The following is a 72,089-nucleotide window of genomic DNA, read 5'->3' as shown; positions in this document are numbered from 1 at the left end:
GACCCTTAAAAGAAAAAATTTTATATCCACAAATGCTACCCTAGATAAAGGAAAACTCTTTTTTCCCTAACTTTCAGAATTACTGCCTGAATGCTGAAATCCCAGAGTTCTGCAAATGGCACGTTTGCTTTGTTTTCTGGGTTAAATTACAATTAGCTCTGTGCTCACCCTGCAGTGAGCTCACCGGCCTCAGCAGGCCTTAGATCCCCTTGCCAGTGAGCTTGCTTTCCTCTGTAGGGAATGCCTGCCATCTCCTTTAAAAACCAGTCATTTAAACCCTTAATATTTGGATTACTGAGAGCAATTTGTTAAAATGTATTTGATCAATGTTCATTGCATGCCTACCTTGCGATAAGCACTATTCTGGCTCTGAGAGTAAAGGAGGCAATGAAATAGACAAAGATCTTACCCCATGGAGCTTCCATTCTAGTGACAGGACACAGAGATGGGACGGGACAGGATAGGACAAACAGGACACAGGATGGGTAGGACATACACGTGGTAGGTAGGGAGAAATGGGACGCAGAGAGTACAGCAGGGAAAAGGCGTAGGAAGTACCAGGACAGGCAGGTTTCACTTCTGTGTAGGGTGCCCAGAAAGGCCTCACTGAGCTTTGTGTAAAAGCGTACCTGAAGCTAGCAAGAAAATGAGACGAGTGTGTACTTATTCAAAGAGTGTTCTGGGCAGAGAGAACAAGTTCAAATGCCCTGGTGTGACTGTGTATTCATTTGCTAGGGCTGCCATAACAAAATACCACAGCAGAAACTAATGTTCTCACAGTTCTGGAGCCTGGATGGCTGAGATCAAGGTATCCACAGGGTTGGTTTCTTCTGAGGCTACCCTTCTTGGCTTGTATATTGTCACCTTCCTACTCCCTCTTCACATGGCTGTCCCTCGGTGCATGCATGCCCCTGGTGTCCCTCTGTATCTTAATATTCTCTTCCTATAAAGACAATAGTCCAATTGGATTGGGACTCATTCTAGTGGCCTCAGTTTAACTCAGTCAGCTCTTCAAAGGTTCTGTTTCCAAATACAGTCACATTCTAGGGTGCTGGAGGTTAGGACTTCCACACAATAATTTAGGAGAATGGGGGAGATACGGTTCAGTCCATAACAGTGTGTAACTGGTGTTTTCAAGGAACAGTAGAGGCCAGTGTGATTGGAGTTATGTTAGCTAGGAGCAGAGTATTAGAGTGGATCATAAAGATAAGTGGGAGGAAAGTCAGATTGTGCAGGCCCTGAAGGTCAATGTAAAGATATTTCCTTTTACTCCAAATGATATAGGAAGTCACTGGACTGTTTTGAGCAGAGGAGTAAAATAATCTTACATTTTAATTTTCAGTTATAGGAAATGGGCATGTCTCTTAAGAGAAGTAGAAAGCTCATCCAAATTAGAATGCCTAGTGGTCCCTAAGGAGATCGGGGCAAAACCTGTATTGATTTGTACCTGATTTATTTTTGCTTCAGAACCTGAAAATTTTGTTTTCACTAGGTGAACCCCTTCTCAGAAGCTCTGCTGATGGATTCCTCCTCCTCCTCCTCCTCCTCCTCCTCCTCCTCCTCCGCCTCCTTTTTCTCTTCCTTCTACCTCCCTTCCTTTTCCTCTTTCTTCTCCTCTTTCTCCTTCTCCTTCTTCTAGCTTTGTCAAATTTTGCTTTATTTATCTTGAGGCTATGTTGTGGGTGAATACAAATTTAGAATTGTTATGGCTTTGAGTGAATTGAGTTATTTTATCGTTGTGAAGGGATTCCTTATCTCTAGTAATGCTTTGGCCTCAACGTTGTTTTATTTGATGCCAATATGGCTACAGTAGCCTTCTTTGGGTAATATTTGCCTGATGTGGTGGTCGTTTCCCTGGTTTGCCAAATGTTTCTGTTCTCCTCCCTTTTGGGCACAGATTAGGACTGCACTTTCTAGACCCCTTGCGATTGGGTTATGGGACAAATTCTAACAAATGATTTATAGATGGAAACAAAACACCTTACCTTCAAGAAGGAGCAAAAATTGATGGTGCTAGACCCTCCTGCTACTACTATGATTACCCCAGTTCAGGGGAATGGCTGTTCGTCATCCTGGGCTTTGAAGGGAGGAGACATGGAGCAGAGCCCCAAGTGAACTGGCAATGGACATGAGTGAAAACTACCTGTTTTTGTTTTAAGCCACTGGGATTCTGGGGTTTGATGCCACAACAAACCTATCATGACTGATTTATCTGAACATCTTCAATTCTTTTACTTTTAATCTTTCTCTATTTCAGAATTTCTAAACCCTGGCACTATTGATATTTTGGCCTGGATGATTCTTTGTTATAAGGGTCTGTCCTATAGCAATCCTGACTTCTGCTCACTAGATACCAGTAGCATCCCCCCACCCCCACATGTGACGTGCAAATAATCTCCAGATGTTGCCCAGACTACCCCTCATTGAAAACCATTGCTCTAGCCTTATAATTGAGGGACTAACTATAAATTATTTTATAAATTTACTTTCTAATACTTTATAAATTCATAAAAATTATAAATTACTTTTAAAGTAATTGTTGTTTTCATTTTCTCACTCTCCTCTGTCCTCTATATTAGTTTGCAAATTACACACTCCATATCCTAGGCATTGTAACATGCATTCTTGCTGCATTTAAGGTCAAGCTTTTCTCATTTCCTAAAGAATACAAGGCTCTTTAACAATGTAACTCTAGTCATCCCCTTCTAATTTATATTTTAGTTTTGTCTAATATTTTACTTTCATCTTGTTTTTTAACACCACAAATTAGAGGTCATTATTATTTTATGAAGTTAGAGTGTGTTAGATTCACCCCACATTTACCAGTTTTTCCTCTTACCATTCATGTATGGATTTCAGGCCTTTAATCTGGGATTATTTTCTTTCTACATAAAGTACATCCTTTAGAATTTCCCTTTGTGAGTGTCTAGTGTGATAAACGCTTTCAATTTTTAATTTGACTGAAAATGTCTGTATCATGCTTTCGTTATTGAAAAGTACTTTCTTCCAGTGTAGAGTTCCAATTCTAAGAATTCTGAATTCAGGGTTTGGGTTTTTTTTCCCCCTCAGCATATTGAAGATAATATTCCAGTAATTTTTCACTTTTTTATTGTCATTGAGCCATTAACCCTCTGTCCAACTGCGTTTCCATGAAGGTGACCAACTTTTTCTCTCCACATGTATTTCAGATCTAATCTTTGTCACCACACTCTGCATTATCACGTGGCTGTTTATTTGCCTTTCTGGTAAATACGAATTTGAGATTTGATGTTTTTAAACAATTTTTAAAATTCTCAGCTATCATCTCTCCAAATATTTCTTTTTCCCCTATCTTTCTATATTATCTCCTTCTGGGATGAGATACATATGGGAAGTTATCATTCTATGTTCCAAGCTGATTAACTGCTTTTTCTTTCTGGATTGAACTACAGAAAATTTCTTCAAAGCCATATTCAATTTTCTTGATTCTTTCTTCAGATGTCCCTACACTTCTGCTTAGATTTAACAGTTCTTTCATATTAATTATAATGTTTTTTACTCCTAGAAATTCCCATTGTTTCTTTGACAGAATGTGTTTGCCATTTTCATGGTCTCTTGATCTTTATACATATTTGGATGAATATCTTTTGAATCGCAAATCATGCTAAATACAGTTATTTTATATTCTCAGTCGGATAATTTCAATATCTGAAGTTTTGCCGATCTGATTCTGGTTGTCCTTATTCTCACTCATGGTGCCTTACTTCCTTGTATATTTTGTGATTGATTGATTGATTGATTGATGATTGATTTTTATTTAGCCTGAGGGTCAAATCTGAGACCGCTTTAAATAAAATTTTCAGTTTGAGGTTTTCAAACCCACCTGTGGACAGGTTTGTGATTATCAATTCTCAGGAGAGGTTTATATGTTTCCTTCACCCACAACCTTAGCTAAGCTAAGTCATTTTCTTTAGCTGCTTCACTCCTGACTGTGCTCAAACATCTAATTATTTTTATGCGATATATGCAGAGTATCGTAGGAAGAGTATAAAATTTGGAGTCAAAGAGACATGTTCCCTACTGATCACCTAAACTATGGCAATAACCTTAACTTCTATGAAATGTGGATAATAACATTTACTTCACAAGTCTACCATAAACGCTAAATGAAGTACAGGTATATATAGTATCAGGCACATAGTAGGCCCACAGTGTTAGTTTCCTTATTTACGGAATGCTCATGTTTTACACAGGTTACCATTTCTGCACATGTCACCTATAAACAAATCTTCCTTCGCCAGTTAGGAAACAGGGAAAACCATCTTGGCCTACCTTCTCTTTTTCAATCTTTATTCACGCAATTGCCTTCTGCTTGCAATGCCCTAGTTACCAGCTACAACAGGACAGTTCTATCTTTCTAGAAGTACAATTTTTACACTGGCATAGACAGTCAACTGAAGTAAGGCATGAATACATAAAAGTTATTCCTCTGTAGGGAGATGTTTGGATGAAGGAATCACACATGCAGAGACACACACAAATCTAGTTATAACTTGCCTCCCAAACTCTGTAAAAACTCTTCATTCCTAGACATCAAAAAATTAGGTTAATATGGTTTGAGGGTTTTTCTCCCCTAAGTTTAGACCAAACAAATCTCATCTCTGTGTGATACTACAGGAGCCATAGTTAAAGATCTATTAATTATTACATCTCTTAAATTTATGAAATGATTTTCTTCAAATTCTATGACTTACTCCATTGGAATTTTCTTGGCATTTAAATTCAGAGGGAAGAAACAAATTAAAACAAAATAAACTCATATTAGTCATTAAGTTTATAGAAATAAAAATTTCAGATTATGTGTTTGGGTCAATAAACATGTATCCCAGTCTTTCATAGTTTTTATATTTGCAGTCATAATTCTAGAAAAAAATATTCATAGCATAGTCACATGGGAAATACCCCAATGTTCAAGGAAAAGTGGATCATTTTCATAGCATAGAATTTACTACATAAGGAGAACACACATGTTCATATTAGAAAGATCTCTACCTAGTGTTAATACATTAATAAACATTAATATATATTTATAAGTACATATAATACCATAATCTGTATCATGTCTCTTCATTCACACTCAAGTCTTAGAAGAGCTCATCACAAATATTGTCAAGATCCTGAATTCTAAGATGAAAAGAAAGTTCTCTCCCTCTTCACAAAGAGGAGTCTTGAATCTCTGAGATCTTCTTCAGGTGTTGGAAGAGTACTGCCTTTATTGAATTTAAGAACAGAAGCTCTCCTCCTCAGAACTCTAAAAGGCTTAGCAACCATAGCACTAGGAATGAGCCTAACTAAATTAACCTTGCCACAAGCATTCTTCAGCTTTCAGGAGGAGTAGCCCAAACCTACTGTGAGAAAGCGGTACCCTTTGGACATTCACCTTTCACACCAAGTTGTGGACACAAACAACTCTGTTTTTGGGGTATTCTGATGTTCAGCCTTTGTATTGTCTGAGAAACATAGCAGGCCACATCCAAGATCATTCAGAGGAAGAAAAGTGAATTCATAAAGAACTCTGCCAACTGTAATATTTTGATGGATGAGGCAAGAGGAAAACATCTTTCAACTTACCCTGAAATGGTGATTGGTTTACTCTCTGAAGCATGAGGACTGAATTTTTCTTGCAATTATATTTTTGCTAGAGTTCTGCTGTTGCCTTTTTACATTAAAAACAAATCCCCTTTGTTAAGCTAATATTTGCCTTAAAAGAATCTTCCAGCAATGCAGTTTCATCATACAACAATCTCAGCATGAGACTAAAATGGCTAAGCTCACAGTTACAGATCATTCAGTCATCAGAAACTATTTCTTGTCCACCTCATTTGTGCCAGACCCTAAGCAAGGAACTGCAGTTAGACCAGTGTCTGGGAGAGAGACAACTCCTAACCTCACAGAGTCTGCAGTTCAATAAGGAAGAAAACAGCTGAATAATTTCATAAAAATGTACAAGGTACAATAATAAAATAGCAGGCACCCTACCTTTGGAGATGTCAGGCAAGGAGTTTCCTCTCAAAGTGATGTTTAACCTGAGACCTGAAAAAAGGAGAAGAAATTGTTCATGTAAGTATAGGAGGAGGGGTGTGCCAGGGAAAGAATCTCCAGAAAGAAAGATGAGCAGCTTGTGCAATTCAAGGAACATTGAGAAGGTCACTGTGCCTGGAGCACTGTGAGCAAAGTGTGGTGGCAGAAAACAAAGCTGGTGGATACAAGTGAGACTCTGTATGACCTTAGAGATTCTTTTAAAATGTTGACCATTATTTTAAGAGCACTGGGAAGCTTTGAAGGTTTTAAGCAGGAGCCTTAAATGGCCAGATTTTAATATTTTAGAAGACTGTACTGTGCTCTGAAGTTTGTCCTCAATGCTTGGAAAGAACAAACAAGTCTCCTCTCTCGGCATAAAATTCAGGCTAAACGCCAGCCTGCAAGGATAGGTTGGGCAAATATGGGTTCTTATCACAGGGCAACCCAGCCTCACTCTTAAGAAAACAACTTCTAGGGGCGCCTGGGTGGCTCAGTCGGTTAAGCGTCCGACTTCAGCCAGGTCACGATCTCGCGGTCTGTGAGTTCGAGCCCCGCGTCGGGCTCTGGGCTGATGGCTCGGAGCCTGGAGCCTGCTTCCGATTCTGTGTCTCCCTCTCTCTCTGCCCCTCCCCCGTTCATGCTCTGTCTCTCTCTGTCTCAAAAATAAATAAACGTTAAAAAAAAAAAAATTTAAAAAGAAAACAACTTCTAAACGTATGACGCCCTAATACCACACAGAGTCATAGCCTGGCACAGCTGTTTCTCACAAGAAAAGAAATCTTAGTTGCCCTTCACTGACATTGACCAGCATTGTGGATATAATAAAATCCTCCTTGTAAGTTTTAATGGTCTGTTCTATAACTCAGGTCATAGCCCATCTTGCAAATAACTTTCTGTCAAAAATCAGGCACTAACACATCATCAAAGAGACCATATTCCTCCGCTTTAATATTTGGGCCAAGAAATGCCACTGATCCTTGGTTCATATCCCAATCTGGGAGTGCTGATTTCTTCCAACTTCAGAGGCTGGTGTTTGGTTCTAGCATTAATTAGAATGTATGCTTTAGAAGGTCAGACTGGGCTCTTTAATATACTGTTTGAGGAAGGAGGTGATGTTCTCTTCCTTTCACTGACCTCCAGTGCCCTCTCTCATCCTTACCTCTGAATCCAGTAGGTTACAAAAGTTTTTTTTAATAGACTTTATTTTTTAGAGTAATTAAAGGTTTACAGAAAAACTGAGCAAAATATACAGAGTTCCCATAGGTCCCCTGTTCCCCCACCCAAGTTTCCCCTATTATTAACATCTTGCATTAGTTACTGTTGATGAACCAAATTCCTATATTACTATTAAGTCCATCAATAATATCAAGATCCACTCTCTGTGTTGTACGGTTCTATGGGTTTTGGCAAATACATGTCATGTATACACCATTACAGTATCATATAGAATAGATTTACTGTTGTGAAAATCCCTTGTTCTCCACTTATTCATCACCCCACCTTCATTCTGGTAACCACTGATCTTTTTCAATGTCTCTGTAGTTTTGTCTTTTCCAGAATGTCATATAGATGGAGTCTTATGTGTGTAGCTTCTTCGGACAGGCTTCTTTCACTTAGCAATATGCCTCTATGTTTCCTCCATGTCTTTTCATGGCCTGATAGCTCTACTTTATTGCTGCATAATATCCCATTGTGTGGATGTATCAAAATTCGTTTATCCATTCACCTATTGAAGAATATCTTAGTTGCTTCCAAGTTTGGCTATTATGAATAAATCCTCTATAAATATTCATGTGCAGGTTTGTGTGGATGTAAATTTCAACTCATTTGGGTAGATACTTAAGATCATAAACACTGGATCATATGGGAAGACTATGTTTAGCTTTGTACAAAACTGCCAAATTGTCTTCCAAAGAGGCCGTGCCATTTGTAACTGCCACAATGCAGGTACCATCAATTTTACCCTAGAGATCCTCTGTGTGGGGGCTGGCAACCTGGGAAAAAATACAGTATTTGGAAAACACAGTACCTTATTCTACTCCCTAGAAAAGTGCATTCTCTGGCTCCCTAGGCAAGTCAGGCACACTGTTTTTCATTTCTTTCTTTTTAATATGCAAAGACCTTTGCTCTCTCTGCAATTTCCTTTATGTCTCATTCCCCTAGAAAATGCATCCCTCCAATCATGCATACTTTAAAAAAAGTCTCTTCTAAAAGTAAAAAGGCTGGGTTTTTTTTCCAGCTAGACATAGAGACATAGAGTTTATACTCAGTGAAGCTCTGACAAGATAGGAGGACTTTCTCCCATGTGCTGGGTCACAGAACACTCTCCCTGGTGAATTTAATCTAGTCCAGTCCACCGAGGCCCCTAAACTGGCCAGTCAGTTGTCATCACTAATTAAAGAGAACATTTTAATGTCACTTCATGAATGATTCACAGACATATCACAGTGTCCTTTGTATTTGCAATGGCATTGTATCACACAACTGAATGTACTTGAAGAATGTCCCAAAGCTCACCAGGAACTACTTCAATCAATATTTCCTTTTTTTTTTTTCCTTTTTGTTTGTCCTTGGCCCTCTTAGGTCACCTTATCCTTGAATTATGGAAGATTTTTATCCCATTTTACACTAATTTACTTCCAAATAAATCATCCTTTTACCATTTTTCCCTAAACCTCATGATTTCTACCTACTTCTATATTCTTGGATTCTATGATACATCATTCCAAACCATTTACCTAAGATTATCATATTATAATTGACCATCACTAAAGCCTTTTGCAATAATCTCCAAAAATACTTTAAACCCCCCATATCCAACTCTAAGGTCAACAAATCAAGCCCATGAGGTGTTTTTAGGCAACTGAAGAGACATTCCCCAAAATCATCACCAACTAGGGTCTCACAAATTTTTCATAGCCAAAATCCAGGAGGCAAAACAATTACTGTTCTTGGCACCAAGACTGACAGTTTTATTACTCTGCTTTTTCCCAAGGATTATCTCAAGATTTTATTCTGTTTATTTCTAATGCTAGAAGTTAGTAGCAGTTAAAAAGAATGTTTCTTTGCTTACTTAGAAATCCATGCCTCCCAACAGGCAGCTTTACAGTCTAAGGAAGAGTGTCATCAACTCTTTTTATGATATTTTTTCTTAACTCATCTCTGCCTGGATGGACAGATGAGATCAGTGCTTGGGCTACCCCTTCCACTCGCCTGGTTTTCCCTTCTACTAGGAAGAAATGACACAGGACTTTGGTATATCCTGACTGTACTTTAAATAAAGGGAAACATTTGCTTCACAAATGGAGTTTTATTTGCCCCTTGATATGTGCAGGCGATGGCAGGGTCACGTACAGAAGAAAGCATGCAAGGGAAACTCAGATGTTTTGCAAAGCAGCCTTTCTTCATCCACATTATTTGTGTCATGGCTGTAGAAGGTATGTCTCTTGACAGTTTTCAAAGGTATGGTGGGACAAACACAAAAGGAATAAATCAATGGAAGGGACTTTACCTTCAAAAGGTTATTTTATTAGTATGTGTACAATACATAAACTATCTTGAATTATCAATACGTAAGCCAAGTAGCCAACATTCATTCATTAGATTATATTTATGTCAAATCTACAACATCAGTAAAACAAAATACAATGATAACAAATGGCTTCTTTCCTTGAGTGGCCATGGATTTTTCTGTCCCAGAATTAGATCTCCAGAATTCTGGAACTTTGGGCCATGACTTTATCAACCAGACCAAATGAACTTTCCAAGTTCTAAAGGAGGAGCAGGTAGAAAATAAGCCTGCATGACAGGCTAACGGTTTGTGAAAAATAAGCACCATATAAAATACCCGGGTTAAAGGAGGACAGCCACCACAGAGAGAAGAAATAGAGGAAAACAAGTGAGGATTGTAAGAAATTTAAAGAGGACGATTTCTTCTACATCACTTAACCCAGAAGACACTTCAAGTGTATAAAAAGAAATCAATGGCTCCCATCCACAAATTTCACATCTTTTGGTTTTCAGCTGACCTTTCCATGAGGCCTTGCCCACCACTGTGATCAGCTTCTTTCTCTTGCACCCTAACTACTTCACATGGAACTGCAGCCCAGCAGCAATTTCTTTATGCTGTGGCATTATTATTCTATGGATTACTATGCCCATGCATCCAGTTAAAAAACAAATCTTTAGGGTCAGAGTCAATCATATTTATTATGCTTCCTCTAAACCCTAAAGGGTATTTAAAGGAATTTATCAATTGGTTCAAGATCCCACAGATTCTAGGTGGCAGGGTGAGATTTAAGAACAGCTCTAGGTGGTGGCAAGTGTCAACTGTAGCACCATGTCTAATGTAAAGGGTGGTCAGCCAATATCATTTGGTAGATTGAGTGATAAGAGAGTGAATGAAGTACAAAAAAATTACATCTAAAACACTAGCAATTTGAGAAGAACATTTCTATAACACCTTAATTTCATTTTCTGGTTTACTTAAAAAAGACATGGGAAGGGATCCAGGGCTGGATATAAGGGAAGCAAGCATTCTTTTTCTTATACTCCCAAAATGTAGAAACCTCCTCTGGCAAGTCATTGAAACTCACATGGCTTTGCCTTTGTTTTTCTGAAAAAAAAAAAAAAAATGAAGATACAACACTGAACACCAGGTTGTGTTTTCCAGTTAGAAGAAGCTTAGATGGCCTGCTCTGTGCCAATCCTTAAAGTGTTGACTGGGATTGTAGAACATTCCAAAATTCCAAAATTCTCAATTATTTATTTTTTAAATAGATACATAAGGAGCATCTGGGTGGCTCTGTCGGGTTAAGCATCCAACTTCGGCTCAGGTCATGATCTCACAGTTTGTGGGCTCAAGCCCCACGTCGGGTTTGTGCTGACAGCTCAGAGTCTGGAGTCTACTTCAGATTCCGTGTCTCCCTCCCTCCCCTGCTCACAATCTATCTCTCTCTCAAAAATGAATAAACATTTAAAAAATAAATAAAATAAATAAATAGGAGAAACGATGATGGGGTATGACCTTTTCCACTTGAACTGACTGAGTGTCACTGAGTGTCACTGCCTCGGTACAGTGATCCAAAGAAAGATCTGGAAATCCATCTGCAACCTGGCTGCAAGTGATGAAATTGGTCCTATTTAAGTATGGGCTGTCAGTCGTGACCCCCACACAGAGCCTGGAAGAATGTGACTGATAAGAGGAAGAAGTGTGCTATCTAGACACAGAGCAATTTATTGCTATTAGTCAGTTATATAGAAGAAATATTGATAAGTTCCTATTATGTGCCAGGCATTATGCTCTATGTTGTGTATACAATGCATACAAGACCAGGCTCTGCCCCTAAGAACCTTACAGAAAATCCGACTGAATCCCAGGTGACATAATAGTTTCTTGATAGAAGCGAGTGAACGTATAAGTAAGGGAGGAAACAGTCCTACTAAAGAAGAGAAAGTTGTGGGACTTGAAGGATGAGAAGCAAGTAGGGAAAGGTATAGAAACAGTGGGGATAGTGTGCACAAATAGAAACATGAAACACAAAGTAGATTTAAATAAGAACAAATAGTTGAGTGAAGATAAAAAGAGTTCAGCTGTATTGGGAAGGTAAAGAGCAAGGATTATGTCCAGGGAGGTAGGGAATAGTGTCTAAGAGAGAGGCAGAGACTATATCATGAAAGACCTTATAAACCTGATAAGAAATTTAGGCTTTAACTTGAAAGCTGTGAAGATTAAAGACATTTAAGCAAGACAGTGCTTTTACAAATATTTAGCCAGGCAGAGTTGTAGAAACAGAGTGTAGTAATTGCCCATTCAGGCTTTGAGGGTCTAAACTGAGACTTTAACAGAAGTTAAGCAGTATAGGCTAGGGACACCTGGGTGGCTCAGTCGGCTGAGAGTCCAACTTCCTCTCAAGTCATGAGCTCATGGTTTGTGGGTTCAAGCCCTAAATTGGGCTCTGTGCTGACAGCTCAGACCCTAGAGCCTGCTTTGGATTCTATGTCTCCTCTCTCTGCTCCTCCCCCACTCACACTCTCTCTGTCTGTCTCTCTCTTTCTCTCTCTCAAAAATAAATAAACATTAAAATGAAGAAATATAGGCTAAATATCAAGGTGACAAAAATCTATATGATTTGAAAATTGATTGAATATGAGTAGATAGAAAAGAATTAAATTACATTGCTAAGAATTCATCTCAGGTGAATGGTTTGGATAGTAAAATGATAGATAGCCATTCATGGATATAGACCAGGCACATGCACCAGGATGAGACAATAAGATGAGTGTTAGATACACTGTAGTGCCTGGGGAATGGAAATCCAAGCAAAGAAGTCCAAGCCCTTGAATACACAGAGATCCAGTCCAGAGATCCAGGTTATAAGTCCAGTTAAAACTTTGAGATCAGATGCTGATGCCATCATTTGGAGAGAAAATACAGAGTAAGAGTAAAACTTTGGGGACAGAACTCTTAAATAAAGGGATGGACAGAAGAAATGAGGCATCAGGGAGGAAGAAAGATAACCAGGGGAGAGTGGGGTTCTATAAGATCCTCAAGGGAGAAGAGGCTCTATAGGAGGGGAATCGTCAACAGTATGAAGTTTCACGGGGCTGATGAGAAAAATGTATATTATTTGTCAAATACAAACTGTAAACATCTATTTATAGGAGCAGAGTTAAGGACTTTGAAAAAGTACTGACAGAAAATAGAGACCTCTTTTGAATATGCTTGGTTGTAAAAGGGTACCCTGATGTAGGGCTTTATGTGAAAGAATATAAGGGTTTGACAGAGGGATTAATTTCAAAGTGAGAACACCTTTAGCATGTTCAGAAGATGCTGAGAAGCCAGTGAAGAGGATAAATTTAAAAATACAGAATAGGGGTAAATATAGAAGATATGGGAGAGGATGAATGAGCTCAAGAACAGCTGTAAATAGAAGCTTCTATCATTAAGGCTAGAGGTGAAGAAGCAAAGATGTGAGTGAGCATGAAGTCTTTCCTCTTTTTATCCCACTTCAACTTCAATTACCTTTGGAAGGTAGATAGCAGCTTCACTAGCTGAAAGAGGAAAAGGCCAGTGTAAAATAAGAAACTTGAACAGTGTGGTTAAAATATGTGATAATCATGGGCTAAATGGGAAAGGAAACCGACCAGAGGTAGACAAAGTTTTGATGAGGAGTGTAAATGGCCCATGTGAGACTGGAGACCACTAAATAACCCTGGCACCAAGAACTCCAGTGTGTGATTTTCTCTAAAGGTTAGAGTGATTCAAGATTTGTGTATGGAAAAACAGAGGTAATCATTAAACACATAGGAAGAGTTTGGTTGAAGTAACAAATTCTGAGGACTTCTCTGAATAGATAAGAATGTTAAATCTTAAGAAGAATGAACAGGGAGAAAAAAAATGAAAGAATTGATGGTCTATAAATCTCAATGATGGCAAAGAACAAGCAAGTGTACCATATATGTAATACACAGGAAGGACAGGAAGAATTTATAAAAGGAACATTACTTTTGGCTCCCATTTACCCTTTAAACCTGTGAGGTAGGAGCAAGGGGTAGAATGTCCTCTACTCCTGGATAAGCAGGATCACAACTCTTCCAGCCCCTCTCAGGTAGGGAATAGATCTTTAAATCACAAACAAGCCAGTAATCAAAACTGTCCAGTTCTATATCAATCCACAATTTGATCCCAAATAAAAGATGAGGCTTGGAGCAGCTGGGTGGTTCAGTCAGCTGAACATCTGACTCTTGATTTCAGCTCAGGTCATGATCTCACCATCATGGGATCAAGCCCCCCATTGGGCTCTGCGCTGAGTGTAGAGGCTGCTTGGGATTCTCTCTCTCCCTTGCTCTCTGTCCCTCCCCCACTCATGCTCTCTCTGTATCTCAAAATAAACAAATAAACATTAAAAAAAAGATGAGGCTTATCTCCCTCCTCATCTTGAGTCAGAGTTATAGGTGGGCTGCCTACCACTTGGGAAGGGCTATGGTTGGCTTCTTCTCTCTTTCTCCCCACCGACTAACTGCTTTTGCAACCCTTGCCAGAATGAAAGCAGAGATAGGTGGAAGGAGGAGTTAAGGGGGATTGGAAATTTCTGATTTGACTATTCCTGTTTAAAGTTGGCTTTATGCTCTCTGAATCTGGCAAGTAATTTAAAGTTTATTCTTTTCTGAAGGAATCTTTTGTGCCTTCTTCACAGATCCCCCTTCTGGACCCCTCTGACTGCAGTTGTCATCATGCACCCAGTCTTGTGCTCTAACTACTCTTGACCCCCCCTGATTTTCTTTCCTGGCTTTTCACCACTTGGCCTCTCAACTGGCAGGTCAACATCTTCACAGAACGAACACACACACACACACACACACACACACACACACAAATACACCGACACACAGCCTTATATATACTCATATATTCATTTCATTTCCTTTTGTGAATTTGAGTCACTGTCTGATGTCATTTTCTTTCAGCTGAAGGAGTTCCTTTAGTATTTCTAGCACAACATGTCTGTCAACAACAAATTCCCCAGATTTTATCTGAGAGTAGCTTTCTTTGACTTTTGAAAGAAAGTTTCATTTGATATAAACTTCTTAATAGACACATTTTTTCTTTAAACATTTTGAGTATATCATTTCCTGCCTTCTGGACTCCATTGTTTTGGATAAGAAGTCAACCATTCATTGTTTGATATCCCCTTATATGCAATGAGTCATTTTTTCCTTGCTGCTTTCCTTGCTGCTTTCAGTATTTTTTGGCTTCCATCAGTTGCGCCATGACAGTCTAGAAGTGGGTCTTTTGTGTTTATCTTACTTGATGTCTGTTAAGCAACTTAGATGTGTAAATTACTGTTTTCACCAAATTTGGGATGTTTTCAGCCATTATTTGTTCAAATATTGTTTTCTCTTTCCTTTCCTTCTGGGAGGCCCATCACAAGTATATTGGTACACTGACATTATCCCACCAAACTCTGAGAATCCGTTCATTTTTCTTTCATCATTTTTTCTATTCCTAAGATTTATCCAACTCAAGTTTAGTAATAATTTCTTTTGCCATATTAAATCTGCTTTTAAATCCCTCTAGTGAATTCCTCATTTCAGTTTTTGGAATTTTTAATTCTAGAATTTTATTTGATTCTTTCCCCAGAGTCTCTATTCTCAAGTTTTCTGTTTGCTGAGTCATTGTCATAGTATTTTTCTCTAGTTCTCTGAGAATATTTATAACAGCTTCTTTGAAATCTTTGTCTACAAAAGCCCATTTCTATGCCTACTAAGGGTCAGTTTCTATTGCTTTTCCCTTGAGCATTTTCCTGTTTCTCTACATGTCTCATAATTCATGAGTTGCTTTTATTTGCCTGGGTATAAATTGCAATGCTTGTCTCCCCATAATGTGCACCTACTGATGACTCTGTTCAGTTTCTCATTCTTATTGTTATAGTTTAGCCTGGATTCTTATGGGTCATCCTTGTGGCTGCATAGCTTGGGTTGTCCAGTAGTTTGGGTTGGGGCCTTCTGCCTATTGATCTGCATATGGACAGATAAGCACACTCCAAGTTTCAGCAAGTTCTAAGGTCTCCCTTGATTTATACTTTCTACTGCAATAAAGCTGGGAAAAATAGTTTTCTAGTAAACCAAGGATGTATGGAGAGTTTATTTCATTCCTTCAATAGAGCTCTCTTTTCCAGAACTTCCTCAGCTGGTCCACTGCTCGCCCTAACCAGGACCACAAAGTTGGGCAAATAAAGCTACAGGTTTTCTCTATTTATTTTCTACCACATTTTTCACTTTTATCTGACATGGCTATTGATTTTTGCCACCTTCCCCAAATTGATTCTGCTCCCTCTGACAATAAAGCCGCTAGGTTTTGTGACCAACTCCTAGCTGGTAAAACAATATTTCTTGCCAACTGTGCTAAGGTGGGAGAGAGAGAATGAAAGTAACCCAAGCAACAATGCCATAGACTTCTGTTCTTACCCAAAGCACTCCAGTTTTTTAAGAATACATGCTTTGCAAATTGTGGTCTACATAATTTGGGCCCTGTGGTCCAGAGCCCTAAAAAAATTTTTTTTTTATAATTTTGTCTAGCTTGTCTGAGAGGATTCACCAGCTTTTTCATACTACCATAATTGGAAGTCTTTTTAAAGCCTCCTTTTAAATGACCTCAAGCTGACATCACCTGTGTGATTCACACATTTGGTCCCTAGGATTCACGCCCTCTGATCTGCAGTTGGAAGGCAGGCAGTGCTTTTCCAGACATAGCCCACTCCCATGCCACCAGTTGTGTTAACTTTCTCAAGCATGAATCAAGCCTCATGTATGTGTGTCCTATGCCTACAGAGATGCCATACCAAGCCGTCAATGTGTTCTCATTGGAGTTATTCTTACTAGACTTGGGATTTGGAAGCATTGCCTCCAATACACACATATTTCCCTCTTTTGGTAGGGCAGACCAAAATATCTCCAAAGAGACTTCTCTTTAGAGAAATCCACCAAAGAAATCCTCTTTGATTCTCTTTATACTCAATAACTGAACAATTATTAGAACTTCAGTGTGGCTTAAGAATGAATGCAACCATGGTGGTTTGACTTACAATTCATGTTTGAAGGAGGCACATATTGTCTTTGGCCTCACTTGACACTGAGATAGGAAGAGTCTCCTTTTGACATCGTGTTGCAAGAGAGTCTGATGAAAGGTTTACAAATTCATAGGTATAGTGAGGTGGCAAAATATACTATAATATGGGGGCTGGTATATTTGGGGCTTACTTAGCCCGAAAGGAAAGCGAGTCTTTTTCTAATTTAGGCATGCCCAGTTTCATCTGTCCTTAGAAATGAATTGACATTCTCCTTTCTTTGTGGAAGGAGGCAACTATTTTCATGTGCTGCTCATGTAGACAGATAATTAAATGAAAAAAAATGACCACAAACATGGAAAGTTTCATTAAGAGGCCCCTGTGGATGCTCCAGTAATTATGCTTGTCAAGGGAAGATACTGTAGGAAGGATATTATGTTTAAAGAGATCACAGTGTTATTAGTATCTTGTTTTGGCAGTCTGAGAAATGATAGCATCCATTAATGTACCACCATCCTTAAGAAGATCAAAGAAGAAACCTCTCTGCCTCCCTTTTTCAGAAGTTAAAAGAGATTTAATAATGGAAGAACTTGGTTGTAATACAGTAAATTAAACAACAGATTACGAGAACCTAACAATTCCTGTCTTTACTTTTATTTTACTCGCTTACTAATTAATTAATTAAGCAAAAGACTAGAATCGTATCTCTAGAAAGCAGTGTTTCAATACTGCCAATGTTGGTCAAGAAAGATTTGTTGAACAAATGCCATCTCTAGCTTCTCTAGGGATATCTTCTATCAAAAAGAAATACTTCAAGTGAGCAATCATCTGTATGACCTGTATGTAGGTTATGGGGAGATACTGGGGGAGACCACATGCATATTCATAACAAGCACATTTATTTTACATGGGAATAGTACTAGAATCAACTATGCGCTAGGATAGTTTCAGCACCCACTGAAAACATTGAGCACCATTAGACTAATTTTGGGGGCCTCAGTTTTTCCATCTGAACAATGAGGAGCTATAACTAAAATCACAGATGGGAAGTAAAGTTTGCCCACTAAAACCGAATGGCAATGGCTATGTTAGTATCACAAAGAAAAGGATTTCGAGCTATACAAGGCCTTAGTGGGAAAGTGTACTCCAATAGATAAGCAATGTTCTCCATGGTCAAAGGGTAAGGGCATAGTGATTTATGTTGCAATTTTGCCATTCTTGGACATATATCTAAGGATTATTTTACTTTAACATTCCATGATTCTATAACTATGTTATAGTCTGTATTATATCTTCTAGAACAGGGCAGTCTAGTATGTAACACAAAATATATCCATTCCATAGAGAATTGAGGGTGAAACTGGTTTAAGATGTAAATAGCTCAGTCACTCATTTATATGAAGAGATTTAGTGAAGGAGAGTGGACAGAGTTCTCTTGCACCATTAATTCTAGACAGATTTTTCATGGGTCAAATATTTGTAATCTCCGGTTTATGTGCAATCATCCCAAGGAAGCTAACTCACCACACCAAAATGTAATTGAATATTAATGAACCCATGCATTTTTATTGAAATTTCACTTTATAAAATGCTTTCACATTCATTTTTCTCCTGTCTTGTTATTTCACAGTAACCCTGTAAGGCAAATATCCTTATTCTTATTCTGGGAAGGAGTCTGATGCTTAGTGAGGTAAGTGAATTGGTTGCTCAAGGCTCCCTGGCTATAGATTGTAAGGATTAAAGATAGCACCTGAACACAGCATATTTAACATCCAGTCCAGAGATTTTTACACCCCACCATGGCTAATCCTTTTCACAAATTAGTTTTCAGTAAGAAGATAAGAAATGACATAAGAGCATTAAATACTGGACAAGGCAGGACAAGAGGCTGGTGGTGATGGTCAGATGTCCAGGGAAGAAAAGTCAAAGCTTGAGTCACACAACTGATTCCCATTACAATATCTCAACATTGTTTACCTTGATTTTAAGACTCATATAATCAACAACATCTCCATGAAAACACTTGATTTTTCAGCCCACTCTTCCATCTACTCTTCCCATAGTAGTTTATCAGCCCACTGGGGCTACCATAACAGAATACCACATTGGGTGGTTTAGCCAACAGAAATTTATAATCTCACAGTTCTTCTGGAGGCCAGAAGTTAAGAACAAGGTGCCATCAGGGTTGGTTCTGGTGAGAGCTCTCTTTTTGGCTTGCAGATGGCTACCTTTTCTGTGTCCTTATCTGGCCTGTCCTCTGTGTGGGCACAGAGAAAGGGATCTCTAGTGAACACCAGCCCTATTTGATTAGGGACCTACACTTACAACCTCTTTTAACCTCAATTACCACCAAAAAGGCACTATCTCTAAATACAGTCACACTGGGAGTTAGTAGTTAAACATACAAATTTTAGGGAAACACAATTCAGTTTATAACACATAGCATAACTTTTAACCTAGTTGTTCAGGCCAAAATACTAGTAGTTACCTTTGATTCTTCTTTTTCCTTCATATTATGCATCTAACCCATATACCTTAAAACGTATCTCTACATCACTTCCAGAGGTCCGGCTAAATACCAAGGCAACCGATCTTCCTCCTGGACCACTATAATGCCTCCCTGCCAAAACTGGTCTCCTTGCCCAAGGAGTTCTTGAAACTTGTAAATCAGATCACTCCTCTTTTGAAAACCATTAATGGCTTTCCATATCACTTAGAATTCAATACAAACCCCTTCCTGGAGTTGAGAAGGTCCTGAACAATCTGAATCTAGACTACAACTCCAAAGCAATTTCTCCCTCACTCACTAGACTCCTGAGCCATCCTGGTTATCTTGCTGGTCACTCACTGCACACTCAAAATCATCCCCATTCCATTGGCCCATCCCCATTGGTCCTTTCTCTTCCTCTTGCCTGGAATGTTCTTTTCCAGAACTTCCCATGGCTAACTCTTCATATAATTCAAGTCTCCACTCAGATGTCATCAACTAGAGAGGCCTTCTCTGGCCACCCAAACTGAAATACTTCCTAGCCCTCAAATGATCTCAACCGCACAGCTCACTATTTTCAGGAACGGGACTTCACCATCTTGGGAAACTCTTGCCCAGAATATTAATTTGTAGATAATTTTATTGCTTATTTTGAGAACTTCCCATTATCCATTTATCCAAGCAATACTAGAATTCATTCAAGTAACTTCCTTCTCAGGGAAACAGATTGCTCAGCTGAACTCATCAAACACAGTTCCCTTTTCAAAGCTCTCTTCCAAACCCAAGCTTCTCTGTGTTTACCATTTTCAATCAGCCCTGACAGTGAAAAACCTGCCTTAAACCAGACTACTAAAACCCACCCTCAATATCCCACCTTTCCCCTGCACATTGGAGACGCTTCTAACATTGACAAGGTAGTGTTCTCCCTTTCAGCACTGAAATCACAGAGGTAATTACTCAGCTTTGCTTTATCAGCAGGTTATTTTGATGACTGGGGGAAGAAATTGGCTCAGGACCTTGCCCACCTTCTTTCTACCTACTGTTTAATTTTTATTCACATAATTCATTACCAACAGTACATATATAGTCATTTATTTGTGGCTCATTTATCTTTCTCCCAGAGTAGAAAATAAAGTCAAAACTGGCAGGCATCTTTTCTGTATTATTCTCAGCAAAATCCATAGCAACTACAACAATGTCTGGCATGCAGTAAATTTTCATTAAAATTGTTAATAATGGAGGCACCTGGGTGGCTCAGCTGGTTGGGCATCCGACTTTAGCTCAGGTTGTGATCTCATGGTTCATGGGTTCCAGCCCTGTGTCAGGCTCTGTGCTGACAGCTCAGAGCCTGGAGCCTGCTTTGGATTCTGTGTCTCCCTCTCCCTCTTCCCCCACTCACATCCTGTCTCTCTCAAAAATAACTAAACATTTAAAAACAAAAAATAAAATAAAATTGTTAAGAATGGGTGAGCTTTGTAGGTTTGTTAAGCCAGGATCAGGAAACAAGGCAGGTACAGAATCCTAACTAAGTTCAGTGAGATGAGCAGTATTTCTGAGTCCCTGGAAGGATTACAGAGGCTATAAAATCTCCCTTGGAATCATGTACAACACTGAAACACTAAGCACAGATGCCACGGGTACCACAGGGCTGCTGTCCCAGAGATTCCCTCCACTCTGGTATCCCTGCCCCACCTGGACAAATGCAAATCTCCCCAGCCATCTGCTTAGACAGGGAAGCCTCTCTTGCCTTCATCTGACTCATTCCTCCCACCCAAGGAAAGAAGGACATGACAGAGGATATCTAGAAACATTTCTGGTTCTGCTAACCCTTCTTCCTGTAGTTTCTGCCCTATATCAAACCTGGCAAGCATGAGGCTGTGTAAGAGACACTCCCACATAGAGAAGAGCATGTATGCTACATCTGTGGGATAAAATACAGGATATCAGCTTAATTTTTTATTTTACGCAATCTCTTTTTAGAATAGGACAAATACTGCATATAATATACGTATATGAAAAGTTAATTTGTTGTTTATCTGAAATTCACATTTAACTGGGAGTCTTATATTTTTGTTTGCTAACTCTGGTCAACTTAAGCTATACATGTATGAACAGGTACCTATAAAAATACATGCAGATAATTGAATGCATGTCCCCATATATTAAGGATGATTGGGGCTCTTGTCAGTTTTTAAGAATATATAAATACCTATGAAACAGTGGTTTCCCATTAGGATAACCTGAAAGTACCAGCCCTGCAAGAAATTTTAAGGGGAATTCTCTGAGGGGAAAAAAGACAAAACAAACGAAAAAGACCAAAAGCAACAAAGACTAGAAAGAACCAGAGGAGACCATCAGAAACTCCAACTCTATAAGCAACACAATGGCAATAAGTTCATATCTTTTAGTACTCATTCTAAATCTCAGTGAACTAAATGCTCCAACCCAAAGACATGGAGTAACAGAATAGATGAGAAAACAAGATCCATCTATATGCTGTTTACAAGAGACCCATTTTAGACCTAACGGCACCTTCAGATTGAAAGTAAGGGGATGGAAAACCATCTAGTATGCTAATCGTTGCCAAAAGAAAACATGAGTAGCCATACTTTTATCAGACAATCTAAATTTTAAATAAAGACTGTAACAAGAGATGCAGAAGGGCATTATATCATAATTAAGGGGTATATCCACCAAGAAAATCTAACAACTGTAAACATGTATACCCCCAATGTGTAAGAAACCCAAATATATAAATCGATTAAACACAAACATAAAGAAACTCATTGACATTAATACCAAAATAGTAGGGGGCTTCAACACTTCACTTACAGCAATGGACAGGTCATCTAAGCATAAAAGCAACAAGGAAACAATGGCTTCAAATGACACACAGGACCAGATGGACTAAACAGATATATTCAGAACATTTCATCCTAAAGCAGCGGAATATACATTATTCTTGAGTGCACATGGAACATTCTCCAGAATAGATCACATACTGGGACACAAATCAGTCCTCAACAAGTACAAAAAGAATCGAGATCATATCATGTATATTTTCAGACCACAATGTTATGAAACTCGAAATCAACCACAAGGAAAAATTTGGAAAGACAACAAATACTTGGAGACTAAAGAACATCCTACTAAAGAATGAGTGGGTTAACCAAGAAGTTAAAGAGGGAATTAAAAAGTACATGGAAACCAATGAAAACACCACAGCCCCAAATCTCTGGGATGCAACAAAGGCAGTCATAAGAGGGAAGTATATAGTAATCCAGGCCTTCCTAAAGAAGGAAGAAAGGTCTGAAATACACAACCTAACCTTACACTTTAAAGAGCTGGAAAAAGAACAGCAAATAAAACCCCAAACCAGAAGATGAGAAATAATAAAGATTAGAGCAGAAATCAATGCTATTGAAAACAAAACAAAACAAAAAACAAGTAGAATGAATCAATGGAGATGAAACCTGGAGATGGTTCTTTGAAAGAATTAACAAAATTGACAACCTCTAGCCAATTTGACCAAAAAGAAAAAGGAAAGGACTCAAATAAATCAAGAATAAACGAGGAGAGATCACAACCAACACTGCAGAAATATGTACAATAAGAAAATATTATGAGCAACCATATGCCAATCAATTGTGCAATATGGAAGAAATGGAAAAATTCTTTAAAACATAAAAACTACCGAAACAAACAGGAAGGAATAGAAAATTTGAACAAGTAAAGAAATTGAATCAGTAATAAAAAAATCTCCCCCAAAACAAGAGTTCAGGGCTGGACTCTTTCCAGGGGAATTCTACCAAACATTTAAAGAAGAGTTAACACCTATTCTTTAGAAGCTGTTCCAAAAAATAGAAATAGAAGGGAAACTTCCAAACTCATTCCAGGAAGATTTACCTTGATTCCCAAACCAAAGACCCCACTAAAAAGGAGAACTACAGACCAATTTCCCTGATGAACATGGATACAAAAATTCTCAACAAGATACTAGCCAACCAGATCCAACAATACATTAAAAGAATTATTCACCACTATTAAGTGGAATTTATACCTGGGATGCAATATGAAATAATAAAGAAATATAAAATAATAAAAGAAAGGACAAGAACCATATGATCCTCTCAATAGATGCAGAGAAAGCATTCAACAAAATAGAGCATCTTTCTTGATAAAAACCCTCAAAAAAGTAGGGATGGAAGGATCATACCTCGAGATCACAAAAGCCATATACGAATGACCCAACGCTAATATCATCCTCAATGGGGAAAAACTGAGAGCTTTCCCCCTAAAGTCAGGAACAGGGATGTCCATCCTCACCACTGTTATTCAACATAGTATTGGAAGTCCTAGCCTCAGCAATCAGACAACACAAAGGATTAAAAGGCATCCAAATTGGCCAGGAGAAAGTCAAACTTCCACTCTTTGCAGACGACATGATATTCTATATGGAAAACCGAAAAGATTCCATGAAAAAACTGCTAGACCTGATCCAGGAATTCACTAAGGTTGAGGGATATAAAATCAATGCACAGAAATCGGTTACATTTCTATACACCAATAATGAAGCAACAGAAAGAGAAATCAAAGAATCAATCCCATTTACAACTGCACCAACCCCCATGAAATACCTAGGAATACTCCTAACCAAGGAGGTGAAAAATCTACACACTGGAAACTATAGAAAGCTTATGAAAGAAATCAAAGAAGTCACAAAAAAAAGGAAAAACATTCCATGCTCATGGTTTGGAAGAAGAAATATTGATATTACCCAAAGCAATCTACATACTTAATGAAATCCTTATCAAAATAACACCATCAATCTTCACAAAGCTAGAAAAAACAATCCTAAAATTTGTACAGAACCAGAAAAGACCCTGAATAGCCAAAGCAACCCAAAGAAAACCAAAGTTGTAAGCATCACATTCCCAGACTTCAAGATGTATTTCAAAGCTGTGATCATCAAGACAGTATGATACTGCACAAAATCAGACACTGAGATCAATGAAACAGAATAGAGAACCCAGAAATGGACCCACAAATGTATGGCCAACTAATCTTTGACAAAGCAGGGAAGAATATCCAATGGAAAAAAGACAGTCTTTTCAGCAAGTGGTGCTGGGAAAACTGGACAGCGACATGCAGAAGAATTAACCTGGACCACTTTCTTACACCATACACAAAAATAAACTCAAAATGAATAAAGGAGCTAAACATAAGACAGGAAGCCATCAAAATCCTAGAAGAGAAAGCAGGCAGAAACCTCTTTGACCTCCGCTGGAGCAACTTCTTCCTTAACATGTCTTCAGAGGCAAGGGAAACAAAAGCAAAAATAAACTATTGGGACCTCATCAAAATAAAAAGCTTCTTCACAGCAAAGGAAACAATCAGCAAAACTAAAAGGCAACTAATGGAATGGGAGAAGATATTTGCAAATGACATATCAGATAAAGGGTTAGTATCCAAAATCTATAAGGAACTTATCAAACTCAACACCTGAAAAACAAATAATTCAGTGAAGAAATGGGCAAAAGACATGAATAGACACTTTTCCAAAGAAGACATCCAAATGGCTAACAGACACATGAAAAAATGCTCAACATCACTCATCATCAGGGAAATACAAATCAAAACTACAATGAGATATTACCTCGCACCAGCCAGAATGGCTAAAATTAACAACTCAGGCAACAACAGATGTTGGTGAGTAATGCGGAGAAAGGGGAACTCTTTTGCACTGCTGGCATGAATGCAAACTGGGACAGCCACTCCAGAAAACAGTATGGAGGTTCCTAAAAAATTTTTTAAAAATAGAACTACCCTATGACCCAGCAATTTCACTACTAGGTATTTATCCAAAGGATACAGGTGTGCTGTTTTGAAGGGATGAAAGGACACATGCACTTCAATGTTTACAGCACCACTATCAACAATAGCCAAAGTATGGGAAGAGCCCAAATGTCCATCTACAGATGAATGAATAAAGAAGATGTGGTATACACATACAATGGAATATTACTTAGCAATCAAAAAGAATGGAGTCTTGCCATTTGCAAAAATGTGGATGGAACTACATGGTATTATGCTAAGTGAAATTAGTCAGAGAACGACAAATATCATATTACTTCACTCATATGTGGAATTTAAGATACAAAACAGATGAACAGAGGGAAAGGGGAACAAAAATAATATAAAACAGGGAGGGGGACAAACCATGAGACTCTTAAATATAGGGAACAAACTGAGACTTGCTAGAGGGGTTGGGGTGGGGAGATGGCTAAATGGACAAGGGGCACTGAAAAAGACACTTGTTGGGATGAGCACCGGGTGTTATATGCAGGGGATGAATCACTGGATCCTGCTCCTGAAATCATTATTGCACTCTATGCTAACTAACTTGGATGCAAGTTAAAAAATGAAAATAAATTATTAAAAAAACTGTCTTCATAACAATAAAAAAAAAAAGAAAGTACAGCAGTAAGGGCTACATGCCAAACCAATTAAGGGCATGGTCGTCTCTAACTCTCCACATTTCCTTTGGTACATAATGAATGAAAACACATCAAATCAATGCTATGTGAAAATAAACAAAGACCACACAGATGAGAACAAGGAAAGGCTGTTTACTCAGAGTTGCTTTAGCAAGGAAGTCAACCACCATCACTGGAATTTTGGCAGAAACCCAAAGGCAGGCAGAAGAATGGGAAAGCTTTATAGTGGAGGAAAGAGATGGCTTCAGGTGTGCCTGGATTGGAGGCTGTCAGCATGAGGAAGCCATAGGTAGGTAACCAGAAGTGAAGCATCCTACATCGGTTAGGGGTACATATTTGTCTCTTTCTGGCCGGTCCTAAGTTGGAAACAGGGGAAGAAAGTAGTGAAGCTTTCAGTTATTAATCAAGACTTGAACATTTGGGGCTGAATGCTATTCTGGTGATTCATTGGTTGCCTGGCTGTTATTACACGCAGTGGGCTGGCTTCCCCCGAGTCTGACTTCTAGCAGGTTGGCCTTGTGGGCTGATTATCATAGATAATGGGGTTGGTTTCCTTGGTGGCTTGCTGCAGGTTGTGGGTAAAGGTTCTACTTTTATTTGTGGTAAGATCATTATCTGTAGACTCAGTTCCTCTGTATGAGGCTGCACTATCCAATATGGTAGCCACATATGGCTATTTAAGTTTAAATTAATTAAAATTAAATAAAATTTAAAATTCAGCTACTCAGTCACATTAGCTCCATTCCAGGCATTCAGTAGCCACACATGATTAACGGACTGCTGAATTGGGTAGCTGGGGTAAAGAACATTTCCATCCCTGCAGAAAATTCAATTGAACAGTATGTGAGAGATGACAAACCCTTTCACAATTTTGTTCGCTAGACTTCCAAACACCTCTAAGAAAATGCAAGCACCATTATCACCTTCTTGGAAAATTTCCACCTTCTCCATTCTCCCTCTGAGTCTCATTTATTCTGTTTTCCCACGACTTTACATTCTCTGTTCTTTTTCTTAATTACTAGACTGTGCCTTTGCCCTCTCTTCTGCTTTCCCAGTTTGCTGGGTTGATGTTCTCCTTTTTCACAAATTGTTTTGAAAAGTCACTCTAGTGAGCACTTACTGAGTTATCTGACTCACTCGACTTTTCTAGAAATTACCTCCTTCCCTGCTCTCCACAAGGTCATCCCAGACACTAACACATTTGTACAACGTGTCACCCCATCCCCACACCCTGTTGTCTCATTGATTGGGTACCTGACACAGCTGAGCAATCAGCCTCTTCCCTGGGAATTGGAAAGCAATTCCTTAGCCTGAGCGAGCAAGAGATCTGTCTCCTAGTGGGTCACCCGTCTGCAATAAGTAACTGTTACTTAGGAGAAGGAGGCACCAGCCATTTTCTACCAGGCCATGCAGCTAATAAGAAAGTGGTATAAGACAGTAATGAAACAGATGTCCAGAGAGAGACAGAAATGAGAGATGGAAAAAGGGCTCTCGGGGTTCCCTGCAGCACTGCAATCTTTAGTTTTGTTCCTAAGATTCAGCTGCTTCATTGCCCTCAAATTCAATGACATAGTCCATTATCCCTCCAGTAAATTTTCCTTTTTGCTTAGAGTAGTTTGAATTGATTTTCTGTTATTTGCAAGCAAAAGAGTCGTAATCAATATAAACTGTAATCAAGGGAATTTGGAACTTGTCTGTTTAGACCCTTTCTCCTTCTCAAGCATCACACATGATCATCAAGCCCTTCTCACTGCTAGCTGATACAAGATACGTTATGACTAATGGCTAATCTCATGAAAAGAAATGAAGAAATGCAAGACATAATGTACAAAGTGAGATTAACTTGTTTTGAGAATAAAGTTAGCTCAATTAATAATGCTTACTCTACAAGTCCTATCAGTAAAAAGATGGAAAAGGGAAGGGAGGATACACATTTTCAATAATATTGTTTAAATCATTAAAGTGCTATGATCACTTTTGGAAAATATACCAAATTAAATTCTTACATTTGTATTTATTTATTATTTACTTATTCAGCCCCTTTTATGTTTTGGGTCCCAGGAAGACACTGTGATTTCTCAAGAATAATTTCCAGACCAAAAATTCTGACTTTTATATAAGTACAAAGTGAATACATGTCAAAGATTTTTTTAATTTTTAATGAGGGAACTGTTGACAAGAAATCTGTCCTATATTACTCCATATTCCTACATGGTGCAGGCCTCCTGAGCACTGAAATTGCTATGCTACAATAATAAGGAAAATCTCCTTTTTTTCTGCCAGCAGCATTTGCTTTTCACGTTTTAAGGATATTCCTCATGAATTTGTTTGTGTCCTTTACAGTAGAGATATCTGCACCCATTCAGATTAATAAAATCATTCTTATCTTTCCCACCACCAAATGTACTCTGCAGGGTGGAGATCTTCCCTTCCTCCACCAGAGGATACGTTTACCTTCTGAGTAAAAAATAATATCTCTCTCTTACTCTAGGAGGAAGAGAGGTAGGTGTTCCAGGTCCTATATAAGCTCTGATAATAATCATTTTGGAGTTTCTGTCCTGTGGTATAACCTCCCGTGTGTACCAGTGAGCACTCAGTGGCTCTCATCATATCACCCAGCAAGGTGTTGAGCATGAGGCCCCAGTACCTCTCTGCCATTACTATAAATAACAAAGGCGTGACATCCTATTCAGAGTCTGGTGTTTCTGCAAGTAAGAGAACATCTCAGATCCTTCACAGTTTTCTGACTTAATAAGAAGTGGTAAAATGTTAAAAACGGTTTCAAAGAATATGTATGTATATGTATACACACACGTGTGAGTCAGATAGCTTTAGCTTTCTGTTATATATATTGTTATATATATATATAATGTTATATATATAATATTGTTTTATATATATATAAAATTGAGAATTCTGTAATTAATTGACTAATAGATGTATAACTAGTCAATATCCTATAAGGCAATAAAATGTAATATTTGGGGTATTATCTTTTCAATAGGGCATAAGCTACCACAAATTTTTTGCATTCCTATGGAGAAGAATAATTTGCATAGTTATCAGTTTTCTGTAACTTCTATACATACAGAGCTCTAAAATGGCTTATTTGGTAGAAAGATAATCAAGATGATTTAGAGAGTCAGATCATGTTTGCAGAGTCCACTAGAAAAAGAAAGGACATCCAGTAACCTCTTTTACCCATTTTCAAGTCTTAGACAATTTTTTCTGAGAAGAGAAAAAATTGGGTCCTGACCTTCTGGAGCTAACAGTCTTGTGAAAGAGATTGATATTCATCAATTAATCATAAAATAGTTAAATAATGGCCGATTGATGAATAATTTAAAGATACAGTACAGAGTGACATGAGAACATATCATGCGAAGCCTGATACAATTAAGAGTCAGAAAATAGCCCTTAATAAAAACTTACTGTCATAGACCAAGTTTTTACATAAAAAATTGTTTTGTTTTATTTTGTTTTTTTAAAGAGAGAGTGAGCGTGCAAGCAGGGGAGAGGGGCAGAGATAGAAGGGGAGAGAGAATCCTAAGCAGGCTCCATGCTCAGCACAGACACCAAAGCAGGGCTCAATCCCATGACCCTGGGATCATGACCTGAGCTAAAATCAAAAGTCTGATGCTCAACTGACTGAGCTACCCAGGCACCGCACATAAAATACTTTCTAATTGTGATTAAATAAAGAAGAGACAAATTCAAAATATACCATGATGTAAGACCAAAAGTCATTCTTCCTTCCACTCCTAATCCCCAGTCACCCTGGCCCTCTCCTGGAAGGACTAATGTCAACAATTTCTGGTATATTCTTTCTGGTTTGTTATACTCTGGACACATGCATATACATATATGCATACAAGTATACATGTATACAATTTACACAAATAGCACACTAAAAACTATATGCAAAACACTGTTCTGCCTTGTTCCCATTTAACAATGAAATTATGTCAGTACATATAGAATGCCTTATTCTTTTTAAGACTGTAAAGCTGTCCATGAAAAGGATGTATCATAATTGATTTAAGCAGTTGGATTAATTTTCAAATGAAGAAAGATATTTATGAGTATGATAACTTTAACTAAAATCTATGTAAGGTTACTCATTTCACATGTAAGACTCATTTTTGCGCAGGTTGTAAATACCCATCATGTCTGTGAAAAGAGTACCAGACTCCTTTGAAAAGATACTGGCCCTAATCTTGGCTCTGTTACTTACTAGGTGCAAGATTTTGCATGAGTTGTGTGAATTCAGTTAGCTGGAAAATTTGAATGAAAAATACCTGCCCAACCTGGTCTGAAGGACTGAGGTAAAAATACATGTCAGTGTGGGGCGCCTGGGTGGTGCAGTCGGTTAAGCGTCCGACTTCAGCCAGGTCATGATCTCGTGGTCCGTGAGTTCGAGCCCCGCGTCAGGCTCTGGGCTGATGGCTCGGAGCCTGGAGCCTGTTTCCGATTCTGTGTCTCCCTCTCTCTCTGCCCCTCCCCCGTTCATGCTCTGTCTCTCTCTGTCTCAAAAAAAAAAAAAAAAAAAAAAAAAAAAACACATGTCAGTGACTTTGAAGTTGGATTCGCCGATCTCTAGGAGGCAAGCCCTTAGGACCTTAGGACTCTAAGACATACCTTTGTTCCCACCTTCCCACACACACATGTTCGCCAGAGCATGTAACCCTTTAATCTGCTTATTTATTTTAAGCTTCTCAGGAAGATTTTATTTGAAGGCAGAAGGGAAAAAATATTTTTTCAACTTGAAAAAAAACCTGGAACATTATAAACTACAAAACAACGCAAAAATATAAGGCATTGCTGTTATTCTATTAGGACAGAAATGGAACCATAAAGAAAAAAAGCAATGCAATTAGGATACCAGCAAAACCACGGATGCTGGAGGTAAAGAGCATGTAGCACAGCAAAACTACATCCCTTGTGTATCTCTCCCCGAGATTGAGTCAGTTTGTAAAAGGCAATCTTCTATCAGAAACCACTAGAAGAGATCATTTAGTGGAGAAAGCAGGAATAGAAAACTCAATCCTGGTTTGATTACTTCAAAACAAAAGCCTGAGAGGTAAAGTCTCCAAATGAATGACCCAATATGCAATTCACAATCAAGTGTTAAGAATCTACACAGAATCCTTGAAAGGGTGTATTTTCAGCAGCCTATGGGTTTGACCTTATTTTGAAGTACCACCCTACTCAGCCTTTTCTTGGAAAAGTACATTTCATCACGACGCAAACTCAGTGTCCTTGGCTTAAAGCTTCTGCAGACCAGTCTCTTTTGACAAAGTGCTATAAGATATTTTAAGGTACGGCATCACTATGCCATATGCAGGTTATATCAGCCCTCTACATGTGTGCAGCATGACACAAAACACATTTAAGCCATTGCATCAGGTGACCAAGCACATAAAAAAAATGTATAAAAAAAAAAATCTTGTGCCAGCCATTAAAGAAAGCTATGCTGTGCTCACCCCTATGTGCCAAACACTGTCAGGCACTAAAGACACAGAGGTGAATTAAGACACAGTCAGACCTTCCAGGAGCTCAGTCTTTGACACAGTAACAAGCAAATGCCTAAGAAGGGAAACCAGCCATTGGTGAGAATTACTGGAATTAACAGGACAAAAAACAGGAGTCTAGAGCCCAGACTAACAGTAGAACATGTCATTGAAAACGTACAGTGTTTGACTCAGCTTTCTTCTGTTTCCACTGCTTTCCTGAAGTTCATCTTTCTAAACCTTTAGCCAAGCCATACTTTTGACTAGCTCTTGAAAAGGATTTCCACATTTTTTATAGTTTTAAAACTGGTGTTACATTTCCTACTGTGTTCTTTCATTTGTTATGGATGGTGTCATGAAACATTACTGAATCTCGTATTGTTGAGCTCTTTTTTAGCCCAGAGTTTGCCCACTTATTCTCTTAATTTGTTTCTTAAGAGATCCTAATATTTTCAAGCAATGAGCTTCAGTTTTACCTTTGGCTTTCTGATCATCATACCTTTCCTCTTATTTCTTTTTCTTATTAAAAGGACCAGGACTTACACCCTCAGGGTAAACAAGGGTAGGTATGGCAGGCATTGTGTCTTATTCCTCAATTTAATGGGAATACATTCTAATAGTTGACCATTAAACATCATGTTTACTTTTGATATTTTATATCCTTTACCAGGTTAAGACAATTTCGTCTTGCTCTTGGCTTGCTAAGACTTTTTATTGCTACCAGATTTATCATTAGTTGATGTTGAATTTCATAAAATGCTTTATTTTCTGCAAATGGTTCTTCATTAATCTCCAGGTAATGTGGAGCATTATATTGACAGATATTCTAATGTTGAACTACCATTTCATTCTGCAATAGACCAACTTGGTTATGATGATTATTTGTAATACACTGTTAGATTCAATTTCCTGGCCTACAATTTTATGTTCTTATACTGTTTTTTTCCCAGTTTTTATGTCAAGGTAATAAAAATGAGTCAGATAGCTTTAGCTTTTTTTATATTTTTAGGTACATTTTTTATAAGATACGGTTTAACTACTCATTGAAAATTTACAAAAATTTGCCAATAAACTTGGCTTGGTATATTTTTTTGGGTGGGTGAGTAGGTAGGGGAATAATTTGTATTAAAGTTTGATTTCTCTAATGGTAATTAGTCTATGTAGTTTTTGTTTCAGGTCAGTTATGCTAATTTTTTACTCTTTAAAAAATGTTTATTTCATCCGTTTTCCATTTTTTCCATAAACAATCTTCTTTCTCTTGATCAGAATAAATATGACCCAAGGGGTGCTTGGGTGTCTCAGTCAGTTGGGCATCCGACTTCGGCTCAGGTCATGATCTCATGGCTCTTGAGTTCCAGCCTGCACTGGGCTCTGTGCTGACAGCTCAGAACCTGGAGCCTGCTTTGGATTCTGGGTCTCTCTCTCTCCCCCTCCCCCACTCGCACTGTCTCTGTCTTTCAAAACTAACATTTAAAAAAATTTTTTTTATAGAATTTATTGTCAAATTGGTTTCCATACAATACCCAGTGCTCATCCCAACAGGTGCCCTCCTCAATGCCCATCACCCACTTTTCCCTATCCCCAGCCCCCCATGAATCCTCAGTTTGTTCTCAGTATTTAAGAGTCTCAATAAAAAAAAAAAAAATGACCTTTGTGCTAATGTTTTGCTCTCAGGCTCTTATCAGATAATAAACTCTTGGCAACTGACCAGTTTAGTTATCTCCCTTGTATAGGCCCAGTATTAGCTAGCCTGTGTTTAGTGCCCCCTACAGGTGCTAGCAAACACTAGCTCCTTCCAAAGCTACCAGTGAATGTTGTATAACCCAACTGTTTTCCTGTGATTTGTGACTGTTAGATACAGAGCTTCTTTAAGGAGATTTTTAGTCTCCATCTAGAAGAAGAAGCAATGTGGCCTCAGCCCAGAGAGAAAATTGTTTCTTCCCACCTGTGAGTTTTGCATTTGCAATGGCTTATTGATTCTTGTGAGGCAGGTCAAAAGTAAATTCACACATTTTACCAGTAGTATGCAGATATGCAGCTAAACTATGCTTTATGTGCTACATTTTGAATTTTAGTTTGAATATTACAAAGAACAGGGAGCTCCTCAGTACTGATGGGGAGTTATGTGGGAGCCTGAAAAAGGCTCTCCTGTGTATGACATGGTTAAACAGAATAGTGATCCTAAAGGAAATGTAATCAACAAGAAGACAGTATGAAAGTTCTAAACGGGACCCAGGGAGATGCATTTCATTAGGATATTTAATCCATGGAAGCATTCACCGAGAACAAACAATAAATACATGCCTGATGTTGTTGGGCCACAGTTCCTTTCTTCTTCTGGGAAACAAAGAAAACAAAACAAAATATGCCACCTGCTGTCTTGAACTGCTTATTCCTCAACTTCAAACCCCCTGATCACTGCTATTTGCTTCAAATGTGCTCCCTTAATCTTTCCTCCTTACTCACCAGTGACTGCAGGGGCTCGTGTAGCGGCCTCGTTCTCCACCACCTCCTGGCTTAGCTTGTGATCTCAACAGACGCTGTGGACACTTAGGTTCTTGATGTAGTTAGCTCCAATTCTTCTCTCAACCCCACCTCAGCCATGCAACTCATGACCACAGCTTATCAACAAAAGACTGTACCATTTCTAATGTATCAGGTCCTTACTTCTCTCTTTCTCTCAACTTCTTATTCCAGGGTACTCTGGTAACTACTCCCGTAATGTGCTGACCTCCAATAATGCCACATTCTCACTGAATTATACGACACTCATGTCCTCACTTCTCCCTGCAGCTTTTTGGTGTTCAGCGTGGAGCAAACCCTGCTAATGTCTTTGCATCGCTCTCCCTCTGAACTCCCCCAGCAACACCGGTTCTCGCGGCGTCTGCATGCCCGCTTACTGCTCACCTGCAACCAGTCAGCTGGATGAGCCTGGAGAAATTCACACAGCTGGTTTCAATGAACTCACTTTTCTTTCTTTTCTTTCTTTTTTTTTTTTTTTCTTTAACCACAAATCTCAACCGGACAATTAATTTGTCAAAATAGTGCTACTATAGACCCATCATAAAGTTTATCTCGCTCACTGCAAAATGATTACGTTCCATCTCTCCTTCTCCCCAACAAAGCCTCTCTTCTGACCAAATTTTAGTCAGGCTCTTCCAAACCTTTTTCTCAAAAAGTCCTGCTTGGCCCAGCGTTAGCAAGCACCCAGCTAAGTCACTGTAGTGAGAATTTCTCATCTTTGATATTAGATCTCCCTGAATATCTGATCAAATTCCTCATCCTCCGTCACTTCCCCCCGCCCCCACCCCAGTGATCTTCGATCACACTAACCTGCCTTCAGCAGAAATCCTATTTGACCAAATCAGTGAGAACTCTCCCCACCCTTGATGTCTCCTCGGTAGTTCCTATCCGCCGACCTCCACCACCGCCCCCAAGCCTGCTTCTTGGCTTATAAATCTCACTTATTCTTGTCGATTTGAAATTGAGTCCAGCTCTATAAAGACATCTCTTTCCCCCTATTGCAATATTTCCTGATTAAAATCCGTTTTTACCACTTTAACCACTGTGTGGCTCTGGATTTCATTCCTATCAAAATTTAACACCCCAGGGGCGCCTGGGTGGCTCAGTCGGTTAAGCGTCCGACTTCAGCTCAGGTCATCTCGGGGTCTGTGAGTTTGAGCCCCACATCAGGCTCTGTGCTGACAGCTCAGAGCCTGGAGCCTGCTTCGGATTCTGTCTCCCTCTCTCTCTGCTCCTTCCCTGCTTGTGCTCTGTCTCTCTCTGTCTCACATTAAAACAAAAACAAAAACAAACAAACAAACAAAAAAATTAACATCCCAGCCCCACGTTCTCCATGCTCTCAAATGATGGAGGCCCTGGTTTACACCTAATAGAAAAATAGTCGCAGTCAGTGTAGAACAGACATCTGCAAATTATGGCCCACAGCTCAAGTCTGGTCCCCAGCTTCCTTTCCCTACAACCTATGAGCGAAAAATGTGTTTCACATTTTATAATGACTGGGAAAAAAGAAAAAGAAAAATTATTTCATGACACATGAATATTCAACTTTAAGTGTCCATAAAAGTACTTTTCTTGGGGGGCGCCTGGGGGGCGCAGTCGGTTAAGCGTCCGACTTCAGCCAGGTCACGATCTCGCGGTCCGTGAGTTCGAGCCCCGCGTCAGGCTCTGGGCTGATGGCTCGGAGCCTGGAGCCTGTTTCCGATTCTGTGTCTCCCTCTCTCTCTGCCCCTCCCCCGGTCATGCTCTGTCTCTCTCTGTCCCAAAAATAAATAAAAAACGTTGAAAAAAAATTTAAAAAAAAAAAAGTACTTTTCTTGGAACACAATCCCACTCATTTGCTTATGTTGTGTCTGTGATTGATTTCCTGAGGCGGTGGCAGAGCTGAGTAGCGGCAGCAGAGACCGCGCAGCCGGGAAAGTCTCCAGTATTTACCATCTTGCCCTTACAGAGAAACTTTGCCAACTCTTAGCCTAGCACAAATCCATTCCCTCCCAAACCTCCCTGTGCTGGACTCATTCTTTGATTGCTTTACTATTACAGTGAGAGAAATACCCCTCCTCCAGCTAACACTCCCCCTCTGCTTACTGTTGACAGTCTCTTCCTCAAGGATTTCACTTGTACAATGAACTGCCTTTTCCCTCTATTGTTCATCTTCTCTAATGGATTATTCCAACAGACATAAAAGCACATGTTACTATCACCTAATGAAAAAAAGAAATCCTCCATGGCCTCATGTCCCCCTTCAGCCACAATTTATCTCTCTGCTTCTCTTCATGGCAAAATTTCTCCCAAGGATTTCTGGCGTCACTGTTTCCAACTCCTCCCATCCTTTACTGTCTTCCATCCACTCCATTAAAGGCTTTTATATTTGCCACTCTCCTAGAGCAACGCTTCTTAAAGTCCGCAGTGACCTACATCTTTCCAAAGCCAAGGCAATGTCTGCACTTTGCTCTCACTGATGTGTCATGTCAATCCATTAACACATACATTTTTTTTTGTTTTTTGCAGTTGATTATGTTCTGTAGCCAGTTGTGGGCTTGCCATAGCAACATTGCTTCATCCATATTTATATTTGATATATTTATATGTGAAATAGTTATATTTATTTTATATTTATTATATTTATTTTTATGTATTTTAAATATTATATTTATATTTCAAATATAAATATGTCCATATTTCCATATTTATATTTGAAATATAAATTAGGGAATGCCTTTAATGTTCTTTATTAACACTGGCATATGGAGTATCACAATATTCCTTGAGTATGATGATAATTTTGTATTATGTCACAGAATGTTCTTTTTCCTAGGAGATACATGCAAAAGTATTTAGAAACTACTTTAAAATAGTTCACTGAAATACACTATGTGTTTTTTCAGAAGAAAAAGATCTTCTTCCTCTACCCATCTACCCTCTACAGGGTTCTCTGGCCCCATAAATTAGGCCAACAAAAGACAGATTAACAAGAGAAAAGCAAATAGAAGTTTATTAACATGTGCACTGTATGTAGTACGCGAGCACTCAGCAATGAAAAACTCAAAAGGGTGTGATTTAAACTTGGGCTTAGATAGTATCTTAACAAAAGAATAATAAGTTTTTAGAGAAGTGGCAAGACAAAGGGAAAGCACTTTCAACTTCTGGCAAAGCAGACTGTGGGAAGGCAAATAATATGGGAAAACTAGCAGTAGTTTTAACAAGGTTTATGTAGGTTCCTCTGGTGCTGTCTCTGATAAGGGTTTAGAGTGGTCTCCAGTGATTAACCTCTGGCCTTCCTGACAGGGGAGAAGAGACACCTTTAAAAATTTATGTCCTGCTTTTGGGCAAAAGGAGGGAGAGCAAAGAGCCTTTCTTCTGTCTGCTTCTTCTCAATTACCTTCAGTTCAATTCAAAATAATCCTTATGCCAAAGTAGCATATTTTGAGATGACATGTTTTGCTTCTTGTCGTGTGTGTGTGTGTGTGTGTGTGCGCGCGTGCATGTGCGTGCAAGAAGAGACAGACATATCAAATATGGCAAAAAGTTAACAAATATGGATGAAAGATATATAGTTGCTCACTAAACTGTCTTTTAAAAGTTTTCAAAATAAAAAGTTAAGAGGCAAATCATGTCATAATCATTTGGATTCATCAAATGATATAAAAATACAAAATATTAAAATAAAAATATAGTTCAACCTTCATAAAACTATAAATATAGTTCAACCTTCATAAAACTATCAATGTTGTGAGAAACAAGCCCACCCAGCAAATCAAAGGAGAGACATGGAGACCCAGAGCACAGTGAAAGGAGGCTTCAATCAACCTTCTTGAAAGAGCAGATGTCTGATGGACTGGCATACTTGGGGCAATTAGAGCAGACAATTTCTCTCCTAGCGTGAAGTCCCTCCCCTGGTTCCTCACTGGCTGAGTACTACAGAGGTTACAGCCTTTCCCACCATTGCCTGTGCCCATGTAAGGCAAAAGGTAGTCTGATTGGAACAAACGTACATTTCTTGCAGTGACGCAGAGAATTTCGGCCCCCCTCCCTTTATTCTGTGGCACATGTTCATTGCAAAGCTCATGAAACTGAGTCCAGGAAGATAAGCCTGTGAAAATAAGCCCTCAAAAATAAGCCTGCAAAACAGAGAGGGGAAGGAGAAGAAGACCAGGAAGTGACGTGTCTAAAGGTTTAGGACTCCATTGTGAGCGCAGGGGAGGTTGTACATATTTCTAGTAGGTTGCAAACCTACTATTAACTGGACAGCACAGTTTCTATTTAATATTTCTGAAAATGAATCAACTCCCAAGAAAAAATAATGATTTAACATACCCATTTATGATTAAAAAAAAAAAACTTTTAAGATATTGGGATTAAAATTTTCTTCACATGATTAAATAAATCTACCAAAAATCTATAGCCCTCATCATTCTGAATGGTGAAATTACCATTAAGTTCAAGACTGAAAGTCCTGGGGGAAACCTGGGTGGCTCAATTAAATGCCTGACTTGATTTTGGCTCAGGCTATGATCTCACAGTTCATGAGTTTGAGCCCCGTGTCAGGCTCTGCGCTGATGGCATGGAGCCTGATTGGGATTCTCTCTCTCTCTCTCTCTCTCTCTCTCTCTCTCTCTGTCTCTCTGTCTCTCTTTCTCAAAATAAAGTCTTGCAACATTGAACCACGAGAAAAACAAATTACATATTCTTGAAAGGAAAAAATAAAATCACTATCTGATACAGAAAATATGATTATCTACATAGAAAACCCAATAGACTCATCAGTTTCTGACAATGCAGAGTGCTACCAGTAACTGGAAATACTGTCTTCTTTTAAAAAAACACTAGAAATTCTAGAAAATATAACAAATATCTCTCAAACCATAAATTACCAAGGGCCAAAACAGAGAGGAGACTTATAACCAAGCATCAAGCAGAAGCCAATGTTGTAGCTGTACAAAGTGGAAGTACCTTTCCCAGTTATCAAGGGACTTGAGCTCTGAGTCATGCAGGGAAAAGATTTGAGGCCTGGAGCTCATATGAGGCAAGGGGTTAGAACTAATGACCTACTTGTGAAGCCAAAAGTCTTAATTGGTTATACCCTTCAGAAAGGGTGGATTAGAAATACATCATCCATCAGCCCAGGTTGATGACAGTATCTCTTATTTGCCTGGCTAGCATCTAGGTGAAAAAAGAGGGCTCAGGCCTCTGTTCACACAAATTTCAAATTTTAATTTACATTATCTGTGTTATCTAAGAACCCCTTGAGTGAGAAATCAACATAAGGATTTTCCCAAGATGGTGATAGTCCTTACATAAGGAAAGGTCCATATTCTGTGGGAAAAAATTACCTTCTTCAAGACACACAGGGTCCCACACATTGTGCCCCACCAAACATGAGCTTACACACAAGGAGGGAATTCTTCACAAGCAGAGGACAGAAGGCACACCCGAAAAGAAACTTAATACCCTAAAAACTTGAGATAATAGAATTATCAAGCATAGTTTTAAAAATTAAAAGGATTAAATACTTATAGAGGAATTTAAATTGACATAATTTAAAATCTCAGTTGATAAGCTAAATAGAAATGAGGCACTGCTAAAGAGATCATTAATAAGGTGGACAAATGAGCTCTAGAAATTAACCCAAATTCACCAAAAGAATTGAATAGTTAGAAAATATGAAAAAGAAGTGAAATATGAAAAATATGAGAGAGACAAGATAGAATGAAAATAAATATACATCTCTTCATTTTAAACATTGTTTCAGAAGGGGAGATTGGGAAGAGCTGAGAATTTTCCAGAATTGATAAAAGATATGAATTACCAGAATAAAGAAGTTTTGGATTTGTTGATCCAAGACAAGATAAATAAAAAGAAATTCACAACTAGCAGAATGAGGATATAGAATACCAAAAACCTTTTTTAAAAAGAAAATACTGTTTGTTAACATAGAATGAATTAGACTAAATATAGATATATCAATGTCTGTAACTGAAAGAAGAAAAGAATTGAATAATATCTCCAGATCATTGAAAGAAAATAAATGTGTATTCAAGATCGTATACAGACCAACAAAGAAAGAAGGTGAGCAAAAAGCCATTCAGATGCTCTAAGTGAATTTACTTTGATACTCCAGGAAAAAAAGAAAGTGGACCCAGGAACAAACCTAATACAACCTATTCTAAGCTACCCACACTTGCAGCTCTCTTTGTGAACATTTGTAAGAATTTGTTCAGGTTATATGGGGCGCCTGGGTGGCGCAGTCGGTTAAGCGTCCGACTTCAGCCAGGTCACGATCTTGCGGTCCGTGAGTTCGAGCCCCGCGTCAGGCTCTGGGCTGATGGCTCGGAGCCTGGAGCCTGTTTCCGATTCTGTGTCTCCCTCTCTCTCTGCCCCTCCCCCGTTCATGCTCTGTCTCTCTCTGTCCCAAAAATAAATAAAAAACGTTGAAAAAAAAAAAAAAAAAAAAAAGAATTTGTTCAGGTTATATACCAAAAGTAGGATTGCTGGTCACGGATTGTGTTCATTTTCTATTTTATTACATACTAATAAAGAAATTATGAGCAAAATCTCAGACAACTGTGGATAAATCTACATAAGGATTAACTACATAAACTAATAGTATTAATCATTTTTGTAATGATAAACACCAACATGAGAATGGATAAATAAATAAATAAATGGATAAATGGCACTCTATACAATGAAGTACTATAGAGACATTAAAACAGAATGAAATGGATACATAACACATCAACACGAACAGAAACACTATGTTGCATAAAAAATCAGAATAAAGATCAACAGATATCAGATTATGCCACTTATGCAAATTAAAACAAGTATGCACAAATATATATTATATTTGGAAATATATAAAGTAGCAGTTGGTTGTGTGGGATATAAGGGGAGGGATGACAATGGAGAAGGGCCATTAAAAAGACTTAACTAGGGGCGCCTGGGTGGCGCAGTCGGTTAAGCGTCCGACTTCAGCCAGGTCACGATCTCGCAGTCCGTGAGTTCAAGCCCCGCGTCAGGCTCTGGGCTGATGGCTGGGAGCCTGGAGCCTGTTTCCGATTCTGTGTCTCCCTCTCTCTCTGCCCCTCCCCCGTTCATGCTCTGTCTCTCTCTGTCCCAAAAATAAATAAAAAACGTTGAAAAAAAATTAAAAAAAAAAAAAAGACTTAACTATATCTGCAATGCTCTTTTACTGTTTTGTCTTTTTTTAAGGAAAGAAATATAAGCATATGCTAACCATTATTAATTCAACACAGCAGGAATATGGGTTCTTATATTGTTTTCACCATTCTAATTTTTTAATTTCTTAAATTTCTTAAATATATATATATATTTAAGAAATTTGTATATATATATATACATGTGTGTATATATATATTGAAATACACACACACATATATATATATATATATATATATAGCAGCAATGAAGAATCCTCAATAAACTCTCATGAGAATCTCCTACAGTTGGGCTGACAATGTGTCATAAAATTTTAGGAAGTGAAATAGTTTGAATTTTCATTTACTTAAGTACACATTCCAAATTATATAAGAAATTATAAAAGAAATTGCAAAGGAAACATTACTTGTGTGTTCCTAGTTCAGCTTTAAAATTGTTATAAGTATTAGTGTTTGAAATTTTCAAATTTACTTCATTGTTTCTGGCAAAATACAACTTGTTAGTCCCAGAAAATCACTGGTAAATTATGAAAGTGAAGCAACCTTGTTATTCAGATGCTGCTAGAAATAAGTGTGCCTTTTTTTCTAGGAAGGAAAATAGTATCTCTCTGTTTTCAGGCATACTTGTAAGATAACTGGAAATGAACCATTGACAACAGCCAGAAGCTAATATTACTGTCAATTGGAAAAATAGGAAGAAAAGTGCATTTTTTTTTAATAGGGGCTCCAAATCTCACACTACAAGTGATTTTCAGATGGACACAATTTGTTTTCTGTACCTGGAATGCCTGCTTTCAATCCAAGACTATTGAAAATATTTTCAAGCTATACCTTACTGTTCCCACATCATATTTCAAGTAAATAGGCAAAGGGTAATAACAAGACCTTATTAGCCCTTAGAATAGCTACATGAGTGTAGGTTCATATAGAGGTTTATCTAACTTTTGTATCAACAAAAGGCACATTTTGGATGTTAAATACAATTTTAGTGAGTGTGATTACTGACCTCAGCATTTTACAATTTGAATATAGCCACGTGACTAATTAATACATAGACTATCCATGATGAAGCTGAAATCTGTGTTTTACTATAATGAATTTCTGTGTTTTTCTACTAAGTCATATTGTCATTGCTAAAGGGAATGGAGCCTTAGAGGAGCATTTGGGATCCAACAGGATGCAGTCTCTGGAGGCTTAAAGGAAGCTGTGCTAAGTGTGAGAATCCCTGTATGTGAAGATCCCAACAGTGCTTCGGCCATAGAAGCAAGTAGCGGTATCTGTCCAGTGGGGAACCGCTGCTGAGAGAAGCATGATGAACATCTCTCCACAGAATGCAAAATAGGAGAGAAACAAGAGTCTGTGGTTTTGCTGCTTTTCCAAAATTTGCTAGTTTTAATATGATGTCGTGGATAGAACGAGACTTCTGAGTACATCTGATAGGAATTTAAATTCTAGTTCTGTTTATGGGGCGCCTGGGTGGCTCAGTTGGTTAAGCGGCCGACTTTGGCTAAGGTCATGATCTCGCGGTCCGTGAGTTCGAGCCCCACGTCTGGCCCTGTGCTGACAGCTCAGAGCCTGGAGCCTGTTTCAGATTCTGTGTCTCCCTCTCTCTGACCCTCCCCCATTCATGCTCTGTCTCTGTCTCAAAAATAAATAAATGTTAAAAAAAAAAATTTTAATTCTAGTTCTATTTGTCACATAGTACGGGACTTTAGAAGGACTTTGTCTCACTGTGTATTAGTTCCTGACTCAGTAACATGGCAGTTAGACTCTCTTCCTTTTAGCATGATTATGAAGACTAGCAGTATTACATATAAGGTAACTAGCACATATAAAGCATATGATATATGGTGGATGTGATAATAAATCTTTGTTGAAAATGTCCTTCCAATCCCTCTGAAATTGTAGTTCTTCTTTTATTCTGACCTTAATGTGCTAAATCAGGTTATATATGGTGCTCCATAAACAGATACATAAACTATTAGTAGGAGAAATATGATGATGGCCATTGACGGTTTCCTGTTGGTGAGGGTGGTACTTCTTAGAAAACTTGGAGCCAACACCTACTCCTTGCAGACAGGTGGGATGGAAGTCAAATATATTGTCAAGAAAACAAATGTAAGAGTAAGAGATATTTGGAGTGCTTGGGTGGCTCAGTCAGTTAAGCTTCTGACTTCAGCTCAGGTCATGATCCCATGGTTTGTGGGTTCAAGCCCCAAGTCAGGCTCTTGTGCTGATAGCTCGGAGCCTGGAGCCTGCTTTGGATTCTGTCTCCCTCTTTCTCTGCCCCTCCCCCACTTGTGATCTCTCTCTCTCTCTCTCTCTCTCTCAAAAATAAATAAACATTAACAGTAAGAGATGTTCATTCTATCCTACATTTTCAAGACTTAGACCCTCAGACAGGTCATTGGATTTTTGGATTTGTTCCATGAAATTGTTTAGTCTAAACAATGTCTACTTCCTGCTTTAAATCTCTGGTGTCATGGTGATAGATGTTTTGATTTATCAATCAATTTCAGAGTCAAGTTACCATTTGGAGACATGTATATTAAGGTAATCAGTTAAAAAGGTGAAGCCAAACTATCATTTGGGCCCTAAATGAGGAAAAGTAACAGGTGAAATCTGACTATGGACATAATGGAGAAATGAATCCCAAAAGTCTTCCCCCCAACAACTTAAAAACTGGATAAAGTATATCAAATAATTACCTTCAGGCACTAGACAACAAGCAGCATAGGACTGTAATCCCTCAGAAAGGGAATCCAACACAATAAGCATTATAATTGCTCTGGATTTCTGCTTAGAAGCACTTTCTTGACTAAAGCTCAGAAAGGGGAAAACAAGGTAGTCTTGCTGCTTTGAGAAGAATCAGTACTTTAGAAAAAAAAATCTCAGTGACTTGAAAACAGCAATAGATACTATGCAAATTGAAGTACAGAGAGAAAAAAAGACAAATATCTGAAAAAGAAATCCTCTTTAGTGAGCTCTGAGACAATATTCTAGTCTGATAGATTGTAATTGAAGTTCCAGAGGAAGGGAATAGGCACGGAAAAACATTTGATTGAATAACAGACAAAAAGTTCCCAAATGTAATAGAAAGTATCAATATGCAAGTCCAAGAAAATTAACAAACTAGAAGCAGAAGAGACAAAGACAAACCATATCAAGGCACATCATAATAAAACCACTGAAAACCATTGTTTCTGGAAGAAAATACTGCCAATATAGAATTCTATATCCAGCAAAAATATCTGTCAAAAGTGAAGGCAAATCATGTGTGATTTATCCCAGGAACGCAAGAGTAACTCAAAATACAAACATCAAGCAATCTAATACACTACATTAATAGAATGATGTGGGAAATCAAATAGCTATGTCCTGGGCTATGAGATTATAGGGAATGCATTGCATAACAGAAAACTGCTTTCTGGCCTTGCTGAAAGCAGCAGCCATGCTTCTTTGCTTATCTAGTTAATGTATATCTAGGGATTAGCTTCTGCCTATGCTCATAAATTCCTCAGACCATGTTATCACATGGAACATCTCATCCTGTCTTAACTTGTTTCTCTGCACACTTTCTATACGTTCTTACCGGCATGAAGCCCACTGACATATTGTGCAATGTTTCCCTAAATATATGCTAAATAAATATGGGAGCTTAAGAGCAGGTCAGGGAGACTTCCCTTATTTTTCCTCTCATGTCTCTTGACTTGCATGGAATCTTGAGTAATCCTTGGCTTTGCTGGACAAAGTCGAAAACCAAACCCACAGAATAAAGGGGAAAACACAGGATACTTCAGTTGATACACAAAAACATTTGACAAAAAGTATTTGATTGAAACACTAAACAAACTGAGAATAGAAGAGAATTTCCTCAGGGTGCCTGGCTGGCTCAGTTGGTTAAACTTCTGGCTTTGGCTCAGGTGATGATCTCATGGTTCGTGGGTTTGAGCCCCTCATCAGGCTCTGTGCTGATAGCTCACAGCTCAGAGCCTAGAACCTGCTTCAGATTCTGTGTCTCCCTCTCTCCGTTCCCCTCCCCCACTCACGCTCTGTCTCTCTCTGTCTCTCAAAAATGAATAAACGTTTAAAAAAAAGTTAAAAAAGAGAATTTCCCCAAATTATAAAGAACACCTGTGAAAACTGATTGCTAACATCACACTAAATGGTAAAAGACAGAAAGCTTGCCTCCTAAGATCAGAAATAAGACAAAGACACTCCCTCTCACCACTTCTTTTCAACACTGTACTAGAAATTCTACAAAACTATACAACACTGTTGAAAGAAATTAAGGAATATGTAAATATAAATGGAAAGACATCTTGTCTGCCTGGATTGAAATACTTAAACATTAGGATGGCAATACTCCCCAAAGTGATCTACATATTCTATGTAATCCCTATCAAAATGTCAAGGGCCTTTTTTTAGCCATTAGGAAAATGCAAATCAAAAACACAGTAAGATACCACTTCACATATACTAGGATGGTTGTAATAATAATTTTTTTAAAAAGAAAAGTAACAAGTATTGGCAAGGATATGGAAAAAGTGGAACCCTTGTAATATAGCAAGTGGAAATGTAAAATGGCACAGCCACCGTGGAAAACAGTTTGGTGGCTCATCGAAAAGTCAAACATAGTAGTGTTGTATGACCCAATAACTCAATCCTTGGTATATACTCTAAAGAACTGAAAACAGGGACTCAAACCAGTGTACATGAATGTTTATGTTTATTACACACATAGATTATTTATTACAGCCAAAAGATAGAAACAACCCAAGTGTCCATCAATAGATGAATGAATAAACAAACTGTAGGTTGTCCATATAATGGAGTATCGTTCAACTATAAAAAAAGAATATAGTACTGTTATATGCCACAACATGGATCAGCTTAAAAAACATTATACAAAGTGAGAGAAGTGCAACCTTAAAGGTCATGCATTGTGTGATTCCATTTGTATGAAATATCCAGAACAGGTAAGTCCATACTGTTAGTGTTGCCAGAGGCTGGGGGCAGGAGGGAATGAGGAGATACTGCTTAATGAGCACAGGGTCTCCTTTAGGGGTGGTGAAAATATTTTGAAACTAAATACAAGTGATGGTTGGATAATATTGTGAATATACTAAATGCTACTGAATTATACAGTTTAAAATGCTTAATTTTATGTTATATGAGTTTACCTCAATAAGAACAGACAAAGCAATTTTCCCCAATTGGGAGAAGAAAGAATTTTATCAAATAAAACCTGACATAATTCATATTACAAAAACTCTTAGTAAACTTGTTCCACCTGGTTGTGTGTGTATGTGTGTGTGCGTGTGTGTGTGCATGAAACCCTGCAGCTGGCTTTATACCTAGAAAAAGCCTAAACTCTTTTCACCTCAAATCAAGAATGATTTTACTTTCATGATTTCTAATTCAACATAGTTCTGAAGGGCCTAGTCAGTGCAATAAGGTAAGAAAAACAAATAAAAACATAGATTGGAAAGCAAGAAATAAAACATCTCTTTTTACAGATACATAATCACGTGAGTAAAAAATCCTAAAGAAACCACAAGTACAAAGAATTAATAAGTGAATTTGGAAAGGCCCTAGCATACAGAATAAAAATTATATTTCTAAATACTATCAAAAAACAAGTGGGAAATGAAATTTTTTAAAACTACCAAAGTTCATTTCATAAAAGCATCAGTAACATGAAATAGTTGGGGATAAATTTAACGAAATATGTGCAATCTCCCAAGAATGAATGAGTATTTAATAAAAATGGAGGGGCAGAATATTTTTTCCTTGATGTGCTTGTCATTTCAGGGAACCCAGAGCACATTTTTTTTTTCCTGGCAGACAAACAGGAGCAAGAGGGAAGGAGGCTTTCCTTGTCATAAAGCCTTATGTCACCTGATTGCCAGCTACCTCATCAGTGAGGAGGAACTTTCAAGAAATCCCCAAGAACAGAGATCAAAGTCAAATCCAAGAGAAGTTTTTAATTCATTGTGAAAAAAATCCTCAGAAAATCAGTCTGGGCTGTGAACAAGAGTGCATAGGGCCTTAAATCATGCTTTTACTCAGACATACTCAGAGTATCTTTCTTGAACATTAATAAAAAAGTGTGGCAATTCAGGAAGAAAAACCTCTGAGTCACCTGTGGAAATAAGAGATAGTGACCACAATGGGCTTTGACCTTCACCTAGTCTGGGAAACCTCAATGACTAAGCCCCAAGCTGCTTAGAGCACCCCAATGGGAAATAGAATTATAATTATATAAGGATGAAAATAGATTCCTCTCCTTCTTCTTAAAGGAGGTGAGGGATTTTTGTCACCAGAAAAAGAAGCGATTATCCTACTTCCAACTGAGAAATTAGCTGATGTAATAGATTTAGGGCTGATGGGGCTACTTATTTAGAATATGTGTTTTAAAGATATGAAGAGAGACTCAAGGATTCTAAGCGTGTTATTGATTCCAACTGATTCACATCATTGATTGAGAGCTACATGGGTAAAGAAGGCAGGGCTGGACCTGACCCAAAGGTCAGAATCATGGCTCTGTCATGTGTTGGACCATGGGGGAAGTTGCTGGATCTCCTTTGTTTCATTTTCTCATCTGCAAAGCAACCCTTACTGGAGTGGGCTCAGTGGAGAGGGAACCAGAAGCTGCAGCCCCAGATAGTACGTAGGAGGGTTGGGTCTGTGGAGCCTGAGATCGCGGGTGAAAGATGGGGCTACAGATCTAGAGGGATGAAGTACGAGATATGGCTCACAAATGAGGTTGATTGCCAGGTAATTTCCATAGACAGCCCTGTGGGTAATCTGTTGGTGGGTTGGCCTGGCTTACAGGATCTGACCAGGTAGACGATTAATGCTACCACTCAGGATCATGCTGAGGCTCAAACAAAAGTATAAGGGCCTATCTCAGCGGCTGTCACCAAAGAACATTCAGGAAAAAACCTTAGGTGATTTTTAAGGACTGAATTTTGACTCACACAGACACACAAACACAAGCCCATATGTTGATAACCTAACCACTAGTACCTCAAAATATGAATGTTTTTGAACATCAGGACCTTAAAGAGGTAATTAAATGAAAACGAGGCTATTAGGGTGGGTCCTTATCCAATCTGACTGGTGTTGTTATAAGAGGAAATTTGGGCACACAGAGAAGCTAGGATTCACAAGGGTGAAGGAGAGACCATGCGAGGTCACCAGGAGAAGGCAGCTGTCTGCAAGCCGAGCAGAAAGGCCTCAGAAGAACCAAACCTGCTGACATCTTGTCTTGGATATCCCAGCCTCCAGACTGTGAGAAATAACCTCTGTTGTTGAAGCCATCCAGGGCATGGTATTTCCTTATGAGAGCCCTAGCAAGCTGATAGTGTTCAAGCTCATGTTCAAAAGCACAAGCTACATGTTTAAGCAAAGGAGAATACGTATGTGTAAGAAATGTAAGGCACCAGAAGAGGCTTTCTCATTGGCATTATAACAAACATTATTAAAAAGAACATTCGCTAATGTTCTATCAATAATGTACTACAAGCACATAAAATACCATTTTCTTTAGAGTGTTGAAAGTAACTGAAGTTTGCCTTCTGGGGAATTGTCTAAGGCACAAATGATAAGAATGGAGAATGAAATCCAGATATTTTTTTCATGATATGTTCATGATGTCCTAGGACTCCAGAGGTGTTGGGATGTAAGCATGTCCCCTGAGCCAATCTCTCCTGTCCCAGTGTGCCCTGATGCTATATCCAAGTTTGTCCAGTGATTCAAAGGCAGATGCTGGATGACATTAGGAATGTGAGTATCCTCCCCATCTTAATTGTTGGAACGGTGTACACACAGAGAGTTCTGTCTGATAAATCAAGAAGAAAGAGGGAGGCATCAGAAGAATGCATAGCAACAAATGTCCAGCTTTTATTTAAACAAAGGAATACAGTAGATTTTGGCACTCAAACGCGGGTACATTTCTTGTTGCTCCCTTGCAACATCCTAGAACAGAATTCTTTCTGCTTTGAATGCCAGGCTTTTAAAAGAGGACAGGAAGAGTAAATGGAACAATTACACCGAGAAAGATCCCGCTGAGAACCGTGGAGAGAAGAGGCTGGCAGCCTCCTTGTTCCAAGGTTGCAACTCTGTCAAGGTTCTCTCAGAGGAGGGTGGGGAGTAGAAAGGACGTCACAGATGGTCCCAGTGCGAGGGCAGTCCTGGGTCACTTGAGACAGCTCCCTTAGGGGAGAAACGTCTGCTTCTGGTGCTCCTGCTCTGAGTGAGCCCTGGGCTCTCTAATCATGAGCACCACCAGCATAGGCGGAACACTGAAGGCATCTGGCACTTTCCAAACAGAGTGCGGCTCGTGAAAAAGCCACCTATCCATCATCTGTCCAGCCTGAGGGATAACTAATTTCTGTGAACCTAAGGGATGTTTCTTTAGAGGAATGCAGGTGACACAAGAATACAAATGACCTGTTTACAGATGTCAGTGTTGAGCAGAGCAGCCAGCTAGGTGGACAGCGTGAAAACGTTGACAGATTTTAATATCTTGCTGTCTAGCCATGGGAATGTGAACACAGACTCACAGACTCGCCCACGACCTTGGAGGGGTATCGTCTCCGTTCCTTCGTCTTCAAAAATAAACTGTAGTCCAACTCTATAGAATAGCATTTATCTGTCATTTCTTCTTTCATTCTTCCCTTCAAAAGATGTTTTTAGAGAGCCAACTATGTGCCAAGCTCTGGGTTAGGTGCAAAGTATTCAGTCATGTATAATTCCAGGTACTCCCCCCAGGAAGACAAAGAAACAGCCAGGGTATCTCATTAACACAGGGACTTCGAGACAAAGTAGGATCATCTCTCCTTGTCTGGGAGGAAGGGGGGAAGGTTTAATAGATCTGAGACATCCAACTTTATTTATTTATACTTGAGAGAGACAGAGATAGTGCAAGTCAGGAGGGGCAGAGAGAGAGGGAGAGAGAGAATCCCAAGCAGGCTCTGCATTGCCAGCACAGACCATCGAAACTGCAAGATCATGAACAAGCTGAAACCAAGAGTTGGTCACTTAAGTGACTGAGCCATGCAGGTGCCCCCGAGACATCCAATTTTAAAACTTCCAGAAAGGGAGAAATCTCACAATCTTCAACAATGCTGCAAAAGCCAGATCATCTGAGAAGCATAAGCCATTTCCTTTTATTCTGTCTCCAGTGGGCCAATCCTCAGATTGGAGAACATCCTATCTTGGGTTGTACTTTGCAACAGGCTTTATATTCCCCTTATTGGTAAGTTAGCTCATCTTTCTTCTCGTGTCACCCACCAGCATAGTTGTTGGGCAAGGAGGAGCCTACAGAGGGTGTTAGAGCTGATATGGAGAGAGTCTCATTTCTCACCCTGCAGGACAGCACAAGGACAGTGGTGAAACAGAGCCAATGGCCCTGCTCCAGGCTTTGGCCAAAAGAGCAGAAGGTGGTACAGATTAAACTGAGGGGAATTATGTGGGCCCCCAGGATTTTGTATCGGTTCACATCTGATTCTGGACAGATGCCTGGAGGCTGCCTTCACTTCATGGACAGGTAGCAGAAATCCTCCCCACCCCCACTTTTATTTTATATATGAAATTGTATATATTTAAAGTATACTACGTGTAATGATTTGATATGAATATCCTTTATGAAATGATTACTACATCAAGGTAACACATCTGTCACCTTTTGGGAGGGGTAAGAACACTTAAGATCTACTCTCAGCAAATTTGAAGTATATAATACAGTATTATTAACTATGGTCACTATGCTGTATTCAGTCCCTAGAACTTACTCATCTTGCTGCCCTCCAATGGTTTGGGAAAATAGCTCAGTTGGCCATGAATGGGCCAGCCATAGGCCTGTCTTGGTAAAAAAAAAAAAAAAAAAGGGAGCAAAACAGGATACAACAGAGACTCAGAAGGCCTATAGGCTCAGAAGGAGCTGAGGGGAGACCAAATAAACCAAGAGCCCCATCCAAGCCAAGGAAGATGCAACCATGCATCTTCCAACTTGCGACCACAAATGGCAGCAGAACACAGTGCTATAGAGACCAGAGAAGTTAAATATAAGAACCCCTTTGCTCTACCGGCAGGAAGTCACAGGAAGCCTCTTCACACACCCCAATGTCATCCTGGGAAAGAGAAGGGAGGGGAAGAGATCTGAAAGACAAAGCATTCAACCCAGAAGGACTGCTTTAATTATTGAATCAGCGAAAGGATGGTCATCGATATGTTCAGAAGGGCAAAATTTCAAGTGATTTTTACTTTCTTCTCAGTTTTACATACTATTTGGATTTTTTACAGTGAGCTTCAATGATTTATCTAATCAGAAAAATATGCTATATTTATCATACTAAGATTATTGGGGTGGACTAATCAATTCTCTCCCCTCATGCATACGTGTATCTTGTGTCTCCTGCTGTTAGTGTGTAGGGGCTCTAAAAACTATCCATAAGGGGTGCCTGGGTGGCTCAGTCAGTTGGGCATCAGACTCGATTATAGCTCAGGTCATGATCTCACAGTTTGTGAGTTTGAGCCCCATACAGGACTCTGCACTAACAGTCAGAACCTGCTTGGGATTCTCTCTCCCTCTTTCTGCCACTCTCCCACTCATGCTGTCTCTCTCAAAATAAATGAATAAACTTTATTTTAAATGATCAGCAATACAAGAAGAATAAGAGTTACCGTTTCCCTGAAGTCTCAATTTTGGGTGAGTAAACTCATAGGCACCTTCTGCATCCCAACCCTAATAGCCACAGGAGCTCCTATTCCTGAGCTGTTACTTCGTTGACTCTCCACAGCCTTTGTCCCTTTGAGACAAACTGTCCTGTGCTTCTTAGTTCCCCACATCCTGACACATTCTATATCTGGCCCTTATTTATCTTTCCCACCCTTTACAGATTCTCTTTGCTGAGATAAAGATTCATAATTCAAAATGTCTTTCAGAGAGAGAGAGAGAGAGAGAGAGAGAGAGAGAGAGAAGGAGGAAAAGAGGGAGTATGTGCAGGAACTGTTTCATTTGCTTCTTTTGTAACCTTCACATCAACTCACCCAAAGATATAGTTCCTATTCAACATGCCTAGTATCCTTTCACTAAATTGTCCACAACATTCAACAAGCAAAGGGCAGGACTCCAAACAAAGAGGTGGAGCAAATTAAACAAAGAGGGTCTACATAGACTCAATGAGAGTAATAACTCAGCCCTTGTAGGTGAGCAAAATGATCAGGGGAAAGGAACAGAGTTTTAGAAGACCAAAGTGAGTTTTCAAAGTACAAATAAGAAGAAGAAGAAATGGGAAAAAAAGAATAACTTTCCCCCTGGGGCAGTGGGGGGGCAGGGGTGGGGGGAGGGGGATACCAGAAACCCACACAGCAGGTGGACCCTGACTCCTCCAGGCGGGACTTTGCAGTCTGTCCATATCAGGCAATGGCAGTCATCCTTCCGGCTGAGCCCTTCCTCACCAATCCTCTGTGATGCTTCTTTAATCACCTCCCCCGGTTCTCTGGGGCTGGGGTGGCAGAGGCCTGTGCCTCAAAGTCTCATGACCACGTTCAGCTAGTTTGGATCAAAGGAGAATGCTTTCTTCCAGGCTTTCATTAAGAATTATTTCTTCTACACCCCCAGTTACAACTGGCCCCTTTGCCATTGGTTTTATGCTATTGCGTCTTTTCTCCCCTGAGATCCAAATGGTCTTACCAGTCCTCTCACCCCCAGCCTGTTTCCCCAGCCTAGAGGAAAGCACTTTGGTTTTCCTGCTTCTACTGGATTTGGCTGAGTACCAACCTATTTGCCTCTGTCCTCTCCCTCTAAGTCTTCAAGATCCATTCAGATCCTGTTTACCCAGGTGCTGGCACCGCCTGCTTCATTACTTTCCAGAAAGCATCCCCAAATTGAGCAATACACTCCATTGCAAAACCTCAAAAGTTTTGTAATTGGGGGCAACTTGGCCCCTCAGGCACCATTTGTCTATATCTGGAGACATTTTTGGTTGTTTGTACAACTCAGGGGAGTCAGATGATAGTAGCATCAACTTGGTAGAGACCAGAGATGCTACTGGACATCCTACAATGCTCAGGACAGCCCCACAACAAAGAATTATCCAGACCAGAATGTGAGTAGTGCTGAGCCTGATGGACCCTGCTCCAGGGGAAGATTCAGCCCTCAGGGGCCTTGTCAAGATCCTTACTACGAAGGCTTTCTAGAACCCCTCAGCCAGATATCCCCTTCCCTTTAAAAAAAATTATTTATTTATTTTGAGAGAGAGAGAGAGAGCGTGTGAGAGAGCACGAGCACAAACAGGGTAGGGGCAGAGAAAGAGGGAGAGAGAGAATCCCAAGCAGGCTCTGCATTGTCAGTGCGTGGATCCTGATGTGGGGCTCGAACTCACAAACCGTGAAATCATGACCTTAGCTGAAGTCAGATACTCAACCCACTGAACCACCCAGGCTCCCCTCCCTCCTCCCTTTTTAAAAAATAAAATGAAGTTATGGAACTGAAGAATGCAAATGTTGAAATGACCTCATTTTACAGATGAGGAAATTGAGGGCCCAAGGGAAGATGCAGCTCTCCCAAGGTCAAGCACTGAGGCTGTGCTGTCTGGAGCCTAATGTTCTGTTACAGCCACACTTGCCATTAATCTATCTGGCAGGCATTTTATTCTGAAAAAGAAATTAGTTTAGCCTGACAGGACCCACTCTGAACAATTCTGCCCTATGTTTCTCTGTTGCCTTCAAAAGACAATACAATTCCCTTCCAGCAGGTTTCTGAATTATTTGTAAATGATTTGATGTCTATATATTCCTATGTTTTAAAGAACACCCTACTGTCATTCCTTGTATATCTGGATTGTAGTTCATCTAATTGTTTATTACCTTCCAAGGCAACATGTCCACTGGATTGATTCTTGCACACTAAGACCCTCACACTGTTGCTTTGAGCTTAGACTCTGGAGTGACACAAATTTGGATTTAGCATTTTGGGAATCATTCTTCTTTTCAGTTGTAGTAATAGAAACTCAGACTATCTTAAGCCTGAAAGGGAATCACTTGGCTCATTTATTTGGGAAGTCCAAGATTATAACTGGCTTCAGGAATGGCTCAATCTAGGGATTCAAACGATATCATCGGAGTTTATTTTCCCTTTTTCTGTTTTCTTCTGCAGACCTTACTTAAACCAAGACTCTCTCCCCATGCAGCAGGGGTGACTTTCCAAGCCTCAGGAGCTGCAGGCCCTCATGGTCCATACCTGGGGCCTCTTTGTTCCAGCATCAAAATCAGTCTCTGCCAAGGTCTCTATGTAGCCTTACCTGGCAGAGGGGTTGGGCTCTCCTTTGTTTGATGAGAATCACATGGAGCAGGGAAAGGGGAACTTAAGCAAAGGAAGCATTCAGAGGCAAAGCAAATATTAACAACAACCCACCTAATGTGAGAAGTTTGGGCACAAATATATGCTGTGAAACCATCACTACAATTAAGATATTGAACATATCCTTTTCTTCCAAAAAGGTTTCCTCATGTCCCTTTGTAACCTCCTGCCTCCACACCGCCCCTCTCCAGAGACAACACATAATCAGCTTCCTGTAACTGTAAATTAGTTTCCAATTTCTAAATTTTAAAAAAGTTGAATCATACAGTATGCCTTCTCTTCTATCCGTCATTTTTCACTCACATAATTATTTTGAAATTCATCCATATTATGGTATGTAACAATACTATTTCTTTTTATTATGAAGTGATAGTCCATTGTAAGAATGTCCTGCAATTTGTTTATCCATCCCATATTGATGGAAATCTGGATTTTTTCCAGTGTAGGCCTGTAGTGGAGAACATTATGGCCTCCCAAAAGATATGCCCAGGTCCTCACCCCCAGTACATGCCAATGTGACCTTATTTGAAAATAGAGGCCTTTGAAGATATAATTAGCTAAGGATTTGAGGATATAATTCTTGATTGAAAGTGGTTCCTAAATCCAATGACTAGTGTCCTTACAGGAAAAGAGAAAAGAGGAAAGCCATGTGAAGACAGAAGCAGAGAACCGTTAAGCAGCCACAAGCCAAGGAATTCTGGGAGCCACCAATACTTGGAAGAGGCAAGAGAAGCTTCTCCCCTAGAGCTTACAGAGGGAGTATGGTCCCATTGACACCTTGATTTCAGACGACTGGCCTCCAGAACTGATAGAATGTACTTCTATTGTTTAAACCTCCAAGTCTGTAGTAATTTGTTGTGTCAGCCCTAGGAAACTTATATGCGGATACGACAAAAAAGCTGCTAAAACTCTTGTACAATTTTTATGTGGTTATATATGCTTTCATTCTCTTGGATAAATACTAGGATTGAAATAGCTGGATGATATGGTAAGTGTATACTTATTTTTTTTTAATGTTTGTTTGTTTAGAGATAGAGAGCTAGCTGGGGAGGGGCAGAGAGAGAGAGAGAGAGAGAGACCGAGAAACCCAAGCAGGCTCCGTGCTGTCAGCACATAGCCCCACATGGGGCTTGAACTCATGAAACCTGAGATCATGCCTTGAGCCAAAACCAAGAGTTGAACGCTTAACTGCAGAGCCACCCAGATGCCCTATTAAGTGTATGGTTAATATGCTAAAAAAATTGCCAAGCTTTTATTCCAAATAGTGTATAAGAGTTTCAGCTGCTCCATATCCATAGGGACAGTTGGTATAGTCAGTGTTTTTTCATTAGGTTTTAATAGTTTTGTAATAGTATCTCATTGTGGTTTCAATTTGCATTGTCCTAATGGTTAATGATGTTGAACATCTTCTCATGGACTTGCTCTCTATCCATGTACCATTTCTTTTTGTTTGTTTGTTTTTGGTGAAGTGCTGTTTCAAATCTTTTGCCCACTTTTATTGGATTTTATTTGGATTGTTTTTTTCTTATTACTATGTTCTTAAGGTTCTTTATGTATTCTATATACAAGTCCTTTATCAGATATGTGTTTTGCAAATAGTTTGTTCCATCCTGTGGCTAGTCTTTTTATCCTCTTAACAGTGAGTTTATAAGAGCAGAAAGTCCTGATTTTGATAAAGGTTAAATCATCAATGCTTTCTTTTATGGATTATGTTATGGGTGTCATGTCTGAGAAATCACTGCCTAATTCAATGTCACAAATATTTCTTGTATGCTTTCTTCTAGAGGTTTTCTAGTTTATGGCTTTACATTCACAGCTATATTTCATTATGTGCTCATTTCCTTAAGTTTATTTATTTATTTGGAGAGACAGAGATAGAAAGAGAAGTGGGGCAGAGAGAGAGAGAGAGAGAGAGAGAGAGAGAGAGAGAGGGAGAGAGAGAGAATCCCAAGCAAGCTCAATGCTGTCAGCACAGAGCTTGATGCAGGTCTCAAACTCATGAACCATGAGATCATGACCTGAGCCAAAATCAAGAGTCAGACACTTAACTGACCAAGCCACCCAGGCACCCTGTGCTCATTTTTTAATATACTTTAGGTTCATTTTTTTATTCACTATGCATATCCAATTATCCCAGCACAAGTTGTTGAAAAGCCTATCTTTTCTCTATTGAATTTTCAATTGACTACATATGTATGAATCTATTTCTGGATTCTATCCAGTTCCCTTGATATATTGATCTATCATTATACAATATCACACTGTCTTGATTATTATACACTTATTATAAGATTTGGAATAAAAAAATAAATCCTCTGTTTTCCTTTTCAAAGTGGCTTTGACTTTTCTAGGTATCTTGCATTGCGTTTCCACATTAATTTTAGAATTAGCTCATCAAGTCTACAGAAAAACTGTGTTGATCTTGATTAATGTTGCTTTGAATCTACAGATTAACTTGAGGAGAATGGACATCTGAAAAAAAAATACATCTTCTGTTTCATGATCATGGTATATATCTCTCCATCTGTTTAGAGCTTCCTTAATTTCACTCAGTGATGTTCTACAGTTTTCCATGCACAGCTCTTGCACAACCTCAGTTAATTTGATCTCTAAGCATTTTATATTTGATATGCAATGTTCAATCGTGTTTTTTTTTAATTTTCAATTTCCACTGTTGTTATTTGTTGAGAAACAGCTGATTTTTGTAAATTGATCTTGTATCCCGCAACTTTGCTAAACTCACTTTTTATTTCAAGTAGCTTTTTTTGTAGATTTCATATTTTCCTTATAAAAGATCATGCCATCTATGAATAAAGACAATTCTCATCTAGTGGCTTAGCTAGGGAAGAATTCTCTTCCTAGCACCCTTAGGTTGTTGGAAGAATTCATTTAGAAGTTACCTTCAACTGCAAGAAGTCACCTCTTAATTGATTTCTTTCTACATGGGCTTCCTCAACATGGTTGCTTACTTTATCAAACCCACAAGAATCTCTCAAGTGAGTCTTGGAAAACAGAAACTTGTAAGATAAAACACAACCATAGCAGTGACATCCTGCAAACTGTCATTGTCGAGTAGTTAGAAACCAGTTATAGGACCTGCCACACTCAGGGGGAAGGGATTATACAAAGATATGAATGCTCGAAGGTGGGAATCATTGGTGATCACTTAGGATTTGTCTACCACAGTTCTTGGCAGGGAGTAGTAGTACCCTGACTTCTAAGTGTTTTGTGCTTAGGCATAAGAACAGGTGTGCGTGTGTGTGTGCGTTTCTTTAGTAGAGGGAGAATGATTGGCTCCTCTGGGCTGCAGCCATTTCTGTTTACAATTCTCTTCTGTTTCATCAGTTCCCATATGTGATGGTTAGTTTTACAGGGTCAACTTGACTAGGCTACCACACCCAGTTATTTAATCAAACACTGATCTCAGTGACATAAGATATTTTGTAGGTGTGGTCAACATCTACAGTCAGTTGACTTTAAGTAAATGAGATTACCCTCTGTAATGTGGGTGGACTTCACCCAACCAGTTGAGAGCCTTAAAAGCAAAAATTGAGGTTTCCCAAAGAAGAAATTCTGCCTCAAAACAACAGCATCAACTCCTGCCTAATTTCTAGCCTGCTGGTTTTCCCTACAGATTTCAAACTTGCCAGACCCCACATGAGCCAATTCCTTAAAATAAATATTTTAATATGTACATATATATCCTATTGGTTCTGTTTCTCTGAAGAACCGTGACTAAGACATCATGTATTTATTGAAATTTTCATCCTACTCTTAGCTTCTTTTCCATTCTTTTTACTTTTTGTGGGTTTATAACTCTTTACTAGTATTTCAGTGGAGGCTTTCAAAGGAAACTATATGCCGCTCTGTGCTCAATCTTAAAGTGGATGTCAAAATAAAGATTACTTGCTTAGCTAAGATTTGAACCTCTAATTACACATGTGTTACTCTCATGGTTTCTAAAAAGTATTTCATAGTCTCTTTAGGATTTTCTTAAAATAATGCTATTTATGTGGGAAATGTGAAAGAAAAGGCAAAGGAAAAAAATTATGAACAGATATGACATTCTAATTTCCAAATAAACGTCTTTAATTTTTATATAGGAAAAACAAGAAAGAAAGAAACACAGGTAGTTAATAGGTACCATAATTCATTCAGAATGGCCAGCCTTAATCAGGAAGAAGCAGATGGCTGCTTTACTCTGTTTTGATGTGATGCCCTGAGGAAATTTAATTTTCCTGGTTTTTTTTTTTTAATGCAAATCTAAGGGCATGCCAGTTTTTCTAAACATGTAATATACTTATAAGTGAGCATGAAAGTGTTAAAAAGCTAGGAGTACAAAGATGGTGGAACAGCATGGAAGCTTTTTGTGTGTCTCACATCCATAAAATACAGCCAGACCAACACTGAACCATCCTACACACCTAGAAAACTGATTGGAGGATTAACCCAACACACACAACCGGAACCACAGAATTCAACAGGTACACGGCACGGAGAGCTGAACTTGGGGAGCAAGAAGCCCCAAAAGTTGGGAACTGCTTTTATGGGCAGAGAGAGGACGGAGACTGGGGAGAGGGGGAGAATATAGGAAAATCACCCCTCCCCTAAAGCAGCTGGAGAGAAAGTGGAAAATTGGAAACAGCCACAGGGACTAAACTAAAAAGGGAGAAAGGAGAAAGGAGAGGGTTTAAATTCCATTAAGACTGTAACAAGGGGAGCACAAAGGCTGCAACTCCGCAGCTCCATACCTGGCGGTGCTCTGGTGAGAAGGGCGAATCCCCAGGAACAGAGTGGGGTCCGGGAGGTTCTCGGGCCACACGGGGAAAAGCGGCTCCACTGCTGGAAGGACATTCGGTAGAGACTGTTGAAGCCACCTGGTCCCAGCAGACCCCAGAAGGTGGCCACGTTCGCTAGTGCTGGGGCAAGGTTGTTAAGGGTGAAGCCTGGTGCCAGATGTGTGTTGTGATTTTCCATAATCCCTGAGATGCTGCTGCTATAGTGTCTCGCAAACATTTTCTGGGATGGGCGGGCACCTGGCCGCAGTCTCAGGTCACCGACAACAACAGGGTCCAGCGGGCGTACTTAGGTACAGCCAATATTCAGCCATTGCTCATTCGGCCATTGCTCGGTGAGACCCTCCTGCAGAGGGGCGGAACGGGTAGAAGCCTCAGTCCCTTGGAAGTAGGGGGCCAGGGAAAATGGCCGCATCTGAGACAAGATGCGGGAGAGAGGTGCTGCCTAGGGCCTGGTCACGGAGAGTGAAGAAGAGGGGAGTGGACGAGAGCTGAAGACGGAGGACGGGTGCGCGATTGCTGATCAGGGAGAACAGAGTTGGTAGCTGAGTGGCGCCATGCTACTGCTCCCGCGCATGTGCATAAACACCTATGAGCCCCGCAACAATCCACCCCAGTAAGCTAGCAGCGCCATCTAGTGGAGAGTGGAGCTGTTACACTGAGCCCCGCCCAACATCGCTGGGCCAACATCGCTCTTCAAGAACACAAGTCTCACCACCGGCTTAATTTATGGACTGTAAAGAGCTACATAGACTGACTTCTATGGGAAAATGAAGCAATTTTAATCCTACTTCAATCTGTTAGCAGGTTCATCTGTTCAGTTTTCTTTCTTTTTTTTTCTTTTCCCTTTTCCTGTTTTTCTTGATTACAGAAAGAGAAAAAATTCATAGTTATTTTCAATTTTTATTAAAAATATATTTCTTTAATTTTTATTACATAGTTTTTACTTTTGTGTAAATGTTTTGAATTTCTACTTTACTTCCATTATTTTATTTTAGTTTACTTCAGTGTACTCACCTTTTCAAATTCTCAATTTCCTTTTTTTCTTTCTTTTTCTTTTTTTCTCTTTTTTGTTTTTCTTTTTCTTGAATGCAGAAAAGGAAAAACTTCATTTTTACTTCCAATTTCTATTAAAAATATTTTTATTACTATATTTTTTGCTGTTATGTAAATTTTTTCAAATTCTATTTTACTTCCATCACTTTATTTTAGTCAACTACAGTGTATTCACTTTTTCAAATTTTCAAACGATTTTTTTCTTTTCTTTTTTTATCATTTTTCTTTTTCATTTCTTTTCTTTTTTTAAATGCAGAAAATGAAAAAATTCATATTTATTTTTAATTTTTATTAAAAATGTTTTTCATTAATTTTTTTCTACTACATTCTTTACTTTTGTGTATATTTTTTTCAAATTATATTTTACCCCATCATCTCATTTTAATCTACTTCAGTGTATTCATTTTTTCAAATTCTCAAACGATTTTCTGCCCCCCCCTTTTTTTATTCTCTAATCTGTCAAACCACTTTCAAACCCTGACCAAAACACACCTAGGATCTAGCATCATCTATTCGATTTGTGTGTGTGTGTGTTTAATTTTTAATTTCAGTATTTTTTTATCTTAATTTTTTTATTTCAATTTTCCTACCTCATTAATTCCTTTTCTCCCTTCAAAATGACAAAATGAAGGAATTCACCCCCCAAAAAAAGAGCACGAAGAAACGACAGCCAGGGATTTAACCAACACAGATACAAGCAAGATGTCTGAACCAGAATGTAGAATCACGATAATAAGAATACTAGCTGGAGTCGAAAATAGATTAGAATCCCTTTCTGCAGAGATAAAAGAAGTAAAAAACAGCCAGAATGAAATTAAAAATGCCGTAACTGAGCTGCAATCATGGATGGATGCAGTGGCGGCAAGAATGGACAAGGCAGAACAGAGAATCAATGATATAGAGGACAAATTTACAGAGAATAATGAAGCAGAAAAAAAAGAGGGATATTAAGGCAAAACAGCACGATTTAAGAATTAGAGAAATCAGTGACTCATTAAAAAGGAACATCAGAATCTTAGGGGTCCCAGAAGAGGAAGAGAGAGAAATAGAGGTAGAAGGGTTATGTGAGCAAATCATGGCAGAAAACTTTCCTAACCTGGGAAAAGACACAGACATCAAAATCTAGGAAGCACAGAGGACCCCCATTAGATTCGACAAAAACTGACCATCAACAAGGCATATCATAGTCAAATTCACAAAATACTCAGGCAAGGAGAGAATCATGAAAGCAGCAAAGGAAAAAAAAGTCCCTAACATACAAGGGAAGCCAGATCAGGTTTGCAGCAGACCTATCCACAGAAATTTGGCAGGCCAGAAGGAAGAGGTGGGATAATTTCAGTGTGCTGAATCAGAAAGATATGCAGCTAAGAATTCTTTATCCAGCAAGGTTGTCATTCAAAATAGAAGGAGAGATAAAAAGTTTCCCAAACAAAAATTAAAGGAGTTTGTGACCACTAAACCAGCCCTGCAAGAAATTTTAAGGGGGACTTCTGAGGGGAGAAGAGATGAAAATATATATAAATAAATAAATAAATAAATAAATACCAAAAGCAACAAAAGATTAGAAAGGACCAGAGAACATCACCAGAAACTCCAACTTCACAAGCATCATAATGGCAATAAATTCATATCTTTCAGTACTCACTCTAAATGTCCATGGATTCAATGCTCCAATCAAAAGACATAGGGTAACAGAATGGATAAGAAAACAAGATCCATCTATATGCTGTTTACAACAGACCCACTTTAGACCTAAAGACACATTCAGATTGAAAATAAGGGGATGGAGAACCATCTATCATGCTAATGGTCAACAAAAGAAAGCCAGAGTGGCCATACATATATCAGACAATCTCGACTTTAAAATAAAGACTCTATCAAGGGATGCAGAAGGGCATTATATCATACCCAAGGGGTCTATAGGCCAAGAAGATCTAACAATTTTAAACATTTATGTGCCAAATGTGAAAGCATCCAAATATATAAATCAATTAATCACAAACATAAACTCATCAATAGTAATACCTTAAATAGTAGGAGACTTCAACATCCCACTCACAGCAATGGACAGATCATCTAATCAAAAAATCAACAAGGAAACAATGGCTTTGAATGACACACTGGACTAGATGGACTTAACAGATATATTCAGAACATTTCATCCTAAAGCAGCAGAATATACATTCTTCTCCAGTGCACATGGTACGTTCTCCAGAATAGACCATACACTGGGACACAAATCAGCCCTAAGTAAGTACAAAAAGATCAAGATCATACCATGCATATTTTCAGACCACAATGCTATGAAACTTGAAATCAACCACAAGAAAAAATTTGGAAAGGTAACAAATATTTGGAGACTGAAGAACATCCTACTAAAGAATGAATGGGCTAACCAAGCAGTTAAAGAGGAAATCAAAAAGTATATGGAAGTCAATGAAAATGATAACACCACAACCCAAAACCTCTGGGACGCAGCAAAGGCGGTCATAAGAGGAAAGTATATAGCAATCCAGGCTTTCCTAAAGAAGGAAGAAAGATCTCAGATGCACAACCTAACTTTACGCCTTAAAGAGCTGGAAAAAGAACAGCAAATAAAACCCAAAAACAGCAGAAGACAGGAAATAATAAAGATTAGAGCAGAAATTAATGCTATCTAAACCAAAAAAAGCAGAACAGATCAATGAAACTAGAAGCTGGTTCTTTGAAAGAACTAACAAAATTGATAAACCACTAGCCAGTTTGATCAAGAAGAAAAAGGAAAGGACCCAAATAAATAAAATCAAGAATGAAAGAGGAGAGATCACAACCAACACAACAGAAATAAAAACAATAATAAGAGAATATTAAGAGCCATTATATGCCAATAAAATGGGTAATCTGGAAGAAATGGACAAATTCCTAGAAACATATACACTACCAAAACTGAAACATAAAGATACAGAAAATTTGAACAGACCCATAACCAGGAAGGAAATCGAATTAGTAATCAAAAATCTGCCAAAAAACAGGCCAGATGGCTTTCCAGGGGAATTCTACCAAACATTTAAGGAAAAGTTAACACCTATTCTCTTGAAACTGTTCCAAAAAATAGAAATGGAAGGAAAACTTCCAAATCTTTCTATGAAGCCAGCATTACCTTGATTCCAAAACCAGAGACCCCACGAAAAAGGAGAACTATAGACCAATTTCCCTGATGAACATGGATGCAAAAATGCTCAGCAAGATATTAGCCAACTAGATCCAACAATACATTAAAAAAATTATTCACCATGACCAAGTGGGATTTATACCTGGGATGCAGGGCTGGTTCAATATCCGCAAAACAATTAACGTGATTCATCACATCAATAAAAGAAAGGGCAAGAACCATACAATCCTCTCAATAGATGCAGAGAAAGCATTTGACAAAATACAGCATCTTTTTTTGATAAAAACCCTCAAGAAAGTAGGCATAGAAGGAGCATACCTCGAGATCATAAAAGCCATATATGAACAACCCAACGCTAATATCATCCTCAATGGGGAAAAACTGAGAGCTTTCCCCCTAAGGTCAGGAACAAGTCAGGGATGTCCACTCTCACCACTGTTATTCAACACGTATTGGAAGTCTTAGCCTCTGCAATCAGACAACACAAAGAAATAAAGGCATCCAAATAGGCGAGGAGGAGGTCAAACTTTCACTCTTCGCAGATGACATGATACTCTCTCTGTATGGAAAACCCAAAAGATTCCACCAAAAAACTGCTAGAACTGATTTATGAATTCAGCAAAGTTGTAGGATATAAAATCAACACACAGAAATCGGTTGCATTCCTATACATCAACAATGAAGTGACAGAAAGAGAAATCAAGGAATTGATCCCATTTACAGTTGCACCAAAACCCATAAAATACCTAGGAATAAATCTAACCAAAGAGGTGAAAAATCTATACACTGAAAATAATAGAAAGCTTATGAAAGAAATTGAAGAAGACACAAAAAATGAGAAAAGATTCCATGCTCCTGGATAGGAAGAACAAATATCGTTAAAATGTCGATACTACCCTAAGAAAACTACATATTCAATGCAATCCCTATCAAAGTAACACCAGCATTCTTCACAGAGCTAGAACAAATAATCCTAAAATTTGTATGGAACCAGAAAAGACCCTGAATAGACAAAGCAATCTTGAAAAAGAAAACCAAAGCATGAGGCATCACAATCCGAGACTTCAAGCTATACTACAAAGCTGTAATCATCAAGACAGTATGGTACTGGCACAAGAACAGACACTCAGATCAATGGAACAAATCTTTGACAAAGCAGGAAAGAATATCCAATGAAATAAAGACAGACTCTTCAGCAAGTGGTGCTGGGAAAACTGGGCAGCGACATGCAGAAGAATGAACTTGGACCACTTTCTTACACCATGCACAAAAATAAACTCAAAATGGATGAAAGACCTTAATGTAAGACAGGAAGCCATCAAAATCCTTGAGGAGAAAGCAGGCAAAAATCGCTTTGATCTTGCCTGCAGCAACTTCTTACTCAACACGTCTCCAGAGACAAGGGAAACAAAAGCAAAAATGAACTACTGGGACCTCATCAAAATAAAAAGCTTCTGCACAGCGAAGGAAACAATCAGTAAAACTAAAAGGCAACCCACAGAATGGGAGAAGATATTTGCAAACGACATATCAGATAAAGGGTTAGTATCCAAAATCTATAAAGAACTTATCAAACTCAACACCCAAAAAACAAATAATCTAGTGAAGAAATGGGTGAAAGACATGAATAGACACTTTTCCAAGGAAGACATCCAGATGGCCAACTGACACATGAAAAAATGCTCCACGTCACTCATCATCAGGCAAATACAAATCAAAACCACAATGAGATACCACCTGACACCTGTCAGAATGGCTAACTTTAACAACTCAGGCAAAAACAGATGTCGGCGAGGATGTGGAGAGAGAGGATCTCTTTTGCATTGTTGGTGGCAATGCAAGCTGGTGCAGCCAGTATGCTGGAAAACAGTATGGAGGTTCCTCAAAAAACTAAAAATAGAACTATCCTACAACCCAGTATGGAGGAAATAGAACTATCCTACGACCCAGCAATTGCGTTACTAGGCATTTATCCATGGGATACAGGTGTGCTGTTTCGAAGGGACACATGCACCCTCATGTGTATAGCAGCACTATCAACAATAGCCAAAGTATGGAAAGAGCCCAAATGTCCATCGATGGATGAATGGATAAAGAGGTGGTATATATATATATATATACATATATATACATACAATGGAGTATTACTCGGCAATCAAAAAGAATGAAATCTTGCCATTTGCAACTACGTGCATGGAACTGGAGGGTATTATGCTAAGTGAAATTATTCAGTCAGAGAAAGACAAAAATCATATGACTTCACTCATATGAGGACTTTAAGAGACAAAACAGATGAACATAAGGGAAGGGAAACAAAAATAATATAAAAACAGGGAGGGGGACAAAACAGAAGAGACTCATAAATATGGAGAACAAACTGAGTGTTACTGGAGGGGTTGTGGGAGGGGGTATAGGCTAAATGGGTAAGGGGCATTAAGGAATCTACTCCTGAAATCATTGTTTCACTATATGCTAACTAATTTGGATGTAAATTTTAAAAAATAAAAAATAAAATTAAAAAAAAAGAAAGAAAGTGTTAAAAAGCAAAGTGTCCACAAGACTAGGCAATTAGCCCAGCAACTGCTGCTAGTGAGCAAGCAAGGATAAGAAAACACTTGATGGTCAACGTAGCAAAGTGAACATTACTGAATAATGGCAAGATGACTTCAGTATTTCAGTCAGGTGTGGTTTTTCTCTACCTGCTGAAAAATAGAAATTACTATGTATAAGCTTTTCATAGCATTAACACAGGGGGGAAAAAAGGCTTTTATTACTCCAGATTTTCCGAGGCATCCACAAATGTTGTGACAGGCATGTTTGCAGGCATAGAAGAAAGTCACACATCTGTCTATTCCAGTATTACATGGATAGTTGCAGTAGCCAACAGGAAAAAGAAATAGCTACCTCAGCAATGGGTATATTCAGGAAACATTTAAAGTCTGAAAATTTAGCAATTACCAAGATACAATTTTGTGAAAAACTGATAATATTAACATTTATGAAGTTCTTCCTGTATAGAAGGCACAGTTCTAAATGATTTTCATGTGTTATCATGGTGTCTTCTTATTTCTAATCTCATTTCTTTAGATTGTCCATAGCATAAGTGGTCTCAACACAGTATGCTTATCAGACCATACCAGGTCCCATTTTGTTGGCCCTGTTTCATTTCTGCTTCAACTCCAGAGACATCATGATATGACTGTCATTTTCCCATTGTGCTTCATTCTATCTTAAATATCTATTAACTCTGTCTACCTTAGTTCACACACACAGACCCACATCTTTAACTCTCCTTTACCCACTCAGCTTTAGTCCTAGCCAGCCTCCATTATAATCTTTTTTGGACTGATCCCTTAACATCAAATTAAGCCTTAGCTTTTTCCACAACAATCACTTTCAATTATCCTGATTGAACTGATTATTATAGTAATCGTCCTTATAATTTGGGTTATGGCAGTTCACAGCCATTCCTTGGACGGTGAACTTGACAAGGATTCCTTGATTGCCTGTTATATGCCCAAAGTATTACTGTTACACAGTATTCATGTGTAAACCCTGTCTCTGTTAATAAGGCAGCCAGGAGAGAAGAGACATAAAGCAATCAGAGAAAGTCATAAAACAATAAAATGTGCCTACTTTAATATAATTTTCCCCTTTGAAAGTTTCCCACTGCCACCTCCCTGCACACATGCTCCTGAGTTCCCACAGATTATTTCTCCTTTTGTCCCATCTTCATCTATGCAGATTTCTCTGCAGACACTTCCTTCATCTTGCATTTATTGTGTCCAATTACATGAAATGTGAGATCTAGCCCAGCACAGTAACAGACCCTTAGTAAATATCTTAGAACTGACCAGATGTGGAAATAATGAAGTTGTGCCCTTAGTTCCTCCTTTCTCTTTGGATGTTTCTAGGAAGGAGGGAGGAGAGGGAGACAGAGATGGAGAGAGAGAGAGACTGAGAGAAAGAAAGAGACAGACAGAGTGAAGCTGCCTCTCATTGTCCTAGCTGTGGACAGAATGTAAGCCCATCTGGGTGGTGGCTGAGTATTTTACAGGAGCAGCATGTATATCAGCCTTTTTAAATTCCTGCATCACTATTCCCTTCTACTATGCTCCATGGTGGCATTTGAAAGACCAGCACTTAAATAACAATGAAAATAAAGGACTTAGAGGCTTGTTTAATGTCTTTAAGTACTCTAATATGGTTTAATACTGCAGTACCCAAAACTCTAATTCAGGTCTAACAAGTAAAATGCAAACATAAATAATTATGGTCCCTAACCTTTTTTGTTTTTCCCTTCTTATACACTTAGAAAGAGAATGACATTAGGCTTTTATTTCATTTTGATTTGGACCATAATATCCTTTTCTCTTTTGGTGTTACCATACTTAAGAAAGTTTAAATACAGACTTACTCTTGGAGTCTGTAAGAGAGAGGCTGATAACCACATTGACTATGCCAATGTCCCTGCTCTGCCCCCAGAACCTCACTGAAGGGGAAGAGGCAGTCATTGATGGGACCAGAAATAGACCCCTGCTGGAGGGCAACCTGGCCATAGGTGAGGCAGGTCCAGTGCAGTGTCAAGAACAAAAGGTGCTGCCAGGCAGACCACACAGACTGTCTCTGTATGGAATTTGGTTAAGGCAATAAGAGAGAATAGTCAATGTGTGGGCAGTGAAAAACATAAAAATAAAATATACAAAGATGAGCAGAGACCAAAAGACTAGCACAATCACAAGGGTGAAATAAGATATATTGACCTGGAGCTGCCTGGAATCTTCAGGCACAACTTTCCTGTGTCCCTTAACCCAGGGATCATTGATCTCATTGCATTGTTGGAAGTGGCTGTAAGCTCCATGCCATTGATCTCATTGCATTGTTGGAAGTGGCTGTAAGCTCCAGACCTTCAAATGGCCTAAAGCAATACACATTTCCCTATGCATTCATTGTTGTGCTTGCCTCTCAAGTCTGATAATTACTTAGACTGCAATGCAAGGTCTCTACCAGGCATCTTTTCCCACCTGCAGCCTTCTGTCTTGGCAGAAACCTGAGATAGAAATCCTCCAGGAGGTTCTTGACAAATTTTCTTGCCTACAAGATAAAGCTCCATTGCTTCTGGTTGCTAACATGTCTGAGAAGGAGGTTAACACTGAGGAAAACAGAGAGAGAGAGGAGACAAACGGGGCCCTTGGTGACAGATCTGAACCTTTAAATAAACACGAAGCTAATTCTACTCCTGGACCTGCCATTATTCAAGATAAGGAACTCTGTTACATTTAAACTTGTTTGAGTTGAATTCCTATTGCGTTGTGGAACCTGTAGTTGGACTTTGGCAGTTCCCTGTCTCTTCAGTTGAAGATTTCTTATAGTGAAGATGATGGAGAAATTTGGGGAGCCACTGGAGTTTTCCTATGATAGGGGAAGATTTTAAGCATGGTATTTCGTACCCAGGCCTGGTTCCCATTGTAGGAAAAAATAAAAGTCAGGTTTATATCTTAACCTCTGGCCTGAGGCTCCAGAGACAGAGGGTTGATGTACAGGGACCTCTCAGAAAGGACCACTGTCCACCCATATCCCTCCTGGTACTTAGCCATCATTTAGATCTCCCATCGTGGGACTCATGGTAGAGATTATAGTAAATCCAAGTGATATGACAGCCCAGAGGCAGAGAACGCTTCCAGGCCTCTTTGTGCAAATGACTTTGAGATTCTTTTTTAAATTGAGTTTTCATGTGGAAGAGACCAAACCAGAAGGGAGAAGGAGAAAGAAACAAAGGTCCTGATAAAGAGAATGTGTTAGTTTGCTAGGGCTACCATAAGAAAACACCACACACTGGGTGGCTTAAACATCAGGAATTTACTTTTCTTCCAGTTCTTGAGACCAAGACGAAGATGTCTGCAGATTTGGTTCCTTCTGAGGCTTCTCTCCTTGGCTTACAGATGGCTGCCTTCTCCCTATGTGCTCATATGGTCTTTTCTCTGTGTGCATACCCCATTACTCACTTCTTTAAAGGTCCAGTCTCCAAATCCAGTCATATTCTGAGGTCCTGGGGCTTAAAGCTTCAACATATGAATTTTGGGGGAACACAATGCAACCCACAACAGGGAAAGAAAGGATTTATTGCCCCACTGGAAAAAAAAAAATTCTTCCCGGGATCTTTCCCTGCAATATTTAGGAAATTCATACACATTTGGTCTGTGAGAGCCCATGCTCAGCTCCAAGGGCTCTATTGTTCTTATGGTCTGCACTGTGAGCTCTTATGGTTCCCTGTGAGCTCTGCCTCCTTGATTCTTCCAAAGTGGAGTTGGCTCCTTGGCTGAGAACCACATGGGTTATTTTAAACTCATGATTTTAAACAATAGACACTGACAGGCTTGCTGGATTTCCATAGCTGTTTAAAAGCCACGGGCTCATTCTCTGACTGGCCAGGATGCCGAACTCCATTAAAAATGTCTGACACTGAGGGCTCCCACAGTCAGAGTCAAGCAGGTATTATCTCCACACGCTGGGCAGTGCTGTTTCCTTGAATATTTATCAAAGCAGATGAGCCACGTTCAACCACATGTCTCTTCATTTGAAAATCTCTGTCTTTGTGTCAGCTAACAAGCAGGGATTTCTACCAAGGAGTCCTCTGAGCACAGCAGGCTGACCTTGAACTCCATGAGTTTTAGGAAAGCAACGGGTATTTGTTTTGGGCCAACAAAACATTTCCAAAAACTGTCCCTGTCTATCACACAATGAGACTCCTGGTGCTGTCTCATGGCATCTGTATCCGGGAAAACTGGTAATTAGAATTAGTCATATATGAAAACAGTGAAGGAAGAGATCTGTGTTTCTACCAATTATTCTCTAATTTCTGAACACTTAATGTTGTTTCATCCATATTATATTCACCATGCTGTATTTTTCCTCTTGTGTTTCCAATAAAATATTTATTTCCCAACATGATTGGGCTTTGACACAGCCAGAAAATCTTTGTCCTACACATCTCATGTAATAAGAGGAGACACATTCAAGACCTGCGGTGAGCAGGGCTCAAGGACAGGCAGGAGGGCTTCCTCTACCCTCTCTTCTCTTTCTCCAAGTCTCCCTCACCCAGTGCTTTGGTGCCCCCACCCCCACTGAATATTGAAACTGGGAGTCACATACAGCCTTCAGTCTTATCCCCACTCCATCTTTTCTGTCCTCATGAGATGTTTGAAGTCTTGGTGACACATTTACCATGAACCTGGGCTTTCCAAATAACCCACAACTTCATTAGAAAGGAGCCAGTTTAATCCTGAGAAACTTAACAGAAGACCATGGAGAAGGGGAAGGTGGGGGGGAGTTACAGAGAGGGAAGAAAGCAAACCATAAGAGACTCTTAAATACTGAGAACAAGCTGAGGGCTGATGGGGGGTGGGGAAGAGGGGAAAGTGGGTGATGGGCATTGAGGTGGGCACCTGTTGGGATGAGCACTGGGTGTTGTATGGAAACCAATTTGACAATAAATTACATTTAATATATATAAAAAAAAGAAAGGTGCCAGTTTAGAAAGTTTCTTTTTGGCGATCTCCACCTTAACGTCTCCAGGAGTTTCTAACACATTCCCAGTGCATATGCTAGCAGGAAAGATAAAGCCTGAATGCATCAGTTCACCTCCAGGGAAACATTCTGTCTTCTGCAACCCCTCTGTTTTTCTGTGAGTGGACACTGTGATAAGGATGTTCCAGGTGATGGCCATAGAGTGGGAGGAAGAACACCCTTATCCCCATAATGCAAATTCTAATTTCCAATTAAGTAAATTTAGTAAAGAGTGGAGATGAGAATGTATGAGAATGTATGAGACAAGAAGACTCCCTGAGTACCTCTTGTCTACTGAAACTGAATCATAACACTTCCATGGCAATGAACCTGAATTGCTTCATATCCATTTCTGTCACAACGAGCCTTGGGTTTCTGCCTCCAAGGGAACATGTTCATTATAGTGAATAGAAATGTGGAGCAGGGGAGGGGAAATGATATTCTTATTCAACCTCATGTCTTGCTTCATCAGGTCCCCCCCCGCCTTTTTTTACATCTATCTTTTTATAGTAAATTAATAAGGGCTGTAATTACTGTTAGAAAGAAAGAGGTCAGAACCGCTCTTTTGCTTGCAGAGAGGACCTTAGAGGCCAAGGAGAGGCATCTGAATGGAGACACTGCTTTCCACTGTCTCCTCTGTTTAGGGATTAAAAGCTGGTTAGCACCATCCACCAAGAGAAGACACAAAAAAATGAAATTGGCTCCTTACCTGTCAGGAGTCAGAGAGATGCATCCTATCCTGGCTGGTAGCTCAGTGCAAAACTGCCAGGCCCACAGCCTCTCAGGCCTTTCTATTTCTATTTCTCCAAAGTTTAAAATGATACAGCCATTTAAAATGCTACACAGAGGAAGAAGCTGAACACAAGCCTCAGGAAATTGCTGCCAGCAAAGAAATGCCAGAGGGTAGAAATATCTAGGAAGATGACGCGCTATCCCCAAATCACACCAATGGCCGGCCAGGTCCATGTGTCCAAAAATGTGGCATGGTTCTGTGCTGGCCATAGCCATGGGGCAGAACGGGGGATTCACTAGCTCAGCATTTAGGAGCCAGTCAGAGTTTCCAAAGTGTATGTGGACCAGCCAACTGATGGTCACTCCTACAACCTTATGTGGCTCTTCTTTGCTCGGCCTCTCCTGGTCTCAAGCTTCCTAGGAAAGCCAGCCAAGAGGGTGGCTGAGCATGAGAGAAGGTTGTTAGGTTGCAGTGAAGATATTTTGGAACACACATTGCTCAAAACTCCACTCAGAAGTTGAAGAAATTCAGGGCCACTTGGCTCTCTCCTTCGATTCATGTGGTTTGAATGTCCACCCTGGTGTTATAAAC

This window comes from Neofelis nebulosa, chromosome 6, assembly GCF_028018385.1.
Source record: "Neofelis nebulosa isolate mNeoNeb1 chromosome 6, mNeoNeb1.pri, whole genome shotgun sequence".
Taxonomy (NCBI): Eukaryota; Metazoa; Chordata; class Mammalia; order Carnivora; family Felidae; genus Neofelis; species Neofelis nebulosa.
The sequence above is the reverse complement of the archived record's forward strand: the minus strand, read 5'-3'. Positions refer to the sequence as shown.